Source organism: Amphiura filiformis, chromosome 9 (assembly GCF_039555335.1).
Source record: "Amphiura filiformis chromosome 9, Afil_fr2py, whole genome shotgun sequence".
NCBI lineage: Eukaryota > Metazoa > Echinodermata > Ophiuroidea > Amphilepidida > Amphiuridae > Amphiura > Amphiura filiformis.
In genome coordinates, this window is record NC_092636.1 from 10011985 (window position 1) to 10084073 (window position 72089).

Below are 72089 nucleotides of genomic sequence, written 5' to 3' on the forward strand. Positions count from 1 at the left end.
TAAACAGCAATAATTGAATTAATCTAATATACCAAGGTTAGCAAAACATCCTTCTTTTGTCAAATTTGGTCGAAAGGCAGATTTATAGTGACATCATTAATATTAGTTGTCACCTATCAATAATAGTACTTATTGGTCCAGGTAACTTCATATTCAGCTATGGTTACATATTCGTTTAGATTTAACTTGTCAAAACCAATCTACATGTAACACAGGATTTGGACACGGGATGCAAGAGTTTATTCTTCTCAAACATGTCAGTTTATTGTCGGCTATTTGTTGTATAAAAGTGGAATTCACCATATAAAAAACCCTGCATAACAAAACAAACAAATTGAACACCAGATTTAGTATGTAAATTAAACAAAGTTGCGCAAACAAACAAATGTTTAACAGACTTAATCACTTCAAATATCAAATTCATTAAACAGAAAAGAAATACTTTTGGTTTATCAGAAATTATGCTGAACGAATTACTAAAGTAATTGCATGGTTTGAAACTTCAGATTACTAGAAAACATAATTGAATTTTGGAGTTTGAGATATATAAGATCAAAATATGATTATAATTGAATATAGAATATAATATAAAATAAAAGATTAAATACAAATATAGATTCAAACTGGAATGTAAATAGAAACACCACTAGAAAGCACACAGCAAAACAATTTAACTTTCTCAACCTGAACGTATAACAATATCAGTAACACAATTAACAAATTGTTCACATGATATAAACTACGTCTCCTGGCATTAATCCATTACAAACCATGACTATGAGTCTAAAAATTGAGTAAAGAATAATTGAAAGAGTAAATAATAAAGATTGTCAGAAGTATGCATGAACTACTTAAAAAGAATAACAAGTTCATGAAACTGTTTCCTAAAACACACTAACTACTTCTGATGGTCAATTTTACAATAATCAATGATAAACGAAAATAGTTAACCATTAAAAAGTCTACATTCAATTGGTAAACGATAGAATGCATTAATCTTGGACTATAGATAATAATATATTACCAAGACAAGGTACAAATATACATGGCTATTTACATTAAAACTATTCTAAACACAAGTTAAACTTTTGTCTCACGCATACATTATAATATGACAAATCGTTCAACCTTTAGCAGTCTGTTATCAATTCAAAACTTTCCAAAACTTTGAAGTTAAGATTTCAACCTGTACATAACTGGAAAACTACACCAAAGCGTATTAAGCATAACTTGAAACTCATCTCACAGGTTATTAACCAAACTAAACACTCTTTCAGAAGATTACTATACCAACTAAAGTGAGGTTCAAGTGACTGCTTACAATGAATGGAGTATAATACACTTGAAAATATCAAAACACAAAATAGGTTGCCATGGTAAAAGTTTTTAGCATGTGAATCCTATGACCTCAAAACACACTATTGGTCATGCTGATGTATACTCAATAAAACATATTTATCACAGACATAAGATTCTCAGCAAATGTTGAATGAGAGGAGGATGGTGAGGAGAGATTAACGATTAAAACTTCTGCCAGGGACAGAATTTGCGAACTTGGCCTCACCTACAGGTCAAGCTCAAGGGCCAAATATGCCTATATACTGTTGTATTAAGATAAATTGGTGCATCTTAATATCAGGGTACAATTTGGAGAATATTATTATTATGGTCCAAAAAATAATATAAATTCTTACTCTACAATGTTCAACAATCAAGCAGGAATATAACCACAATCTCATGGTACATGTTTCAACATACCTTATCATTACAAAGTTTTGAATTAAATCAAATACTGGAACTTACATTTTTTGCAACTTGCTACGTTGCGTCTGAAACCATCAGACTTCATCAGGCAACTGACCCGCTGGGCTGGTCATGTGACACTTTGAGACGGCTAGGGATCGTCTTGATGGCCCGGTCCCATGCGTGAGATAAGTTGTGTCTCAGTCCCCTTTCTTGTTAAGTGACGGCTGCTCTACTCTCTCCCAGATGGCTTCCTTGATGCCTCTCCTATGCCACTGTTCCTCCTTATCGAGAATCACTGCGTCCTCGGTGTCAATATTATGACCAGTGTCTTTAAGGTGAAGGTACACGGCGGAGTTCTGGGCCTCGTTTGAACTGGGCCTCCTATGTTGATTGAGTCTAGCTTTCAAGGCTTGTTTTGTTTCGCCAACATAGGCAGCATAACAATCAGCGTCACCGCACACTAACCCATACACTAAGTTTGAGCGTTTTTCTTTTGATTGTTTGTCCTTTACTTGAACGAGCTTGCCACGAAGGGTGTTATTTGGCTTAAACGACGAGGAAATCCCAAAAGCTTTGAGGTGTTTCTTTACACGTTCTGACAGTCCAGCTATATATGGGATTGTGACGCGAGCTTTGTTGGGTTGACCACCACCATCAGGCTGTTTTTGGTCTTTCCTGCTCTTGTTGGCTTTTAGAAAAGCCCAGTTCGGATAACCGCAGTTCTTCAGCGATTCTTTGATGTGGTCTTTCTCCCCTGGGATAAGTTCGTTCTCGCTTATGATGGTATCAGCTCTGTATTGTAAAGTTCTTATTACTCCCAACTTGTGTATCAATGGGTGATGTGATCCAAATTGTAAGTAATGATCAGTGTGCGTGGGTTTTCTGTAAACATTTGACGTTAGCGAACCATCGTTCTTCACACTGATCAGGCAGTCTAAGAAAGCTAGCGTGTCGTCTTTACAACTTTCCTGAGTAAATTTGATGTTGTCGTCTAGCTTATTGATGTGTTGAAAGAAACCTTCTAATTCGGTGCGCTCAATGATCACGAAGGTATCATCGACAAAACGTAACCAGAGTCTAGGCTTAACACCCGGGTATGATTGCAAGGCTTGCTGCTCGAAACTTTCCATACACAGGTTAACAACTATCGGGCTAACGGGGATCCCATCGCAACTCCATGTTGTTGTTTGTAAAATTTGCCTTGGTATGAGAAATAGGTGGTATTCAAACAGATGCTTACGAGTTCCACGATTTGATCAACATTCAGGTTTGTCCGTTCACTCAAGGTGGTATCATTGTTCAAACACTCCTTTACAACTTTCAGCGCAAAGTCTGGTGGAATACATGTGAACAAAGCGGTAACGTCATACGATGTTATTGTTTCGCCTTCGCTTAAAGTGATATCCTTAATTCGGTTAACAAACTCTTGAGTGTTTTTGATGTGGTGCGGAGATTGTCCAACAAGGGGGCCTAAGATTTTAGCCGCGTACTTTGCGAGATTATACGTTACAGATCCGATGCTACTCACAATGGGCCTTACAGGTATTGGTTCTGGCTTGTGAATTTTCGGGAGTCCATAAAACGCAGGTACCGCTGGCTCAGAGGGGGAATCTAACTGTCTCTTGTCATCGATGTTTATGGTTTTCTCATTAAGTATCTTAGTAGTAAACTCTGTTACCTTTTTCCTGTAACCACTTGTTGGATTATATCCTACTCGCTTGTATGTTTTTTTCGTCTTTTAGCAGATCATTGCACTTGTCATCATAGTCACACTTGTTCAAAACCACTACACACTTGCCTTTGTCTGCCGGGACTATGGCGATGTTTTCATCCTTGGTTAATTCCGACAGAGCCTTCCTCTCATCCTTGGTGATGTTTGATTGAGGTAGTTCAGTGTTACATAGCGTTTCACAGATCTTATGACGAAGTGTTTCGGCGTCCGATGGATTTAAACGACCTACCGACACGGCAGATTCAGTAACGGTGACGAATTCAGCAACCGGTACGCTCTCCGGTACGACGGCGTAATTTAAACCTTTGGCGAGAACACTGACTTCATCCTTCGTTAAATCGCGATCGGAGATGTTTTTCACCCATTTTTCTGAGTTAGAACCGAGTCCAGAGTCGCCGCTATTCCTCCAATCCTTGTCCAAATCCGCTCGCGAACTTATCAACTTTTGGAATTTTTCAAGATGGCGACCTTTCACCTTCCGATGTTGTGCTAACTGCGCATGGGTGGTGAATTCGGCAACTCTGTCGAAAGCGTCTCTTGGTAACGAAGCCGAAAGTTTCTGTGATGACTGGTCTTGTTTTTGTTTCAAAACATCAATCGTGAAATTTACCTGTCTAACTCTCTCATTTAGAAGTTTCCTTTCAGCGTTTCTTAGAATCTGATCAGCTTTGTGGCCGCTAACATTACTTTTGAGCTTGATGCTACGTGGTGTTATATGCTCATGTAAACAACGTAAATTGAATCTCAAATGGTTGCGGTAATTGCGATCTTTCTAGCCGTCTTCTCATAAGTTCTTACTTCTTGTAGGCAATCCTGCCCGAAATTGTTCTTGACAAAATAGTGAATATTCTCAGTCATCCAGTCGTTAAAATCACAAAAATCACATACCTTATCATTCATAGCTTAACTCTTCAGCCTAATCAAGTGCTCGAATTAATTTTAAACAATAATTACCAAACACCATTTTACTGATACTTCCTGTGCGCACTCATAACTAGTATGAACGATATTTCATTATGACCCAAAGTTTATAAATAAATTGCATCAGCAACATAATAATTCAACTTTTACACAAAACCTACATAAACCATTACTATGTTTACTATCCCGCTTGATAGTGATCATATTAACACATTATAATTACAAAAGAAACTAGAGATAATTTGCGCTCACAGAGCGCAGACAATCGCAAGGCATGTAACCCTTTAATGGCCGTTTGACCTGACCTTTGACCTTAATGTTTCCCGGGTCACGAGGTTTGTTGTCACCGAAATTAAGCCCCCAAACCCCTTACAGACAATGAAATTACGGTATAAGATTTGACCCCAGATAACCTTTGACCTGACCCTGCAAAGTGTTCCAACATATTCCCCCTGGTCATTAAGTTTGATGTCACCGAGTTTGAGCCTCGTACCCCTTACAGATGTCCAAAAATGCATTTCTAAAATTTGACCTTTGACCTGACCCCTACAAAATGTTCCCCTGGTCATGAGATTTGTTGTCACTGAGTTTGAGCCCCATATCCCTTACAGATGTCCAGAAAAGGAAATTGTAAGATTTGACCCAAGATAACCTTTGACCTGATCCCTGCAAAGTGTTCCAAAATATTCCCCTGGTCATTAAGGGTACATAACACAAAATAGCTTTCCATAGACTTTACGTGCAAAATAGGGGTTGCGTTTTAGGCCATAAGTCGAGTTACCTCTTACTTTAAAATATATATTTGATATCATCTTAATCAGAACAAACTTTTGCATAACATATCTGAAAATGACACAACATTTTCCGTCTACTTTTTGAAAAAATTAGCGTTATATAAAAAGGCCAGATTTTCCCGTGTTTACATCCGACTGCTAACCGCGTTTTGACCTCGTGTGTTCATGCGCCCATAATCGTAAACATTACTCAAATTTTTGCATTTTCTTTTCAAATTTGCAGAGATCACATTCACAAAATCTAGTAAAACACGATTTTTAACATTAAAATTGTTAATATTGTACCGATTTTCTTCAATTTTTATGCAAAGTTGGGACTATAGTCGTGATAAACTTTTACCGGAAACCGCTTCACAGGCGGATTTAGTGGTATGAACCCTTAAGTTTGTTGTCACAGAGTTTGAGTCCCGTACCCATTACAGATGTACAGAAAATGCATTTCTTAAATTTGACCTCTGCATGACCTTTGACCTGACCCCTGTAAAATGTTCCCCTGGTCATGAGATTTGTTGTCACTGAGTTTGAGCCCCATACCCCTTACGGATGTTGAGATAATGCAATTGAATACCTGAGTGGAAGAAGGGCCCAACTCCAATTTTTTACAAAAATGAGTTAGACCCAGCATTTTATTGTCAGCAGATTGTTCTTCCTTGTGTGTGAAAGATGAGCCAAAATCAACTCTCCAAATAGTCTTTCAAGTGCACTTAATCATGGTTTTCATGGAAGAAAGGCCCAACTCCATGGAGTTGGGCCCTTCTTCCACAAATATTGGGTTAAACAGGAATTTTGTTCATCCATGAAATCTGCTTTTTACTACAATAAACTTTCTTGACATGCTTCTACTTGTGCAATTAATGGATAATTACCAAATTTCTATTCTATTTATAACACATCTGCTTACGAAACTGGCACTTGCAGTATATTAGTGGAAGAAGGGCCCAACTCCAGCTCGTATTAAGACCTGTATCGTTGCCATGGAAACATATTTAATTTTGAATGTATGTAATATTGTATATTCATGTATTAAAGGTCCACTGAAGATGAAAACATTCTGCCTATAAAACTTTTCCAAATATTAAGTTTTTCCTTAATATCTCAAAAACAGTTTTTATGGAGTTGGGCCCTTCTTCCACTCAGGTATTCAATTGTAAGATGTTACCCCCTTAATGACCTTTGACCCCAATTCGTTGTACAACTTTTAGACACTGGCTAAAGGCGATGCAGGTATGCAAGTGACGACATTGTGTTATGTAATTTGTGGAAGAAGAAGCATTTTTAGTGAAAATCACATTTTGGTCATAATGACCTTTGGATGACCTTTGACCCCGAGTTGGTCATGTAACATTTGTGCCCCCACCCAATGGTCCTTGTGACCAAATATGGTCACATTGGCTTAAAGCATATGGCTACGATGGCTCGTTAAAAGTTTGACAGAAGAAAGAAAGAAAGAACTAGAGCTACTGTGGCTCACGAGCCACGAATGTCAGGCGGTGATTGATTCTGATTAGCATCGTTTGACCTTAGACCTCGGGTAAACTCATGCTATACTCTCCATGTGTCAAGGATCATTTTCTGCAAGTTACAGCTCGATTGGAGCAACTTTAAATTTGACCTGACCTTTGACCTCGGATGACCTTTGCGGTTTTATACTCCTGAGGTATTAGGGATTGTGTTCCCGGAGTTACAGGCTGATCGGAGTAACTTTAAATTTGACCTGACCTTTAACCTTGGATGACCTTTGCGGTTTTATACTCCTGAAATGTCGGAGATCATTTGTCCTGAGTTGCAGCTCAATCGGAGCAACTTTAAGTTTGACCTGACCTTTGACCTCTGATTACGTTTACGGTGTTATACTCCTCCAGTGTCAGGGATTGTTTTCCCTGAGTCACAGGCTGTTTGGAGCAACTTAATATTTGACCTGACCTTTGACCTCAAATGACCTTTGCGGTTTTACACTCCTGAAGTGTCGAGGATCATTTTTCCTGAGTTGCAGCTCAATCGGAGCAACTTAAAATTTGACCTGACCTTTGACCTCAGATGACCTTTACGGATTTATACTCCTTAAGTGTCAGGGATTATTTTCCCTGAGTTACAGGCCAATTGCAGCAACTTTAAATTTGACCTGACCTTTGACCTCGGATGACCTTTGCAATTTCATATTCCTCAATTGTCAGTGATCATTTTCTCGGAGTTACAGCCCCATCGGATTAACTTTGAATTTGACCTGACTCCCCCTCCTCCCCTACCCACGCTGCCCTCCCGCACTTTCCCATATAACCAAGCAAAAGTGCATTCCTAACACAGTTCCTCGTGCCTATTACTTGGTCCATATAGCAAATAGCACCCCCTCCCAAAAAAGAAAGAAAATCTCATGTGAGATCCACTGTCAGCTATCTACCCAAAACCACACCACTGCCCCTACACTAGACAATCTCTGACATGTTCAGTTTGGTCTAGTACTGTGGTTAAGATTTAATATGTTGAGACTTTCAAAATATTTATTATGCTTATCTCTCCTTATCAAAACAGCAGACAAGCTGTCTCCCTGCCTATAAGTTATCTGCCAAATTGCTGCCTCTAATGATAGCTGCTTCATTACATTTCACACAAATATTTTCACAAATGACCCCTATCAAGCCTTACATGAACTTTGACCCCAATCTGTGGTACAACTTATTTGAAGCTTGGGCCAGCGGTTCTTGCTGACCATGTTTGGTGGTCATAGCATGTCATTTAAAGGAGCAGTAGCATTTGTAAGATTTTCACAAAATGACCCCTAATAACCCTTATGTGACCTTTGACCCCTATCCGTGTAGAAGTTATATTAAGCTTGGGTCAGTGCTTCTTGTGGCCAAGTTTGGTCAAAATTGGTGCAAGCGTCTGGCACTAGTAGCAATTTTGGTTCTACTAAAGAAGAAAGAAAGAAGAAGATTTGAGAGCTTCACAGTATATCAGGCGGATAAATCCGCCTGACATAAAGAAAGAAAGAAAGAAGAACTGACCAAAAACAGAACACTCGCAAATTGGAAATTTGCGATTGTAATCAACTCACCCCAACTTAGGCTGAATATATCCTGATTATATCAAAGGTAGAACACATCGTCATCGTCAAAACACATAATTATTTCCATAATAATGTTGATGGTCAAGTTTAAGTACAATCCATCTTAGCACAGTGAAAGTGGGGTGTGCACTGTCCTGGGCTGACCATCCACGTAGCAGAAGAGGGTAATGTGACACTTTGGAACTAGTTCTCAAATTACAAAACAAGAGGTGGTGCTATACCAAACAAAATTTCTTTAAAAACTTCGATGTGAAAAACTACTTGTCACATAAAGTAAGCAAAATAATTAAGGTAGCTGTTGTGTTCACCCCTGTATATCCTAAATAAAGACAAATGTGTCAAAATTAAAACAAGCAGCCGATACCTGTACACTTTAGCTCTGATTTAAGATCTTATTGTTGAAATTGGTTGAGAACTAAAGAAACGGTAGTCCAAAACCTGATGAAGATACGAAATAAAAATATGTACTTTTGTGTTCTAATCAATGAAAGCACGACGCTAGTTTTTTGTGCTAATCAATGAAAGCACAGCGCTAGTTATCTTGTTCGCGAACGCCATGTGTATAAATCAATAGGGGCATGCAATGTGGCAAACTGCAACTTTTAAATCCCGGTTTTAAAAGCTTTTAAATTTGCATCTTCCCTGGGTTTTTGGATCCTCGTGTCTTTATTTCTTGAATAATGTCAACGAATGAGGTCTTAAATTCGAGCTAAAAGATGCAGCTATTGGTTGTTGGTTCCAATTATGACATATCTGCCTTTGTTTAGGATATACAGGAGGCGAACGTAACTGGTACCTTAATTTTTTGGCTTACTGTATATCAACATGATCAAGCGAGGCCCGAATCGAAGGAAGAAATAAGAAGAACATGACAGAAAGGGAATACCCATTTGAATTAATGATGATGACACCTTTTTCTAACGGTTGGTTCACCCCCCCTTGTATTTCTAAGTCAAACACTCCATGGAGTTTTTATAGCGATGCATAGTTATATGGGTCTCCTCAATAGTAATACCAACTAGACTTAGCTGTGGTCTAAGACCACGAACACAGCCGTGTTGTGACCCCTTAATCACCTTTGACCCCAAAATATATGAAAACCCCATAGACATCGGTTAATGTCAATGCACATGTCCACGTGGCATCACTTTGCTATGCTTTTGTGGCAGAAGGGATATTTTGAAGGTATATCGTTTTATACCGGAAGTAACCCCTTACTGACCTTTGACCCCAAATGTGTGTACACCATATAGACACTGTGTTATAACAATGCATGTGTGCAAGTGGCGTCACTGTCCAACGTAATTAGTAGAAGAAGAAGAAGCATTTTCAAGATTTTCGTTTTATACCGGAAGTGACCCCTTAATGACCTTTGACCCCAAATCTGTGTACACCCCATAGACACTGGATAATAACAATGCATGTGTGCAAGTGGCGTCACTGTCCTACAGAATCTGTGGAAGAAGATGCATTTTAAAGGTATTTCGTTTTATACCGGAAGTGACCCTTAATGAGATTTGACCCCAAATAAAAAAATACCACATATACATTGGGTGACTGCAGATCATGTGTGAACATATCGTTACTGTCCCATGTTTTACTTATCTAATAAAAATTTTGAAGGTATTTCGTTTTATACCGGAAGTGACCCCTTAATGACCTTTTGACCCCAAATCTGTGTACACCCCATAGACACTGAGTAATAACAATGCATGTGTGCAAGTGGCATCTCTGTCCCACATAATTTGTGGAAGAAGATGCATTTTAAAGGCATTTCTTTTTATACCGGAAGTGACCCCTTAATGAGCTTTGACCCCAAATAAAAAAAATACCACATGTACATTGGGTGACTGCAGATCATATGTGAACATACCGTTACTGTGCTATGTTTTACTTAGCTAATACAAATTTTTGAAGGTTTTTCGTTTTATACCGGAAGTGACCCTTAATGACCTTTGACCCCAAATCTGTGTACACCACATAGACACTGGGTAATAACAATGCATGTGTGCAAGTAGGGTCGCTGTCCTACGTAAGTTGTGGGAAAAGATGCATTTTTAGTTGAAATCACGTTTTTGACCCCTGTGACCCCTGCGTGACCTTTGACCCCACAAGTTTCATGTGACATGTAGGGGCATGGTCAATGATCATTGTGACCAAGTTAGGTCAAAATCGATGTAAGCATGTGAGTGCTAGAGCAAATGTAATGGTTGACAGAAGAAGAAAGAAGAACTAGACTTAGCTGTGGTCTAAGACCACGAACACAGCCGTGTTGTGACCCCTTAATGACCTTTGACCCCAAAATATATGAAAACCTCATAGACATTGGCTAATGTCAATGTATGTGTGCACGTGGCATCACTTTGCCATGTAATTTGTGGCAGAAGGGCATTTTGAAGGTTTTATGTCTCAGACCGGAAGTGACCCCTTAATGACCTTTTACCCCAAATAAAAAATACCACGTATACACTGAGGAACATCAATTTATGTGTGAATGTACCGTCTCTGTGCTATATTTTTCTTGGCTGATAAAACTTTTTGAAGTTATTTCGTTTTATACCGGAAGCGACCCCTTAATAACCTTTGACCCCAAATATGTGTACACCCCATAGACACTGGGTAATAACAATGCATGTGTGTAAGTGGCATCACTGTCCTACGTGATTTGTGGGAGAAGATGCATTTTAAAGGTATTTCGTTTTATACCGGAAATTACCCCTTAATGACCGTTGACCCCAAATAAAAAAATACCATATATACATTGAGTAAACACAATTCATGTGTGAACATACCATCACTCTCCTAAGATTTTCTTAGCTAATAAAAATTTTTGAAGATATTTCGATTTATACCGAAGTGACCCCTTAATGACCTTTGACCCCAAATCTGTGTACACCCCATAGACACTAGATAATAACAATGCATGTGTGCAAGTGGCGTCACTGTCCTACATAGTCTGTGGAAGAAGATGCATTTTAAAGGTATTTCGTTTCATACCGGAAGTGACCCCTTAATGAGATTTGACCTCAAATAAAAAAAATACCACATATACATTGGGTGACTGAAGATCATATGCGAACATACCGTTACTGTCCCATGTTTTACTTAGCTAATAAAAATTTTAAAGGTATTTCGTTTTATACCGGAAGTGACCCCTTAATGACCTTTTGACCCCAAATCTGTGTACACCACATAGACACTGGGTAATAACAATTCATGTGTGCAAGTGGCGTCGCTGTCATACGTAAGTCGTGGAGAAGATGCATTTTTAGTTGAAATCACGTTTTTGACCCCTTTGACCTCTGCATGACCTTTGACCCCACAAGTTTCATGTGACATGTAGGGGCACGGTCAATGATCATTGTGACCAAGTTAGGTCAAAATCGATGTAAGCGTTTGAGTGCTAGAGCAAATGTAATGGTTGACAGAAAGAAGAAAGAACTAGACTTAGCTGTGGTCTAAGACCACGAACACAGCCGTGTTGTGACCTCTTAATGACCTTTGAGCCCAAAATATATGAAACCCCATAGACATTGGCTAATGTCAATGTATGTGTGCACGTGGCATCACTTTGCCATGTTATTTGTGGTAGAAGGGGCATTTTGAAGGTTTTTCTTGTCTCGGACCGGAAGTGACCCCTTAATGACCTTTTACCCCAAATAAAAAAATACCACGTATACACTGAGTAACATCAATTCATGTGTGAATGTACCGTCTCTGTGCTATATTTTTCTTGGCTGATAAAGTTTTTTGAAGTTATTTCGTTTTATACCGGAAGTGACCCCTTAATGACTTTTGACCCCAAATCTGTGTACACCACATTGACACTGGGTAATAACAATGCATGTGTGCAAGTGGTGTCACTGTCCTACGTAATTTGTGGGAGAAGATGCATTTTAAAGGTATTTCGTTTTATACCGGAAGTGACCCCTTAATGACCTTTGACCCCAAATAAAAAAAAAAAAATACCACATATACATTGGGTAACTGCAACTCATATGTGAACATACCGTTACTGTCCTATGTTTTCCTTAGCTAATAAAAAAATTTGAAGGTATTCCGTTTTATATCGGATGTGACCCCTTAATGACCTTTGACCCCAAATCTGGGTACACCCTATAGACACTGGGTAATTACAATGCATGTGTGCAAGTGGCGTCACTGTCCTACGTAATTTGTAGGAGAAGATGCATTTTGAGTTGAAATCACGTTTTTGACCCCTATGACCCCTGCGTGACCTTTGACCCCACTAGTTTCATGTGACATGTAGGGGCACGGTCAATGATCATTGTGACTAAGTTAGGTCAAAATCGATGTAAGCATGCGAGTGCTAGAGCAAATGTAATGGTTGACAGAAAGAAGAAGAAAGAAAGAAGAACCTGTAAGAAAAAAGACACAGCCGTGACTAACGTCACGGCTGTGTAACTAGACTTAGCTGTGGTCTAAGACCACAAACACAGCCGTGTTGTGACCCCTTAATCACCTTTTTCTTTTACCTGTTTTTCTTGGCTGATAAAATTTGTTGGTATTTCGTTTTATACCGGTAGTGACCCCTTAATGACCTTTGACCCAAATAAAAATACCACATATACATTGGGTTAACACAACGCATGATTGTTCCCAATTTCCAAAAAAGGGGTATTTACACAGCCGTGACGTTAGTCACGGCTGTGTCTTTTTTCTTACAGGTTCTTTCTTTCTTTCTTTTTCTTTCTTCTTCTTTCTACACTGCCGTGACGTTATTCACGGCTGTGTCTTTTTTCTTACAGGTTCTTTCTTTCTTTCTTTCTTTCTTCTTCTTCTTCTTCTTCTTTCTTCTGTCAACCATTACATTTGCTCTAGCACTCACATGCTTACATCGATTTTGACCTAACTTGGTCACAATGATCATTGACCGTGCCCCTACATGTCACATGAAACTCGTGGGGTCAAAGGTCACAGAGAGGTCATAAGGGGTCAAAAACGTGATTCTAACTAAAGATGCATCTTCTCCCACAGCTTACGTAGGACAGCGGCCCCACTTGCACACATGCATTGTTATTACCCAGTGTCTATGTGGTGTACACAGATTTGGGGTCAAAGGTCATTAAGGGGTCACTTGCGGTATAAAACGAAAAACCTTCACAAATTTTTATTAGCTAAGTAAAACATAGCACAGTAACGGTATGTTCACATATGATCTGCAGTCACCCAATGTATATGTGGTATTTTTTTTATTTGGGGTCAAAGCTCATTAAGGGGTCACTTCCGGTATAAAAAGAAATACCTTTAAAATGCATCTTCTTCCACAAATTATGTGGGACAGAGACGCCATTTGCACACATGCATTGTTATTACCCAGTGTATATGGGGTGTACACAGATTTGGGGTCAAAGGTCATTAAGGGGTCACTTCCGGTATAAAACGAAATACATTCAAAAAATTTTATTAGCTAAGTAAAACATGGGACAGTAACGGTATGTTCACACATGATCTGCAGTCACCCAATGTATATGTGGTATTTTTTTTATTTGAGGTCAAATCCCATTAAGGGGTCACTTCCGGTATAAAACGAAATACCTTTAAAATGCATCTTCTTCCACAGATTCTGTAGGACAGTGACGCTACTTGTACACATGCATTGTTATTACCCAGTGTCTATGGGGTGTACACAGATTTGGGGTCAAAGGTCATTAAGGGGTCACTTCCGGTATAAAACGAAAAACTTTCAAAAATTTTTATTTGCTAAGAAAAACATAGGACAGTAACAGTATGTTTACACATTAATTGTGGTTACCCAATTCATATGTGTTATTTTTTCATTTGGGGTCAAATGTCATTAAGGGGTCACTTCCGGTCTGAGACGAAAAACCTTCAAAATGCCCCTTCTGCCACAAGTAACATGGCAAAGTGATGCCACGTGCACACATGCGTTGACATTAGACAACGTCTATGGGCGTTTTCATATATTTTGGGGTCAAAGGTCATTAAGGGGTAACAACACGGCTGTGTTCGTGGTCTTAGACCACAGCTAAGTCTAGTTACACAGCCGTGACGTTAGTCACGGCTGTGTCTTTTTTCTTACAGGATCTTCTTCTTCTTCTTCTTCTGTCAACCATTACATTTGCTCTAGCACTCGCATGCTTACATCGATTTTGACCTAACTTGGTCACAATGATCATTGACCATGCCCCTACATGTCATATGAAACTCGCGGGGTCAAAGGTCACGCAGGGGTCACAAACGTGATTTCAACTAAAAATGCATCTTCTCCTACAACTTACGTAGGACAGCGACCCCACTTGCACACATGCATTGTTATTACCCAGTGTCTATGTGGTGTACACAGATTTGTGGTCAAAGGTCATTAAGGGTCACTTCCGGTATAAAACAAAAACCTTCAAAAATTTTTATTAGCTAAGTAAAACATAGCACAGTAACGGTATGTTCACATATGATCTGCAGTCACCCAATGTATATGTGGTATTTTTTTTATTTGGGGTCAAAGCTCATTAAGGGGTCACTTCCGGTATAAAACGAAATACCTTTAAAATGCATCTTCTTCCACAGATTCTGTAGGACAGTGACGCCACTTGCACACATGCATTGTTATTACCCAGTGTCTATGGGGTGTACACAGATTTGGGGTCAATGGTCATTAAGGGGTCACTTCCGGTATAAAACGAAATAACTTCAAAAAATTGTATTAGCTAAGAAAAACATAGGAGAGTGATGGTGTGCTCACACATGAATTGTGTTTACCCAATGTATATATGCTATTTTTTTTATTTGGGGTCAAAGGTCATTAAGGGGTCATTTCCGGTATAAAACGAAATACCTTTAAAATGCATCTTCTCCCACAAATTACGTAGGACAGTGATGCCACTTGCACACATGCATGGTTATTACCCAGTGTCTATGGGGTGTACACAGATTTGGGGTCAAAGGTCATTAAGGGGGCACTTCCGGTATAAAACGAAATAACTTCAAAACAATTTATCAGCCAAGAAAAATATAGCACAGATACGGTACATTCACACATGAATTGATGTTACTCAGTGTATACGTGGTATTTTTTTTATTTGCGGTGAAAGGTCATTTCCGGTCTGAGACAAAAAACACTTCAAAATGCCCCTTCTGCCACAAATAACATGGCAAAGTGATGCCACGTGCACACATACATTGACATTAGCCAATGTCTATGGGGTTTTCATATATTTTGGGGTCAAAGGTCATTAAGGGGCCACAACACGGCTGTGTTCGTGGTCTTAGACCACAGCTAAGTCTAGTATTAAAACTATTACTCCCCACCCACCACCTTGGCGGCTTCTATCAATGGAACTTGGAATTGAACCGAAATGCAGAAGTGGGAAACTCACTATTTAAACCTACTCAGTTCAAATTTTACCTGCATGTAATATAAATAAATACATTCTGAATTGTAAGCACACTGTATTTCCCTTTCCAAAGATGAAATAAGAGTCTAATTTTTTTTAATAAGATACAATACCGTACAATAATTATGCGCTACACATGTGATACAAACATGGTTACAGGTAGGCCCTATAGGGGAAACAAGACAGGACATGTATCCTAACCAGTTCTGTGTTTGGTCTGTTTTTACGTTTTAGTCTGTATCCAAGTAAATAACGATGTAGTTAATAGTATGTTTCTGGCAATTTGCTTTGAATTAAGATCAAACTGCTTTTAAAGCATATGTTTTGGAACGCATCGTTGATTACTCCCACCCTTTTAAGTGATGTCAATTTCATGTCTCTTGCAACGAATTAAGCTGAATAATTTGCACAATCAATGGGGCTTAATGAAAATTGGGGCCTTTGGAAAAATTTGACTAAGTACTCGTTTATTGTTTTATTGTTTAGATTTTCCGTTTTGTGAGCAGCACTTTAATTCATTATTGCGCTTGCTTTTCATACGCTCTGCTTGCTTGCTTGCTTGCTTGCTTGCTTGTTTGCTAGCTTGCTTGCTTGCTTGCTTGCTTCCTTGCTTGCCTGTCGAATATAACGCTTTTACCCATGCTCTCGCACAGTAATAATGACAATAATAATAATAATAATAATAATACATGTAATACTACTACTACTACTACTACTACTACTACTACTACTACTACTACTACTACTACTACTACTAATAATAATAATAATTATAATAATAATAATAATAATAATAATAATAATAATAATAATAATAATAATAATAATAATAATAATAATAACGCAGATTCACTAAGGTAAATGTTCTTTTTTCAAAATGATCGGAAACTTTTATAAAGCGATTTTTTTCTAGTAATAATGATAAGATTGTTCAAATATCTCTGTGCGTGATAGAACGTGCTTTTCCTTTATTTACGTTTTGAGCTTCATTAGCCTTGAAATTGAAAGAGATTCTTATTCTTATTGAATTCAAGAATGTCAGATTTACCTATTCGAGTACTTCAATACCTTCATGATTATTATCCATGATAAAAGAATAATATTGTTTAGTTAGTAGTAGTTATAGTAACTTGGCAATTACTGCGAGATGAAGCTGAATAACAATTATCAATGATGATGATAAAAATAGTTTTCATCGCATTTCCAAACAATTCAACTGTGGAAAGCAAAAAACACTTTATATAAATTATATTTCTACTTGTCATGACAATAACTCAGCATGACTAGCACACTAGTGATAGGGCGTTTACTGTTAAATATTGGTCGTGTTGCAGAGAAAAGAAGTTTGTTAGATGAAAGAAAAAAGCAAGGTACACGAACTTGATGTGGGGAAACAAGTAAAATGCAGAAAAGACAGTAAGTTTGATAGCCAAAAATTACCAGTTCCAAGGCCCACAAAAGTGCTAAATCTGCAAAAACAACAAGGATCAATGGGAATACAAAAGTGCACAAAAGTGTTAGAGGCCTTTATGACCACAATAATTATGTGTTAAGATTATTATTATACCTAATAGCGTAAGAGCCTGATGCCCTCATATGGGGTGTTTGGTACCAGTTGGGGGGGGGGGCAAAGCTGCACTGCTACCGGACATAGTTGACATTATGGGCTACACAATAATTCATGATAGCAATTGAACCGGGAAAAGGTCATCGAACTTTACACAGGGTCAAATTTTCAAGTTGCCGAAATTGTGTCACGTGTTCCTCTAGTCACAAGGGTTCAGAAAATGTATAGTTTGACCCGTCTGGGACGTACCGTTCTTGAGTTATAACCGACATGGTCAAAGGTCATGTTTTTGGATCTATGTGGATCTAAAACATCAAAGTTCTCCGATTTTGCCAAAAGAGTTGTGAAATTGTTCGTTTTGATAATACAATTCAAATAAGGATGGGATTGTACCATCTCGGATGGAACATTACCTAGGTAACACAGCAAAATAGGCACTGAGTAGTAGTACTACTGAGGCCAAGTACCCTTGATCTATCTATTGACCTTGACCTATTTTGCTAATTTTGAACACAATTTGAGCAATTTTGAAATTTGACCTTGTGTAAAATTCGATGACCTTTTCCGCCAAAAGCTAATCGGGTTCAATTGCTATCAGGTATTTTTGCGTAGCCAATGATGTCAACTACCTATGGTAAAAGTGCAGCTTTGCCCTCCCCCCCAAGCGGTACCGTCCAACCCCCGAGCTCACACAATTATATTAACCATAAAGTGGCTGGATTTGGCCAGTAAACTTGCCGGCACTAAAGTTAGGAAAACAAAAGCTAATTTTATTTGGTTGTAAATCAAACCGATAGAAAAGAGTTTTTTTTTTCATTTGAAAAACCTTAATCATAATAATGAATAATGGTATGGTACCCAGTCTAAACGCAGGACAACCGATTCTTTTGTTCTGCTTAGTCGCGCTAAAAGTCGATCGATACATGTTAAAATCAGCACAATTCCGAGATACACCTTTTGCTATGAAATTTATTTTCTCGGTCAAATATAAAGCAAATTTTTTTTTTTCTTCAGTAATGTCAAATAAAAACATAGTGCTTGGATGAACATTTTTTTTTTTAATCCTGGTGTTAAAATTAAGCATCAAATTGTGTCTTTTAGTGTGATATTTTTGATTTTTATAGGCCTTTAGTTCGCCCGTGATCTTTTTACAGAATTCATTTTTTAGCGTCTCAAACTAATATAGTTTGCTAAAGAAAGATATTTCCCACCTCTGTAAAGCACATCGTGTGGGTCTATATATTATAGTTTTGTCAGAATTTCCGTTTTGATTCCATAATTTTTGACTACCAGCTGAAATATTTTCAAATCCACGCGTGAAATCTTCGGCTAATACTAGCATTGTGGATCGATATCTCTGGGTGCCCGGCCTGGATAGAGTGTTGCCAGAACTTCAATATAGCAAAGAAATTACCTGGTGTTTCAATTGTCATGAAGGTGACTGGGTATAGTGCCTTTAGTTTGTGTTTGTTTGAAATTGCTTAAACCCACCGAAAGTCATAATGAAGCAGCCAAAACAATACAAGGTTAAACATGGAACCTATTATAATGACCTAAAGGAAAAATCATTTATGGCAACAATGAGCCTTGCATTGTAAGTCATGGTTAAAATGTGTTGAGTACCCACCCCACCCCCATAGGCCTACATAATATTACATACCGGTACCTTATAATATTTATATAGCACGGCTATAGCTAGACATTTATAAAGTAGGTCCTATAGCGCTAAATTATGACAAATAGGCCTACACAAACCCGAACGCAAGTCTGAAGGGTGTAATGAAAATGCCAACCCGCGATGCCCGATGGGGGGGGGGGGGGGGTCATTCAAAATTCACCTGGAGATAGGAGGGACAGAAAATTAAAATCCCCTCTAATAACACGCGAATTTTTCTAGGTTTGGACAGTGGATTTTCCCATTGACCTCATCCTAGGCCTAGGTAAATAAACAAACAAACAAACAGACAAAATGGTTTTCATAATCATGGAATCCATAGCCCCTATAAATTGAAATTGCAGGCTATCACGGGAGCAAATTTCCAAAATTCACCTCATTTACCAGAATTGGGGATTTGGGCTACCAAATCGCTGGTCAGGCAATCCTGGTTTTCAATGGAAAAGGGACCTGGTTGACAACAATTGAAATATCGATTAATTCAGCTGGTTGCTCTCGAGATAAAGTACTGATTTTGACATTTTCGGAGGATGAAGGGAAAAAGGGTAAAATAAAAACGGAAATTCTGACAAAACTATAATATATAGACCCACACGATGTGCTTTACAGAGGTGGGAAATATCTTTCTGTAGCAAACTAATCGAAGATATTCGTAGCATATGCTGGAAAAGGCGCCAGATTACTTTTAGTCCCATTTTCTTTTTGAGCAAAAAAGCAGGCTGTACAATCAGGCGAAAGCTGGGGACTTGATTTGAAAATAAACCTTTTTTTTAATTAGCCTTGACTAATAATTGATGAACTTTACCAGCGAAAGTAATGGATTGTAATTGATAATGCGCAAACTATCTATTAAAAGATTTTATGATAGCATTATGGTCATTAAGTAACCGATTGGTAAATAAAGGTTAAAACCCGCTACTAACCAATGCAATGCTAGTTATCACTTGGTGTGCTGGATGTAAAATTTAACCATTCTGAAACATATTTAGGAAAAACATATTTTTTGACTATAATCTATAATAGATTACAATTATGCTGAATATGCATTCTATATGATTGTTCCAAACATACCGATGATAATTGGCCATAAGAGATTATTTGAAATATTAAATATGTTGTGCTTCTCCTAATACAAATAAGTATGATATAGCCGAATGGAAATCGTCGGCGCTCTTTAATTGATTGCCGCTGTCGTCAGCAATTGAAAACAGACTCTCATTCTACGCAAAGATTGTATAAGCAATACTTGCGTTAAGGGCGTTTGAAACTATCGCCTGCCTACTTCTAAGCTATGGGAGCATCAAACAATGTAAATGCTTGTTTTGATGACGATTTTGTATTTTGGTTCACACTCACATCGGTTTTTCTTGAACATATATTGAAACATTGATATTTACAGAGATGGGTATAATTATCATTTTAATCTACCTTTTCTCGCTACAATCGAATTTAAAACGTAGCGTATCTGCGAATCATGTACCTGAAACAAACTATGTATATACACGCCCAGGTGACTTGATGCTAGGCGGTCTTTTCCCGCTACACGAAGAAGATTGTAAGACGCTTCGAGAGCTGGAAACTTTGCACCGAGTCGAGGCAATGGTGTACGCCATTGAAATTATCAACAATATGACAAGTCTTAAAGATATTCTGCCAAATATTTCTATTGGGTATGAGATATATGATACATGTTCGTCAGAAGCAGTAAGTTTATCCAACGGCTTGAGATTTGTTAGATATTTTGAAATAAAAGATTGGCATTGTACTGTGGTAGGAGTTGACAATGGCTACAATGGGTCATCTTACTCTCGAAATCCAGTCCTGGGAGTCATTGGGACCGAATCTAGTTCAACAACGCTCGTAGTAGATCAAATGTACAGTATATTTCATTTGCCTTTATTGAGTTACTTTGCAACGAGTGACGATTTATCCGACATAGAAAGATTTCCTTATTTTTTACGAGTTGTACCTCCAGATTCGCTGCAAGTTCAAGCCATTGTGGATTTACTTTTGTATTTTAATTGGAGCTACGTGTCGTTTGTGTATTCAGATGATAGCTACGGACGGAATGCCATTAAAGGATTCAAAAAGCTTATCAAAGATTTACCCATATGTTTGGCTGGTGAATTCGAAGTAGTGAGTGGGTCTCCAAGTACATACTTTGACGATATGATTGAAACGATACAAAACAATGACAATGCTCGTGTTGTTATTTTATTTGTGTCAATATCGGACGCAAATAATTTCTTTGCTGCTATGAATCGTACAGACACTATAGGTGAACTGCAGCTTATAGGCAGCGATGGATGGGGCATGAGCATTACCGAAATACAACCAGAGAATATACCAGCGGTTTACGGTGCCCTGAAAACGCATTTAGCCGATGAAATCATACTTAATTATGAACAATACTTTAAGAAGTTAAATGTTACGAATCGTAAATCAAACCCATGGTTTTCTGAATTCTGGTACGAATATTTAAATTGTTCTCATCGTGTATCGGATGTGCATTGTTTGAATGCCTATCGCCCAGGCTTTAGCGAGGAAAGTGGTGTGTCCCGAGTCATGGATAGCGTGTTGGTTTATGCTCGGGCAATGGATGCTCTTCTCAGAGATAAGTGTCCTGGACTCAGACCTTTATGTGTAAGAGTAGCACGAAATATCAATAATACCGAATTATTTTCATACATGAAAATGTCAAATTTCACTGGTTACACTGGTCATATATCTTTTGATGGTTTGGGTGACATGAAAGGGATCTACGAAATTGAAAATATACATTGTCCGCAAAAACACAATTGTCGGTTAGAACGAGTTGGTGATTGGGATTCGCTCAAACCAGAAGGGAGTAGACTAAGTATTCGTGAGCATAAAATAGTATGGGGTGTAAATAAAACAAATGACGATGAAGAGCCTATAGTGCCACAATCCTATTGCAGTAACAGATGTAAAAGAGGACAGGCAACAATTCATCATGGCGACGGTTGTTGCTGGAGCTGTTCCAACTGTAGCCGCAATTCGATAACCATCATCAATCAAACAGTATGCGTAGATTGCGGCGATTTGTACGCACCCAACTTTGCCCGCAACGAATGTATCAAAATCATACCAACGTTTACCGAATGGGGTGATCCATGGGCAGTCGCGATTGTGTCTATTGATTGCTTGGGACTTATTTGCGCATCCGCGGTACTTTGCGCATATGTACTGAATAATAATCATCCCTTAATTAAGGCCTCAAGTCGGGAACTAAGCTACATGATGTTAATAGGCGTATTCTTATCGTATTTACTTGTGTTCAGCCTAATTGCAAAACCAAGCTACGCCACGTGTTATATTATACGTATTGGTTACATGATGTGTTTTACCATAACGTACGCGCCAATTTTGACACGTGCTAATCGTATCTATCGAATATTCAAGGCGGGAAAGAAGTCGACCAAAAGACCCGGATGTATCAGTCCACATTCCCAGGTTGTTATTGCCTTAAGTCTTATCATGGTACAGGTGAGTCAACTATTAAAGTTATAGTCCGTGTTGATGTTTTACCGTATTAATCAAATATGTTATATATCTAAAACAAAATTGTTTTCTTTAAGTCAGTATTTTTGGACTCTATTGTGCTTTTTAGCACATGGCAATCAGATTGATGTTGCATAATGTGTGTAGTATAACTCGATAGTAATAACAATGGCAAAACTTTGAAAACAATATAGAACTTGAGGTACACTTTATTACCATAATGATTATATAATTATAATTGAATAGTTCAAACGTTCGATCTCAACACAAAATCGACGTATAAATGTGACTTTCATCGAGAGACTGGCATCCCAATTTCAGGATCAGTAACCTTTTGGACACTTGACCCCACACTTGTTCGTTTCGTCGGTCATAACTGTGACATTCATCGGAAGACTGGCAACCCAAGTTCAGGATCAGTGACCTTTTGGACACTTGACCCCACCACTTGGTCGTGCACAATTGGTTGTATATTGTTATCGACCTCCGTGACGGCTGAGTGATTGTTGGGTTACTCTTATATTATTATATAATGACATCCTCCCCCCCCCCTCCTAGAGGATTTTACCTGTAGTTCTATAGTTCGACTTGGTGTCCTAGGATTCGATGTAGATGTGTTTGGAGACTTTGATGAACGGTGGAACCCACGGAAGCAGGCTTTCAAAGATCGTTCCGTATGCAGGTACATCACCCGTCACTGAACCAGGACGAGGGCCGATACCCTTTACCAAAAATGTATGACAAGGTTATGGGGTCCAATCCCCAAAAGGTCACGATCCCGAACTTGGGTTGCTAATTCCACGATGAATGTCAAAGTTATGACCGAAAATTTGAGGTACATCTAATCTTAAGATCAAAAGATCAAAATCCTAAATTATGATGTCTACCAACACAGAATAATTTTCATGCTGTTTAAATTACAATTAAATTTTCATGAGATAAGATCGTGGTTGTTCATGAGACTGGCATCCTTTCGTCATGACCAAATTGAAGGGACCGTTTCATTTAACTCACTGATATGAAAGACAAAAAAGAATCGAACCATCTATATGTGTGCTGTTAAAATTTCAAAATAATGGAAGCATATATCTATTGTAAATGACACTGGGTTCTTCTTTAACATCACCATTCTTTTTTTTTCTTTTTGCTCCACCAGTGCGGTATCAATATCACATTTCTATGGAAGACGCCTCCGCATCCAGACGAACAACCAGTTGATGGTAACGTCGAACTGACCTGCAAAACTGACCACTTGGAACTCATAGTATCGCTTAGCTACAACCTAACCCTCATAGTACTATGCAGTGCTCATGCTTTCATGACGCGCAAAGTTCCTACCAATTACAACGAGTCTCGGTTTATCAGTTTAAGCGTCTACACCACCCTTGTCATATGGCTAGGCTTCATACCTTGTTATTTCATTGTTCCATACTCGCATCTCCAGGTTGTGGTAATGTCTGCAGCCATGATGGTTAGCGCCACCGTATCAATGGTATTCATGTATGTGCCTAAACTTTATGCTATATATTTTGTGCAAGAAGTAGATGTCCATGCAGGGACGTATAGAGAAAGCAGATCAATGGACGAAAGCATGACAGAACGGCCGTCAATATTTGGCGGGACTTTCAAACTACCAATACGGAGTGCTGCCGTTGCACCAGCTACTCATAAAACCAAAACGGTGACTGAAGGTGTAGCAGGTGGTGATGATTGTATGAATAATCAAGTTCCAGCAGATAACGGAGGAAATATAATAGAAGAAAAAGAATCTCGAGAATAATTAAAACCGTGTTCGTCTATTGGGCTTTCACCGTAATTATCAGGATTTACAATACAAAATATGCAGTATGTCACGGAAAAAGTCAACATCAAAAGCCCGCGAGATAAGAATTTTACAAAGAAACACATGACACTGGGTTTTTTTTAGTTTGCCAATATAATGGGGTTACACGCGAATGTACACCTATCCAGCGATTTACTATCCTATGCCTGTTTATCGATCACACGGGATCCTTCGTTGACTTTATTTTAATATAATCTCACTACTTGCGCGACTGGAACGACCATGGTGACGGGGACGGCTATGCATTTCGAATCTTTAAATTAGTCCTAGTAATTTAATTCCTACAACAAAATTCACTCTTCATTGATTCAGTACAATCGTTCGTTGCAAGTTATGAGTTTCAGGATTGGTTTTGTCACGTGATTTCCAGCCTAAGCTCTTGACTGACGTCATTACCGATACCTTTGTCTGTACCCTTTGTTAGAAATTGGTAGAAAGCAGTTTCGGTTTCATATCAGTTTGTTATATAATTGTCTGACCGCAGAATATCAGGTTTGAAGTTATCATGATGAAAGTATACAGAAGATTTTTTTAAATTTCGCAGTGCAATATTCACGAGCAGAGAAGTCGAACAAGTCAATCTACATTTGAAAGCATTGTTTAGATTATAGAATAATCCTAGGATTATTTCCCTGTAAAAAATACAGACCATCGAAATATTTCCACTGAGATTACAAAAGATTAGACACTCGAGTAATAAGTGTCTATTCATATCGCATGCGCGAGGTTGGATTGAAGCTATATTACTTCCAATATTAGACTGTCCCACAGTCTCGGTTCCATCTGTGGGTAAATAATTGTTATTTTAATTATTTATTATTATTTATTATTAATTAGAGCTAAAACCACCTTCTCCTTCACTCCAAAGATTAAAACCAACACACCACTAAGCCCTAACTAATGGCAACAAAGTTATAGTGCTCCTGGAGCACTGTGCGTCGACGAAAACTCAATTAATCTTCAAACCAACTTGTTTATTTTTTTTATCATAGCTCTCCTAATCCGAGACTGTTCCGCTTTGATAGTAAACTGACTTCCAAATAATTATCAAGCTATGTAACGTGACTGTGGCGTCAATTATGATAGCCCCGCCCCGTTGTTAATTCAAATATGGTAGGCACATAACATGCATGACCCAGTTCTATTGCCATTTTGCGCGCGCGTTGGTTATGATCAACAGACTATCAATGAAAACTCATTTCAAATATCGGCCTTGCTTGCTGAGCTCTACATTGATTGGTCAGGCTGAGTAGCCGCTTACACAAGTCTTACACAAACGGCAAGACAGTGAGACCACGGACGTGATATATATAGAAAACTCGTCTGACCCAGGATGTAAAAGTGAATTCCCACGAAATGCTGGGAGCTGGAAGTCAATTTGCCTACAGATTGGAAGGGTCCATGTATCGGGTTTATTTAATGTTAATCTACATTACCAGTCGTTCTCCATGGACCCGAGGGAGGGTCTATTCCAATATATGCTAGTTGACTTCTATTTAAGTTATTCATTGTTCGAAAAAATGAGAAGAGAGAGAGAGAGCGCGAGAGGGAGGAGAGAGGCGCGCGCTGAGTGTGGGTGTGTGGGTGGGGGGGGGGTGGCGGTGGGATTAGGGAGAGAAAAGAGAAACAGAAGGGAGAGAGGATCGGAAAATATAAGGGAAGGAAGGGGGAGAGTAGAGCGTGTGAAATAGTGTGTAGTATGTAGGGGAGAGAAGATATCGAGTGCAGTGGAGAAGCGAGGGAAGAAGGAAAGACCGGGGAAAGGAGGAGAGGGAATAAGAGGAGGTAATAATAGATGAGTAGAGAAGGGGCCTAGGTAAGTGGCATGGGTTGTGCTTTCCGGAGATAATAAACTAATTCATTATCAAACCATCTCCATCATCATGCATCGCTTATGTCTCATACAAATAACAAACAAACTAATTAAAATTGAATGACGCTTATAACTCCCGCACCCATGCCTCACCAGTCTTGTTACCGTCCAGGCGTGATTGATATCCAATCCATATATAATTGACTACATTCAATTTAAACACACATGTGGATATGTATCCGAGAATAAGCTTAGCACAATCGTGACAATAAGCTATTATATACTTTGGTACTAGTATTCAAACCTACGCAGCCACTACTGTTTTACTGTCTTTGGTACTAGTGTGTGTCCTTTCTGCACTAAATTTAAATTTATTACTCTATCACTAAGCGAAAAGGGCTTGATATTTAACCAATGAGGTAGTGGGTAATTCCCCCAATGTAAAAAAGCGCTCTACCTCATTGGGTAAAACCCAATCGCTGTCACTCAGCGATGTTGAATAAGTTCAGCTTTATATGTTATATTAGTAAACAAGTTCTGCCCCTGATTTTTTATTTCTGAACAACAGAGGAATGAAAACTCATAACTTGAAACAAGGGAATGTCATTTTGTTAAGACTAACATGTAAATATTGTAAATCAAAATTGATGGAGATCAGACTGGAAAATAATAAAAAAATATTAAACTTTGAAATGTACATGTAGTGTGTCATAATTGAAAATGATTGAAAACGTTGGCTTTCGCATGTTGGTAGTGATTCAAATTTATACTACCAATAGGGCGCAGGGTGACACGCTGGTAAAAGTTACCTTTGGTGCGCACGGTCCCGAGTTCAAATCTGCGCAGGGCGAAGAAAAACCAGAATTCAAATCTGCTCTCCCCGTGGCTGGCTCATCTGGAAAAGGCGGGGCAGATGGCTCATGATAAAACATCTCGTTACAGTCGGTTCCGATAAGGGTAATACGTCTGATTGTTGGCTACACATGCGTGTCCTGTAGAATGCCCGATCAGCTATCTATAGCGACCCTAGATTTCAGCTGTTAATGCCTAGATATGCTTGGCATAAAATATATAGTCACAGGTGATACTTACTAAAATAGGTAAATATATATAAATATAGAAACAACGAATACTTATAAATATTTACACTTATAAATATTTACACTATATACTGATTTCAAACTGTACAATATAGCCTACCCGCAATTTGTGTGTATTTGGGTGGTCCCTACGTTTACATTTGTACGCGCTGTAGTCATGTTTTCACTAATTTGCTTTGAATTACGATCACACCTATTTTAACGCTTTTTGTTTGGAACGCATCATTGATGACACGCACAGTGTTAAGTGATGTCAACTTTATGGCCATTCGCACCGAATTAAAAGAGCTAAATCAATGGGAGTACATGAAATCGGGATTGCAGTACAAATTTGACTTAACATTCTTTTTTTTCTTTTTTCTTTCTTTCTTTCTTTCTTTCTTTCTTTCTTTCTTTCTTTCTTTCTTTCTTTCTTTCTTTCTTTCTTTCTTTCTTTCTTTCTTTCTTTCTTTCTTTCTTTCTTTCTTTCTTCCTTCCTTCCTTCCTTCCTTCCTTCCTTCCTTCCTTCCTTTCTTTCTTTCTTTCTTTCTTTCTTTCTTTCTTTCTTTCTTTCTTTCTTTTTCTTTCTTTCTTTCTTTCTTTCTTTCTTTCTTTCTTTCTTTCTTTCTTTCTTTCTTTCTTTCTTTCTTTCTTTCTTTCTTTCTTCTTCCTTCCTTCTTTCTTTTTTTTTCATATAACCTCTCCACAAAACTAGACCCATATTGGGGGGGGGGGGCGTGTTCTCGTCAATGCATTGTACTCTGCCCAAAGCAAGTAACACATCAAAGTAATTTTCCTGTCCTTGAATATCCTTGCAAAATAAAAATGATACAATTGCACTTACACACCAGGGAATCACTCACCCCACCCACTTTACAAACACAAGTAAAATCACGACTGAAATGCTATGAATCTTCGTTTTTGTATTCATGATTGGAGTCTTTTATAAAATGCTTTTTTCTATTAATAGTGATGACATTGTTCCAGTCAAAATAATTATCTCCGTGTAAGTAATGATCCGTGATTTTCCTCTAAATACCAAATGGTTTGAGCATCATTAGACGTGGAAAAAATCGTTAGATAAAAGAATGTCAAGAACGTCAGACTTACACTTAATTTTAATTTAGAATTGCATTACCTTCATGATTATACCTATGATAACAGATTGTACGAATCAATTATAATTTAAACTGATATTTTACCAAGAGATCAATCAGAGTGCATACAATTATCAGGAATAATTTAGTGGTGCATCGCATTTAAAAAAAAGCTAAGGTTAGCAACTTTTTTAAAGTGTTGAGATTCGGTAGTTCACAGCATCTTGCGAATGGTAGTGAGCATTGGCAAAAACTGCATTGATCATTTCATAGCGAGTGTGTAGAAGAATCCAAATATCACGGATACTTTTATAGGTTCTGTGGTTCTTGAGTTATGTTGTAAAGAGGGCTGAAACAACAACACTTTTGTAAAACGTGCATAACTCATTAATGTCAATAAATCAAGCAAGTTTTCAAAGTACATGATTTGTACACTGCAAATTGGCCAGAACACATGGAACGCGTTCATTAATGTAACGGTTTTTTAACACATGACACGTGTTCAACTTATTTAGAGAACACTAGTGTTAATGTAGAGAACACAGGTGTTATTACCTCAGAACACTAGTGTAACGTGTTCTAATCCTTTAAACACTGGTGTTCAAAATCACTATCTATAAACACCTCGGACACATGAAAGAAATGTAACGGTTTTTTAACACATGACACGTGTTCAAACATTGATTTTCAGAATGCTGGTGTTCAACCTTTATTTATACTTTTTCAAAATCTCATTACTCGACAATAAACAAATGCATGGTAGTATAAACAAGATATTGGCGGTGTTCCGAAGAATTCCGATGAAATCCACGAGTTTTCACCTAAGGCAAGCCCAATGCTCGAACCCTCGCCGATCGAGCAACGCCTTAGTTAAAACTGCTCGGCCATCTCGCCTTCTTGTGTCTCCGATGCTTGTTCATCGCTGTCAACAGATCTACGGGCACCGAGTCGCTCTCAAAGTTGCCCTGAATTTTATTCTTCCCTAAATACTATAAATCGAATTTACTCGCACTATCATCATCCCATTTGTCTTGAAAAAGACAGTTTGGAATAGCGTTTCCACGTTGCATCACCATTGTTGTTGTTGTTACTTATATCCCTCCTTCAAAGGAGCACCGTGTAGTTCTCGCTGACACGTCGTAGCTCAACGCCTCTATCTGCACATCCACATCGGTATCATTACTACATGCGTTCCATTTTTGAACACCAGTATTCAATATAATCATGCAGAACACTTGTGACACGTCTGATCAATACTGTGTGTTCTACAGTATACTAAAAGAACACTAATGTGCAAGGCTTATCATATTTTCAAAAACACTAGTGTTCTAAAGATACAATTATGAACACCTCGAACGCGTCTGAGAAGCGTCATGTGTTCGGGAAAATTTGCAGTGTAGAATCAAAGTGTTATTTTTCAAAAATATAATAATTTAGACAATGAAAATCGATTTGGTTGCTTCGACCAACAAAATATCACGTCGCCTTAAGGCGATTTAATACCCCGATTTTCCTCAGTACCCATCTTCTTCTTTTTGTTGCAAATTTATAAAGTATATAAATATGTTCATCATCTCATGTCCTGAACTTATAAAATATCTCTACATAAAAAGTGGTTTTAAACCATTTTAGAAAATCATTTTAGCCCTATATATTTGTTTGTTTACTGTATCCTGGTAACTGAGATGTGTGTTTCATAACAAACCATGATTTATTCTATTGAACATGTCCAAGTAGAATACATGAATCGAATACATTAATCCTTTGTTATATTATCTATAGAAATATACTCACTGATTATAACACTGAATAAATTAAATAGGCCTAAATAATCTCTTCCACATAGACAATTTGATACTACACCATGTATGTATCTTCTATAATATGTTGTTAGGAAAAGAGATTAAAAAAGGCTATAAGGTCATCAAAGGTCAGGTTATAGGTCAATTGGTTCAGGTCAAATTCAGGCATCAATTATAAATACATGTGATAGTCTGTGATATCATATATGTCATAATGAGGCATCAATTTTGATATTTTGTCTGTTACTGGATATATAATGGAAATGTGTGAGGTGGATATACTGAAATACCTTGGGATGTAAATGGTGAGTACAATTTAGATTGCCTAGTTGAGTTGGATTGGGCAAATAAATATAAAATAGTTACCAAAATCACAAAAATGAAGCTTACGGAAAACTACCTAATATGGTGGTATAGGTGACAAAAATACAATCTTTTTCAACATTGCTGTAGTGTGGTTGTGGTAACCTGTTACCTATGGCTTAATTAAGTTTCAGTGACATAGCGTTGCAAGTTCAAAATACAAAATATAGCTCGACATTGAAAATAGAAGCATTTTAACAGGTTCGTTTTTTGATAGTTGTGGAGCACCAAGTTCATGAAGTCATAAAAGAAATCAGGGACCACTTATTCCCATTTTATATATCAACATTATTTCCCTAATGTGTTAGCAACACATATCCAAAATTTTAACGAAATCCGTTGATAGTAAGCTTTCCAAAATGAAGTGAATATAAATAATAAGGAAAGGAAAAACACTAGTATATATAAATCATAAATGTTTCCACTTACGACGACCGGCTCTATATTTAAACCGGTACTTAAGGGGGTACTACACCCATTGACTTTTTTTTGCATTTTTTTCATTTTTTGAAGAAATTACAAAAAAAAAAATTGGGCAAAGTGGTATGCAAAATGAAGGGGCAAATCTTCTCGTTTTATTGGTGGCATCGGTATCAATGTAGCTTACATGCTTTTGAAGATAGAAGCCAAAAGGAGGTACATCACTGATGATTTTTAATTCACTTCATTTTGGAAAGCTTACTATCAACGGATTTCGTTAAAATTTTGGATATGTTAGGGAAATAATGTTGATATGTAAAATGGGAATAAGTGGTCCCTGATTTCTTTTATGACTTCATGAACTTGGTGCTCCACAACTATCAAAAAACGAACCGGTTAAAATGCTTCTATTTTCAATGTCGAGTTATATTTTGTATTTTGATCTTGCGACACTATGTCACTGAAACTTAATTAAGCCATAGGTAACAGGTTACCACAACCACACTACAGCAATGTTTTGTCACCTATAATACCACCATATTAGGTAGTTTTCCGTAAGCTTCATTTTTTTGATTTTGGTAACTATTTTATATTTATATGCCCAATCCATCTCAACTAGGCAATCTAAATTGTACTCACCATTTACATCCCAAGGTATTTAGTATATCCACCTCACACATTTCCATTATATATCCAGTAACAGACAAAATATCAAAATTGATGCCTCATTATGACATGTATGATATCACAGACTATCACATGTATTCCAAATTGATGCCTGAATTTGACCTGAACCAATTGACCTATAACCTGACCTTTGATGACCTTTTTTAATCTCTTTTCCTAACAACACATTATAGAAGATACATACATGGTGTAGTATTAAATTGTCTATGTGGAAGAGATTAGGCCTATTTAATTTATTCAGTGTTATAATCAGTGAGTACATTTCTATAGATACAGACTTGACATTTAGTATGGAATATTTTTTCGAAAAATATCAAGACTGGTCTGGAAGGGGTCTGCATAACCCGATTGGGCTAAATATTAATTGGGGTGTGTCGGGATCTGTTGTAAAATAATTGTTTGAAAGAAAATGTGCTTTCCATGAGTTTAATTATGGTTCTCATAATGTAGCGAATCTGCCTAAAATGGCGGATTTAGGGAGGCTCAATTTGAGCTTTGTGGGGACACAATCTCGGACTTTATGCAACATTGTTCTGTTATTATCAAATTTATAGGGGTTTGAGGTGATATTTCCTAAAGTTCATCAGCAATTGGCATTCATCACAGCTGAAATACACTTTCAATGTACCAATTTTTTGAACATGGGAGGAGCTTAAAATATGGCTTTTAAAAGTGGTACGTACTCTTGAAACTTTGATGGCCTCCCTGAGGTCAAATGTTACAAACTTAAGGTACAAAACAACTGCGCGGATTCTTGGTTGTCCAATGAACTCACGCTGTTTCTTTGTGTACAGTAAGTTTATAACATTTGGCCCCAGGGGGCCATTAAAAATTTCTAAGTGCGTACCATTTTTCAGAGCCATATTTTGAAAGCTTCTCCCACTTTCAAAACTGGTAGGTTACAAGTGCATTTCAGGTCTGACGAGCACTTATTGGTATTTAGGTTCAGTAAATATCACCACAAACCTCAATAAATTAGATAATATCAGAATAATGTTGCTCAAATTCAGAAATTTTAACCCCACAAAAATCAAATTCAGTCTCCCTAAATCCGCCATTTTAGGCTAATTCACTAAATTATGAGAACCATAATTTAAACTAATGAAAAGCACATTTTCTGTCAAAAAATTACTTTACACCATCTCCCGACACCCCCCAATTAATATTTATCCCGTGCGGTTTATGCAGACCCCTTCCAGACCAGTCTTGGAATTTTGCGAAAAAATATTCCATACTAAATGTCAAGTCTGTAGTATAACAAAGGATTTTATGTATTCTATTCATGTATTCTACTTGGACATGTTCAATAGAATAAATTATGGTTTGTTATGAAACACACATCTCAGTTACCAGGATACAGTAAACAAAAAAATATATAGGGCTAAAATGATTTTCTAAAATGGTTTAAAACCACTTTGTATGTAGAGATATTTTATAAGTTCAGGACATGAGATGATGAACATATTTATATACCTCATACATTTGCAACAAAAAAAAGAGGATGGGTACTGATGAAAATCAGGGTATTATATCGCCTTAATGCTTTATAATGGCTTCATTGTTTTCTATACAGGTATAGAATTAATGACATTTGTTAGATACTTTTATGACCAGAAACATTATGTGCTGAGTACAGAACGAGAGTCAGCTATGAGTGGTTGGTTTGGTCCAATAAAGCAAATAAATCAAAGCTTGCGGTAAAAAAAATCCTTTTCCTTTAAAGATTCTTGTCATTCATCAACTTATCTTTTTGTTTTCTTTACCTGTAAACAGCAACTGAAGCATAAAATTTTTCGCGTAATAATTGAAGTTTGACTTCCAAAGATCCTTTACATGCCTTTTCAAATCTGAAATAGAGAATCCCTATCGCGAATCCAGTTTCAATAGTTTAAGGCAATAAAGACAAGTCTTATTTTTTCAATGTCGCTATCGAATAGTTTGAATAGGTCAAGTCAATAAAGACAAATCTCACTTTTCAATGCCGCTTTTTGATATAAATTCTGCACAAAAAGTAACACAGCCGATATAAATACGCATTATAGCTTCAGAACAAATAATTCTTTTCACAATATTTCAACATAGAGAGAAGGACAATTTATTTACGTGCATTCTGATACCCCATTTGTTAAATGTCGTTCAATATTAACAACACAGTAGTGATTTTTTTTAAAAATACCCGAATTTAAAAATTGCAGTTTACAGCGATAAAGGTTATTACGCAAGTATTTTTATCCTCGCGCTGTAGCTGCAACTTTTAAATTCGGGCATTTTTCTGCATCAAACTGCTGTGTTGTTAATATTGAACAAAATTCGACAAATGGGGTATCAAAATGCGCGTAAATAAATCATCTTTCTTTCTATGTTGAAATAGTGTGAACAGAGTAATTATTTCTGACGGAGGTAGATGTATTTAGACGAACAGAGTTTGGGTTTGGGCTTTGATAAAAGCCAGGAACCTCTTCGATACAATGCGTTATCGAAGACAGCAAAGCAAGGCTGAGCTCTTAAAAGCTGTACTCCCTAAGCAATACAAACTTGTTCTGTTTGGGGTCAAGATGCATCCACCCACCAAGTTTGAGGAACGTGCGACCACTAGTCTCCGAGAAAATAGGCGGATAGACAGACAAACAAACACACAGACAGACATATTCTGGAGAATTATAGTAAGATTGATGTGTTTTACCATAACTTATTACCATAACCTATCGAATACTCAAGGGCGGGGAAAAATCAACCAAAAATTTAGTCTTGTCATGGTTCAGGTGAACCAACATTATGGGTTATTTATTTCAAAATAGTTTAAGTAAAAGTTTTAATTATGACAAGGACTACGTTCTTTTCAATCTGTATGCATGTTTTATTCATCAAATGTGTCCCATTTGTAGTGGCTTAAGACATAACGTGATCAATATTTGTCGACAAAATACAGTATTTCTTTAAGTAGGTCTAAGTGCTTTTTGCCTCTATAGTGCTTTTTAGTGCATGAACATTTAAGTGACAAGTTAATGTTGCAAAATCTGAGTAGTAACTAGCATAAACAAGAGCAATGCTTTGAATACGAAATAGGGGTTGTAAAGTGTAGGAACATCAACAATAATGTTATTTTGTCCAATTTCCCAATGCGTCCAACATTGATTGATGGGGGAGGGGGAAGGGTAAATCATTGTTGTAGACGTCATGTTTGTTACCAAGCACAATATACGTCATATCCATGATCATTAGAAATTCTGCACGGAATTTACGGCAGAGTGTGCCAAGCGTTCCAAGTACTTATTTCCAAGATTGTAGGTTTCATATCCTGCAATTTCACAGTCACATATTCGCATCTCCAAATTGTGGTCATGTCTGCAGCCACGATGATTTAATAGTGCTACCAAAGTTTCCATGTATATGTGCCAAAATTGTACATTTTAATTCGATAAATGAAAAAAGTAAACAAATTGAAACAAAAAAATCCTATAACGCTATCGGTACCCGGTTAGGTAGCTGTCATACCATGGACCAGTTGTATCAAGCATAATAATCAACATTTGCACAGTGTTATTATTTGAAAAAGCACGAAAGGACAGTGCGCAGGGTACGATTGAAAGCCATCAGTTCCTATCGGGTCAACGATATCACTATGAGACAAAACTAGACGTTATGCTTTTACGACCAACCCTTCGGAATAAGCCCATCGGCATTGTAACTTCCGGTTTTTGAGAGCAGGTTTGGGACACTTTGACCTCTCACATATCGGGGAAATTTTTGTAATTATCATTAATTAATTTATTATTGTAATAATGTTATCATTAAATATATTTAAATAATTAATTTATAAAATAACTATGTTTTGGGGGTCTGTTTTTATTCTTGTAGAACATTTTAGATTATATTTTGTATGCAGAAAAAACATTTTCCTGAATTTTCCCAGGTCAGAGGGCAAAGTGTCCCAAAAACTGCAAAAACTGTCCCACAATGCATTGCAAACTTCCAATGCCGATTTGGCTTATAAACCATGATTCACATTTCAAGTTTACAAAACAATATACACTTTCCTTGGTTGTACATTACTTCTGCTTTGAACATCAATTAACCATGAACAGGAAGTCTGAGCAGATAAATATATTTCTTTATTTACAATTGCTTCATGCACGTCTTGGCTTTTAGTCTTATTATATTCAATAATATTTTGCTTCATATTGTCGCTGGTGTGATCCTTTTGTTACAGCCACTTGTCAATGTTTAGATAGAAATTTTCACACGCATTTCGGTTGGTGACTTTTAGCACCTTTATCTAATGTAATTGTTGTGGGGACGTCCATTTGTTGTAACGATACAGTCTGTATCAAAATGATTGATACCCAACTACCCACTTTTTCCACATTCAAAACTATATCTTGATATTACTACAGTTTATTGCTTAATAACCTTTTAGGAAATATAGAAATGATGTAGCAGTCTTGTCCATATTCGTTGGATATTGACGGGTACCAACCATTTTGATACACCTTGTACGCCACCACTGGGTGTTTGTTCTTCATCATGTCCTTATCATGGACATCGATTTATTTGAATAACTTAAATTATAATTGATAATTAGAGATATATAAGAAACATAAGAAATGCTTATAATCAAAAGAAATAAATCAATGAAAAAATAAATAAAAAATTTGGTTTGAATAAACGTTACCTAATCCTTTCCTAACTAATTTTACTATGCCTGAGCTAAACAAGCAAAGTTCTTTCAAACAGTATGATTTTAATTATGTTACACCATAAGTCGTGGTCCCATTAATCCATTACAATATAATCTATTGGTGTTCAAACGTTGGGTAAGTTGACCCAACATTTCCTGTAACATTGGTTCAAATATGAACAACGAAAGAGTGTGGGTACGGTTGTTTAACGCGATGGGGTTTCAGAACGTAAATGCTTTCTTTTAAGGCTAAATCATTATTAAAAATATAAGGACATGACTTCGTTTTACACAACACAACAAAACTAACTACGCTGCAAACACAAAAGTTTTTAGAAAGTTTCAAACATTTTGTATTTTGGTTTTGGTTTTAGTAAAAACGTTTTAATAGCATTATGTCAAAATGATATTCTATATAAAATATTTGTGGTAAACATTTTCTGACAAATTGTGCGTCAACACTTAAATAACATTAAGTTACAATATTGTGCATGAAGTTTTCAGAAATGTTTTGAAAGCCAGTAAGGGACTCTCATCGCGCTTTATAAATGGTGAAATAATATTCTTTAATCAAAATATAAAACTACCAAGAATAGATATATACGGGCTGGAGGAGTAAAAATAATAAAACTAATATAATTAAGGTGTACTACCCATACTTAATTCATTATGGTAATACGCATGAAATCGCCAGCAGTGGAGATCTGTGTTTATGTACTCCATAGTGGCATTGGTTGATCTCGTTCTTTCCAGGTTGCGCTTCCCCGGTAGTGCGCTTCTAAAGTCTGCACAAAAAGGAACTCAGCTGTTATAAATACGCCTATAGATTCAGAACTATGAATTCGTCGGGTGCATCACATACTGGTCTATCTTGATTTTTTGACTTTTTTGAGAAAATTGGTTTATAGTTCTTTTTTACGAAGCTCTTCCAATACAACAAATTACAGACCTCAATTTTTCCTAGATAATTAGTAATAAAATGTTAAATTTAAACTATCTCTGATTTTTTCAAAATACGTTTTTCACATACTGATCTATCTCGAAAAAAACACGCATTTATAGAAAATCTCAATTGAAAATCTTCGTATTAAGTTTACCTTCCTATAATTGAATTAGCCTATGGATTTTCATGAAAGTGGTTTTAAATTAAAGCATATACTTAACAGATTTATTTAAGTGGAATCTTTTATTATATTTACGTATGTAATATTGCTTAAAACTATACTAAAGTTGTAGTTCTGTATGTGAAATCGTTAATTTCCCGATATCGTATTGAAAGTGCATTACATACTGGTCTATCTCGAGATAGACCAGTATGTGATGCGTCTAAAATAACGTCATTGTTCGCGAAATCGAGATAGCCCCCAAGATAGACCAGTATGAAATGCACTTTAAATACGATATCAGGAAATTAACTATTTCACATACAGAACTACAACTTTAGTGTAGTTTTAAGCAATATTGCAAAGGTAAATATAATTCAAGATTCCACTTAAATAAATCTGTTAAGTATATACTTTAATTTAAAACCACTTTCATTAAAATCCATAGTCTAATTAAATTATAGAAAGGTTAACTTAATACGAAGATTTTCAATTGCGATTTTCTCGAAATGCGTGTTTTTCGAGATAGACCAGTATGTGATGCGTCCGACGAATTGTTTTCACAATATTTCAACATAGTGAGAAGGATGATTTATTAACACGCATTTTGATACCCCATTTGTCCAATGCCGTTCAATATTGACAACACAGCGGAGCTTTTAAAGAAAAATACCCAAATTTAAAAGTTGCAGTTTACAGCCATCAATGGTTATTACACAAGCATGTGGCACGTAAAACCCGCCATTATCTTCGCGCTAAACTTCAAATCAATACAAATAGCTGCAACTTTATTTATAAACCCTACCACGCCTCAATCATTTCAGGAGGGGTGGGCAAGACAGGGATGGGCAAGACATATTTTAGGGGAGGGGGCAAATATTGACGAAATGGTCCAAATGGGCTAAAAAGTACAAAAAGGGTTAAATATCGGGGCCATCCGGGTTGGGGGGCAAGATTTTTCGCAGGGGTGGGGCGCTTTGTACGTCAATGATAATTGTATAGGCCTACCAGGTTGTTTATGTAGACGTGGTTGCAACTTAAACTTCCGGGCTTAAACTTCTATCCAAGGTACGGTATAATTCGCAATGTTCCAGGCATACCGATGATACCATAGCTGGGGTTCTTGAGCTGAATTTCTGTTTCAGTTTCTATCGGACCAAAAGTAAGCATTGTTTGCTGGTAGCCGTGTCCGAACGAAATGAAGCCTCCATTAATTGTGTGATGGTAGCCAGTGCCTTGAGCGAAGGTAATATTTCCTCCTTGACCTCCATGTGGAAACTGACAATTTGGACCTCCCTTTGTATAGATATAATCTTTAAGAAGAAAAATATTGATAATTATTAAGATTTTATATTAATATATTTTATACATTTATATTCAATATTTGCATTTATATTCATATTTACATTTATATTCAATAAGATTGGTGAGCTTACCACACTTTCAGACACATTTAAAAAAATTATATTTATGATTTTTTTTTATAAATTATGTAATGGGAAAAATTATACTAACAGACTTCAACCGGGTCTGGTCCTATCTTTTCAACAACTACATGCGCATATATTTCCTGGTAAAGTAATACTTGGACAGCTGTACGACCTCCATCAGGAGATGTATATATTGAACTGGCTACTTGTCGTTTCCGTCTTGTGCAAGCTGTCCCCGCATTTGCCGGCCATGTCTTCCATCGTGCTGATGGTATAGAAAGTAAATCACGAATAAGATGCCCAAATCGAAAAATACGATAAGAGATTCGGGTATTTATTTTGAAAAGTGTAATAGGTAAAGAAGTCATTTCAGAAACAATTTGAACTTTGCAGTTGCTGAAACTTTCTATGCATGTTACATTAAAAGTAACATTTGTTTGAATAAATGAAGTAAATCGCATCAACCGCTTTATTTTTTGTTTGCTGGCACCAGCATTTTGAATCAGAGCACACAATACGCGAGACAACTAAGACATGCTGGATCTGAAACTGACTTACTTCTAAAGCCCACCATTCATACCTAAGCTCCTACTCCAGATTTGTATGACCTGGTCAACATAATTTTTTTAAATAATATTTCGTACTATAAAACTCCCCTTCAACATGTTCAATTTATAGATATTTTGTAATGAACTCTCATTCAATCATCAGTCAGGGCCGCTCTGTACGCATGCAGCGCGCTATTTAGAGAATATGCGCCGGTATCCACTACGATAAAAATATTGGCCAGCCCATCCATTATGACACGATATTGGATAGGCAAAAGACAAAATCCTATCTTTTATTCTCATACTTATTCAGTTTTAATGTAAGAAAAAAATAAAGTTACTTTTGTGAGGACATCCCTGTTGTTTTGAAACCATCACGAACATCTAAGCCACCGAATCGCGTTCTTAGTTCTCGCACGTGTATTACGCGAACGCATTATCGCGAGATCATTGAGGAGCAACAAGCGTGCCGCCGTTGCGTGGCGGCGCGCGCCCTGACTAATATCACTATCAACTATTGTGAGATATTATACACCAGAAAACCAATCAAATTACGTGAATTCTTTGCAAGACGCACCCATTGAATAAGAATGACCAGTAATAGTTATTCATAGTATTTTAATATTTAAAATTTTTTAGCTTTTCAAACTGATATGGTCAGGGAATATAGAAACAAGGAATAGAACAAATGGGCAAAGTTTAGATTACTATGATTACTTGACCTTTCAATTGTGCTAAATATGAAAAGGTATGCCCGTAACTTACTGAGTACCAGCTTGAAGCAAAACGGACAACTGGACGGAATATCACTATACGATATACCAGAATTAAAAGAAGATGGACACTGCGAACTTGCCGATGTCAATGATGTAATGCCTTTATCATGTGCACAGTTCTTCACATCCGCATTCTACGAAAATAATAATAATAATAACTAGACTTAGCTGTGGTCTAAGACCACGAACACAGCCGTGTTGTGACCCCTTAATGACCTTTGACCCAACAATATATGAAAACCCCATAGACATTGGCTAATGTCAATGTATGTGTGCACGTGGCATCACTTTGCCCTGTTATTTGTGGCAGAAAGGGCATTTTGAAGGTTTTTTGTCTCAGACCGGAAGTGACCCTTAATGACCTTTTACTCCAAATAAAAAAATACCACGTATACACTAAGTAACATCAATTCATGTGTGAATGTACCGTCTCTGTGCTATATTTTTCTTGGCTGATAAAGTTTTTTGAAGTTATGTCGTTTTATACCGGAAGTGACCCCTTAATAACCTTTGACCCCAAATCTGTGTACACCCCATAGACACTGGGTAAAAACAATGCATGTGTGCAAGTGGCATCACTGTCCTACGTAATTTGTGGTCATTACCCAGTGTCTATGGGGTGTACACAGATTTAGGGTCAAAGGTCATTAAGGGGTCACTTCCGGTATAAAACGAAAAACCTTCAAAATTTTGTATTTGCTAAGATAAACATAGGACAGTAACGGTATGTTCACACATGAATTGTGGTTACCCAATTCATATGTGGTATTTTTTTTTTATTTGAGGTCAAATGTCATTAAGGGGTCACTTCCGGTCTGAGACGAAAAACCTTCAAAATGCCCCTTCTGCCACAAATAACATGGCAAATTGATGCCACGTGCACACATACATTGACATTAGCCAATGTCTATGGGGTTTTCATATATTTTGGGGTCAAAGGTCATTAAGGGGTAACAACACGGCTGTGTTAGTGGTCTTATTCTTTCTTCTTTCTTCTGTCAACCATTACATTTGCTCTAGCACTCACATGCTTACATCGATTTTGACCTAACTTGGTCACAATGATCATTGACCGTGCCCCTACATGTCACATGAAACTTGTGGGGTCAAAGGTCACGCAGGGGTCATAGGGGTATATTTGAACCCTCTTTGTTATCAGATTGCAAATTTTGGTACTTGGACAATTTTTGCTCGTGGGCGGTTTGGATGTTTGTTTCTAGAGGAACGGTATAAGCTAGAATATATGATTACACAGCCGTCACGGCTGTGTCTTTTTTCTTACAGGTTCTTTCTTTCTTACCTAGCCGGGACACCGGCTAGGTCTTGTGATGCTATCGGATCTTTCTTCTTTCTTCTTCTTTCTTCTTCTTCTGGCAACAAATTTCAAAATGCTTCTTCTCTTACATGTTACATCCTACAATGACGTCACTTGCCCATATGCATCGGCTATATCCAGTGTCTATATGGTGTTCACAGATTTGGGGTCAAAGGTCATTAAGGGGTCATTTCCGGTATAAAACCAAATATGTTCAAAATGCTTCTTCTTCCACAAATTACATGTGATGGTAACATGCTTAGGACATGTGATTTGACTTTGAACGATGTCTATAGGGTGTTCACAGATAAGGGGTCAAAGGTCATTAAAGGGTCATTTCCGGTCTGAAAGCTAAAAATATTCAAAAATCACTGTTTTACAAAATACATAGCAGAGTGTTGTCATTAGCACACGTGCATTGCTACTAACCAGGGTCTTTGGGGTGTCTACAGTTTTGGGGTCAAAGGTCATTAAGGGGTCACTTCCGGTCAAAAACCAAAAATCGTCAAATATGTTCATTTTTTAAATCTCAAAACGTAACCAGACCAGAGTGACATAAACTTCATATATGCATTAGTGTTACTCGATGTATGCACGGTATTTTTGTTATTTTGGTCAAAGGTCATTTAGACGTCATTTCCGGTTTGAAGCTAAATAACTTCAAGAATTTTTATCTCCATAACTAAGCAGAGTAGATTTTTTTTATTTAAACTGTAACAATGCATTTTCTCGGTGTATATGAGGTTTTTTTTATATTGGGGTCAAAGGTCATTAAGAAGGTCAAAACATCAAATTTGCAAACAAATGTTTAAAATTACGGAAAAGTAGCTGTATCTCAGCCTATGGAAGACGGATAAAGCCCCTACATGCTACAGTGATGCACCATTAATGGTCTGAGATGTCCATAATAGCCGGTCAAAGGTCAAACTTTAAGACTGGCATTTCCGGCCCCGGCTAGGTCCAGATCTGTAGCCAGATCTAGTTACACAGCCGTGACGTTAGTCACGGCTGTGTCTTTTTTCTTACAGGTTCTTCTTTCTTTCTTTCTTCTTTCTTCTTTCTTCTTTCTTCTTTCTGTCAACCATTACATTTTCTCTAGCACTCACATGCTTACATCGATTTTGACCTAACTTGGTCACAATGATCATTGACCGTGCCCCTACATGTCACATGAAACTTGTGGGGTCAAAGGTCACGCAGGGGTCATAGGGGTCAAAAACGTGATTTCGACTCAAAATGCATCTTCTCCTACAAATTACGTAGAACAGTGACGCTACTTGCACACATGCATTGTAATTACCCAGTGTCTATAAGGTGTACACAGATTTGGGGTCAAAGGTCATTAAGGGGTCACTTCCGGTATAAAACGGAATACCTTCACAATTTTTTATTATCTAAGGAAAACATTGGACAATAACGGTATGTTCACATATGAGTTGCAGTTATCCAATGTATATGTGGTATTTTTTTATTTGGGGTCAAAGGTCATTAAGGGGTCACTTCCGGTATAAAACGAAATACCTTTAAAATGCATCTTCTCCCACAAATTACGTAGGACTGTGACACCACTTGCACACATGCATTGTTATTACCCAGTGTCAATGTGGTGTACACAGATTTGGGGTCAAAGGTCATTAAGGGGTCACTTCCGGTATAAATCGAAATATTTTCAAAAATTTTTATTAGCTAAGAAAAACATAGGAGAGTGATGGTATGTTCACACATGTATTATGTTTTCCCAATATATATATGGTATTTTTTTATTTGGGGTCATAGGTCATTAAGGGGTCATTTCCGGTTTGGGACAAAACTTTCAAAATGCCCTTCTGCCACAAATAACATGGCAAAGTGATGCCACGTACACACATACATTGGCATTAGCCAATGTCTATGGGGTTTTCATATATTTTGTGGTCAAATGTCATTAAGGGGTAACAACACGGCTGTGTTCGTGGTCTTAGACCACAGCTAAGTCTAGTTTCTTCTTTCTTCTTTCTGTCAACCATTACATTTGCTCTAGCACTCACATGCTTACATCGATTTTGACCTAATTTGGTCACAATGATCATTGACCGTGCCCCTACACGTCACATGAAACTTGTGGGGTCAAAGGTCACGCAGGGGTCATAGGGGTCAAAAACGTGATTTCAACTAAAATGCATCTTCTCCTACAGATTACGAACGACAGTGACACCACTTGCACACATGCATTGTTATTAACCAGTGTCTATATGGTGTACACAGATTTGGGGTCAAAGGTCATTAAGGGGTCACTGCCGGTATAAAACGAAAAACCTTCACAAATTTTTATTAGCTAAGTAAAACATAGCGCAGTAATGGTATGTTCACATATGATCTGCAGTTACCCAATGTATATGTGGTATTTTTTTAATTGGGGTCAAAGCTCATTAAGGGGTCACTTCCGGTATAAAAAGAAATACCTTTAAAATGCATCTTCTTCCACAAATTATGTGGGACAGAGATGCCACTTGCACACATGCATTGTTATTACCCAGTGTCTATGGGGTGTACACAGATTTGGGGTCAAAGGTCATTAGGGGGCACTTCCGGTATAAATTAAAATATCTTCAAAAAAATTTATTAGCTAAGAAAAACATAGGAGAGTAATGGTATGTTGACACATGAATTGTGTTTAACCAATGTATATATGATATTTTTTTATTTGGGGTCAAAAGGTCATTAAGGGGTCATTTCCGGTATAAAACGAAATACAATTTAAAATGCATCTTCTCCCACAAATTACTCAGGACAGTGATGCCACTTACACACATGCATTGTTATTACCCAGTGTTTATGGGGTGTACACAGATTTGGGATCAAAGGTCATTAAGGGGCCACTTCCGGTCTGAGACGAAAAACTTTCAAAATGCCCCTTCTGCCACAAATAACATGGCAAAATAATGCCACGTGCACGCATACATTGACATTAGCCAATGTCTATGGGGTTTTCATATATTTTGGGGTCAAAGGTCATTAAGAGGTCACAACACGGCTGTGTTCGTGGTCTTAGACCACAGCTAAGTCTAGTTCTTCTTCTTTCTTCTGTCAACCATTACATTTGCTCTAGCACTCACATGCTTACATCGATTTTGACCTAACTTGGTCACAATGATCATTGACCGTGCCCCTACATGTCACATGAAACTTGTGGGGTCAAAGGTCATGCAGGGGTCACAGGGGTCAAAAACGTGATTTCAACTAAAAATGCATCTTCTCCCACAACTTACGTTGGACAGTGACCCCGCTTGCACACATGCATTGTTATTACCCAGTGTCTATGTGGTGTACACAGATTTGGGGTCAAAGGTCATTACAGGGTCATTTCCGGTATAAAACGAAAAACCTTCAAAATTTTTTATTAGCTAAGTAAAACATAGCACAGTAACGGTATGTTCACATATGATCTGCAGTCACCCAATGTATATGTGGTATTTTTTTATTTGGGGTCAAAGCTCATTAAGGGGTCACTTCCGGTATAAAAAGAAATACCTTTAAAATGCATCTTCTTCCACAGATTATGTATGACAGTGACGCCTCTTGCACACATGCATTGTTATTACCCAGTGTCTATGGGGTGTACACAGATTTGGGGTCAAAGGTCATTAAGGGGTCACTTCCGGTATAAAACGAAAAACCTTCAAAAATTTTATTAGCTAAGTAAAACATGGGACAGTAACGGTATGTTCACACATGATCTGCAGTCACTCAATGTATATGTGGTATTTTTTATTTGGGTCAAATCTCATTAAGGGGTCACTTCCGGTATAAAACGAAATACCTTTAAAATGCATCTTCTTCCACAGATTATGTAGGACAGTGACGCCACTTGCACACATGCATTGTTATTACCCAGTGTCTATGGGGTGTACACAGATTTGGGGTCAAAGGTCATTAAGGGGTCACTTCCGGTCTGAGACGAAAAACCTTCAAAATGCCCTTCTGCCACAAGTAACATAGCAAAGTGGTGCCACGTGCACCCATGCATTGACATTAGCCAATGTCTATTGGCGTTTTCATATATTTTGGGGTCAAAGGTCATTTAAGGGGCCACAACACGGCTGTGTTCGTGGTCTTAGACCACAGCTAAGTCTAGTTGTAAACTATGTTTGCAAACATTTTATGTTCGTGATGTTTAAAAAATAGGGTTGTTTTTGACGATGGTGTGCTCGATATCAAAAAACAGGGTATATTTTGGTGAATCCAGAATATAGGCCTACTAATAGTCGTATTTTTGCTTATTTTGACCATGTATCTGATCGTATGCTTTGTATTCTTTGTACTTGGGCAAGCTCCCCATACCGAAAATAGAATTCGTATCGCTCTGCATTTAGTACGTGTTTAATATTATTATTATACAATACTCATCACAGCAAAAGTAATTAGAATCTTCAAATAATTGTAATGCACGGTGTAAATTGGACATCGCCTCAAAATGACCTTTTACATTTTGCTTCAGTGGTAAACGCTTGAGGATGGCCCTCTTTAATTAATGGTATGAAGATGTTTTAGGGTTCATACTACTAAATCCGCCTGTGAAGCGGTTTCCGGCAAAAGTTTATCACGCCTATAGTCCCAACTTTGCATAAAAATTGTGCAAAATCGGTACAATATTAACACTTTTAGTGTTGCAAATCGTGTTTTGCTAGAACTTGTGAATGTGATCTCTACTAATTTGAACAGAAAACGCGAAAATTTGAGTGATGTTTACGATGATGAGCGCATGAACACACGAGGTCAAAACGCGGTTAGCAGTCGGACGTAAACACGGGAAAATCGGGCCTTTTATATAGCGCTATTTTTCTCAAAAATTAGACCTAAAATTTGGTGTCATTTTCAGATATGTTATGCAGAATTTTGTTCTGATTAAGATGATATCAAATATATATTTCAAAGTAAGACGTAACTCGACTTATAGCCTAAAACATGATCCCTATTTTGCACGTAAAGTCTATGGAAAGCTATTTTGTGGTATGTACCCTTTACGATGAAGAGCCCAGTGAAGAGGCGGCGATAAAGGAGTCCTGAGAAAGTAGTTAATCACCGTAACCTTCCGAGTCCAAAATGTGTAACCCGTAACATAGTTCTTTTTTAAAAGAAGACACTGAGCTAAATTGTTACAATTTATACGGATCTGAGTTAATTATTTACTTGATGCAACATAAACGAGCGTTTTAGCACCAAAAGGAAAGGACAATTATCTATTATAGAAAATTGATCAATACTATCGAAAGAACCTTTGAAGAAGTATTTTGAAAGTATTCGGTCAGACATCGAAAGTGACCCCTTAATGACCTTTGACCCCACAGAAAAAAATACCACGTGTACACTAGGTGACATCAATTCATGTGTGAATATACCGTCAGTGTGCTATGTTTTCTTGGCCGATAAAAATTTTTGAAGATATTTTGTTTTATACAGGTAGTGACCCTTAATAACCTTTTGACCCCAAATAAAAAAATACCACATATACATTGGGTAAACACAATTCATGTGTCAACATACCATCACTCTCCTATGTTTTTCTTAGCTAATAAAATTTTTTGAAGATATTTCGATTTATACCGAAGTGACCCCTTAATGACCTTTGACCCCAAATCTGTGTACACCCCATAGACACTGGGTAATACCAATGCATGTGTGCAAGTGGCGTCACTGTCCTACGTAATTTGTGGGAGAAGATGCATTTTTAGCTGAAATCACTTTTTTGACCCCTATGACCCCTGCGTGACCTTTGACCCCACAATTTTCATGTGACATGTAGGGGCATGGTCAATGATGGTTGTGACCAAGTTAGGTCAAAATCGGTACAAGCATGTCAGTGCTAGAGCAAATCTAAAGGTTGACAGAAGAAAGGTAGACGATCTCGTAAGAAACAAAACACAGCTCTCGGCTGTGTAATAAAAGCCCTCGACCATTGCGCGCAACCACGTGTAGGATTGTCGGCTGCTATGCCGTGCATACATGTCGAATTTGAAGGATATAAGTCTTTTGATTAAAATGACCTCTAAATGACCTTTGATCCCAATTATTTTTACACCACATAGACACTGGCTATAGCCAATATATATTCACCAGGCACATATCCCTGCGCCGTGTAATTTGAGAAAAGAAGCATTTTGAAAGTATTCGGTCAGACATCGAAAGTGACCCCTTAATGACCTTTGACCCCGCCGAAAAAAATACCACGTGTACACTAGGTGACATCAATTCATGTGTGAATATACCGTCAGTGTGCTATGTTTTTCTTGGCCGATAAAATTTTTTGAAGATATTTTGTTTTATACAGGTAGTGACCCCTTAATAACCTTTGACCCCAAATAAAAAAATACCACATATACATTGGGTAAACACAATTCATGTGTCAACATACCATCACTCTCCTATGTTTTTCTTAGCTAATAAAATTTTTTGAAGATATTTCGATTTATACCGGAAGTGACCCCTTAATGACCTTTGACCCCAAATCTGTGTACACCCCATAGACACTGGGTAATACCAATGCATGTGTGCAAGTGGCGTCACTGTCCTACGTAATTTGTGGGAGAAGATGCATTTTTAACTGAAATCACTTTTTTGACCCCTATGACCCCTGCGTGACCTTTGACCCCACAATTTTCATGTGACATGTAGGGGCATGGTCAATGATGGTTGTGACCAAGTTAGGTCAAAATCGGTACAAGCATGTCAGTGCTAGAGCAAATCTAAAGGTTGACAGAAGAAAGGTAGACGATCTCGTAAGAAACAAAACACAGCTCTCGGCTGTGTAATAAAAGCCCTCGACCATTGCGCGCAACCACGTGTAGGATTGTCGGCTGCTATGCCGTGCATACATGTCGAATTTGAAGGATATAAGTCTTTTGATTAAAATGACCTCTAAATGACCTTTGATCCCAATTATTTTTACACCACATAGACACTGGCTATAGCCAATATATATTCACCAGGCACATATCCCTGCGCCGTGTAATTTGAGAAAAGAAGCATTTTGAAAGTATTCGGTCAGACATCGAAAGTGACCCTTAATGACCTTTGACCCCGCCGAAAAAAATACCACGTGTACACTAGGTGACATCAATTCATGTGTGAATATACCGTCAGTGTGCTATGTTTTTCTTGGCCGATAAAAATTTTTGAAGATATTTTGTTTTATACAGGTAGTGACCCCTTAATAACCTTTGACCCCAAATAAAAAAATACCACATATACATTGGGTAAACACAATTCATGTGTCAACATACCATCACTCTCCTATGTTTTTCTTAGCTAATAACATTTTTTGAAGATATTTCGATTTATACCGGAAGTGACCCCTTAATGACCTTTGACCCCAAATCTGTGTACACCCCATAGACACTGGGTAATACCAATGCATGTGTGCAAGTGGCGTCACTGTCCTACGTAATTTGTGGGAGAAGATGCATTTTTAGCTGAAATCACTTTTCGGCCCCCGAGATCCCCACCGTGACCTTTGACCCCACAATTTTCATGTGACATGTAGGGGCATGGTCAATGATGGTTGTGACCAAGTTAGGTCAAAATCGGTACAAGCATGTCAGTGCTAGAGCAAATCTAAAGGTTGACAGAAGAAAGGTAGACGATCTCGTAAGAAACAAAACACAGCTCTCGGCTGTGTAATAAAAGCCCTCGACCATTGCGCGCAACCACGTGTAGGATTGTCGGCTGCTATGCCGTGCATACATGTCGAATTTGAAGGATATAAGTCTTTTGATTAAAATGACCTCTAAATGACCTTTGATCCCAATTATTTTTACACCACATAGACACTGGCTATAGCCAATATATATTCACCAGGCACATATCCCTGCGCCGTGTAATTTGAGAAAAGAAGCATTTTGAAAGTATTCGGTCAGACATCGAAAGTGACCCCTTAATGACCTTTGACCCCGCCGAAAAAAATACCACGTGTACACTAGGTGACATCAATTCATGTGTGAATATACCGTCAGTGTGCTATGTTTTTCTTGGCCGATAAAAATTTTTGAAGATATTTTGTTTTATACAGGTAGTGACCCCTTAATAACCTTTGACCCCAAATAAAAAAATACCACATATACATTGGGTAAACACAATTCATGTGTCAACATACCATCACTCTCCTATGTTTTTCTTAGCTAATAACATTTTTGAAGATATTTCGATTTATACCGGAAGTGACCCCTTAATGACCTTTGACCCCAAATCTGTGTACACCCCATAGACACTGGGTAATACCAATGCATGTGTGCAAGTGGCGTCACTGTCCTACGTAATTTGTGGGAGAAGATGCATTTTTAGCTGAAATCACTTTTTGACCCCTATGACCCCTGCGTGACCTTTGACCCCACAATTTTCATGTGACATGTAGGGGCATGGTCAATGATGGTTGTGACCAAGTTAGGTCAAAATCGGTACAAGCATGTCAGTGCTAGAGCAAATCTAAAGGTTGACAGAAGAAAGGTAGACGATCTCGTAAGAAACAAAACAAAGCTATCGGCTGTGTAATAAAAACCCTCGACCATTGCGCGCAACCACGTGTAGGATTGTCGGCTGCTATGCCGTGCATACATGTCGAATTTGAAGGATATAAGTCTTTTGATTAAAATGACCTCTAAATGACCTTTGATCCCAATTATTTTTACACCACATAGACACTGGCTATAGCCAATATATATTCACCAGGCACATATCCCTGCGCCGTGTAATTTGAGAAAAGAAGCATTTTGAAAGTATTCGGTCAGACATCGAAAGTGACCCCTTAATGACCTTTGACCCCGCCGAAAAAAATACCACGTGTACACTAGGTGACATCAATTCATGTGTGAATATACCGTCAGTGTGCTATGTTTTTTTTTTTTTTAAAAATTTTTGAAGATATTTTGTTTTATACAGGTAGTGACCCCTTAATAACCTTTGACCCCAAATAAAAAAATACCACATATACATTGGGTAAACACAATTCATGTGTCAACATACCATCACTCTCCTATGTTTTTCTTAGCTAATAAAATTTTTGAAGATATTTCGATTTATACCGGAAGTGACCCCTTAATGACCTTTGACCCCAAATCTGTGTACACCCCATAGACACTGGGTAATACCAATGCATGTGTGCAAGTGGCGTCACTGTCCTACGTAATTTGTGGGAGAAGATGCATTTTTAGCTGAAATCACTTTTTTGACCCCTATGACCCCTGCGTGACCTTTGACCCCACAATTTTCATGTGACATGTAGGGGCATGGTCAATGATGGTTGTGACCAAGTTAGGTCAAAATCGGTACAAGCATGTCAGTGCTAGAGCAAATCTAAAGGTTGACAGAAGAAAGGTAGACGATGACCCCAAATCTGTGTACACCCCATAGACACTGGGTAATACCAATGCATGTGTGCAAGTGGCGTCACTGTCCTACGTAATTTGTGGGAGAAGATGCATTTTAGCTGAAATCACTTTTTGACCCCTATGACCCCTGCGTGACCTTTGACCCCACAATTTTCATGTGACATGTAGGGGCATGGTCAATGATGGTTGTGACCAAGTTAGGTCAAAATCGGTACAAGCATGTCAGTGCTAGAGCAAATCTAAAGGTTGACAGAAGAAAGGTAGACGATCTCGTAAGAAACAAAACACAGCTCTCGGCTGTGTAATAAAAGCCCTCGACCATTGCGCGCAACCACGTGTAGGATTGTCGGCTGCTATGCCGTGCATACATGTCGAATTTGAAGGATATAAGTCTTTTGATTAAAATGACCTCTAAATGACCTTTGATCCCAATTATTTTTACACCACATAGACACTGGCTATAGCCAATATATATTCACCAGGCACATATCCCTGCGCCGTGTAATTTGAGAAAAGAAGCATTTTGAAAGTATTCGGTCAGACATCGAAAGTGACCCCTTAATGACCTTTGACCACAAAGAAAAAAATACCACGTGTACACTAGGTGACATCAATTCATGTGTGAATATACCGTCAGTGTGCTATGTTTTTCTTGGCCGATAAAAATGTTTGAAGATATTTTGTTTTATACAGGTAGTGACCCCTTAATAACCTTTGACCCCAAATAAAAAAATACCACATATACATTGGGTAAACACAATTCATGTGTCAACATACCATCACTCTCCTATGTTTTTCTTAGCTAATAAAATTTTTGAAGATATTTCGATTTATACCGGAAGTGACCCCTTAATGACCTTTGACCCCAAATCTGTGTACACCCCATAGACACTGGGTAATACCAATGCATGTGTGCAAGTGGCGTCACTGTCCTACGTAATTTGTGGGAGAAGATGCATTTTAGCTGAAATCACTTTTTGACCCCTATGACCCCTGCGTGACCTTTGACCCCACAATTTTCATGTGACATGTAGGGGCATGGTCAATGATGGTTGTGACCAAGTTAGGTCAAAATCGGTACAAGCATGTCAGTGCTAGAGCAAATCTAAAGGTTGACAGAAGAAAGGTAGACGATCTCGTAAGAAACAAAACACAGCTCTCGGCTGTGTAATAAAAGCCCTCGACCATTGCGCGCAACCACGTGTAGGATTGTCGGCTGCTATGCCGTGCATACATGTCGAATTTGAAGGATATAAGTCTTTTGATTAAAATGACCTCTAAATGACCTTTGATCCCAATTATTTTTACACCACATAGACACTGGCTATAGCCAATATATATTCACCAGGCACATATCCCTGCGCCGTGTAATTTGAGAAAAGAAGCATTTTGAAAGTATTCGGTCAGACATCGAAAGTGACCCCTTAATGACCTTTGACCCCGCCGAAAAAAATACCACGTGTACACTAGGTGACATCAATTCATGTGTGAATATACCGTCAGTGTGCTATGTTTTTCTTGGCCGATAAAAATTTTTGAAGATATTTTGTTTTATACAGGTAGTGACCCCTTAATAACCTTTGAAAAAAAAAAAAAAAATACCACATATACATTGGGTAAACACAATTCATGTGTCAACATACCATCACTCTCCTATGTTTTTCTTAGCTAATAACATTTTTGAAGATATTTCGATTTATACCGGAAGTGACCCTTAATGACCTTTGACCCCAAATCTGTGTACACCCCATAGACACTGGGTAATACCAATGCATGTGTGCAAGTGGCGTCACTGTCCTACGTAATTTGTGGGAGAAGATGCATTTTAGCTGAAATCACTTTTTGACCCCTATGACCCCTGCGTGACCTTTGACCCCACAATTTTCATGTGACATGTAGGGGCATGGTCAATGATGGTTGTGACCAAGTTAGGTCAAAATCGGTACAAGCATGTCAGTGCTAGAGCAAATCTAAAGGTTGACAGAAGAAAGGTAGACGATCTCGTAAGAAACAAAACACAGCTCTCGGCTGTGTAATAAAAGCCCTCGACCATTGCGCGCAACCACGTGTAGGATTGTCGGCTGCTATGCCGTGCATACATGTCGAATTTGAAGGATATAAGTCTTTTGATTAAAATGACCTCTAAATGACCTTTGATCCCAATTATTTTTACACCACATAGACACTGGCTATAGCCAATATATATTCACCAGGCACATATCCCTGCGCCGTGTAATTTGAGAAAAGAAGCATTTTGAAAGTATTCGGTCAGACATCGAAAGTGACCCTTAATGACCTTTGACCCCGCCGAAAAAAATACCACGTGTACACTAGGTGACATCAATTCATGTGTGAATATACCGTCAGTGTGCTATGTTTTTCTTGGCCGATAAAAATTTTTGAAGATATTTTGTTTTATACAGGTAGTGACCCCTTAATAACCTTTGACCCCAAATAAAAAAATACCACATATACATTGGGTAAACACAATTCATGTGTCAACATACCATCACTCTCCTATGTTTTTCTTAGCTAATAAAATTTTTGAAGATATTTCGATTTATACCGGAAGTGACCCCTTAATGACCTTTGACCCCAAATCTGTGTACACCCCATAGACACTGGGTAATACCAATGCATGTGTGCAAGTGGCGTCACTGTCCTACGTAATTTGTGGGAGAAGATGCATTTTTAGCTGAAATCACTTTTTTGACCCCTATGACCCCTGCGTGACCTTTGACCCCACAATTTTCATGTGACATGTAGGGGCATGGTCAATGATGGTTGTGACCAAGTTAGGTCAAAATCGGTACAAGCATGTCAGTGCTAGAGCAAATCTAAAGGTTGACAGAAGAAAGGTAGACGATCTCGTAAGAAACAAAACACAGCTCTCGGCTGTGTAATAAAAAAGCCCTCGACCATTGCGCGCAACCACGTGTAGGATTGTCGGCTGCTATGCCGTGCATACATGTCGAATTTGAAGGATATAAGTCTTTTGATTAAAATGACCTCTAAATGACCTTTGATCCCAATTATTTTTACACCACATAGACACTGGCTATAGCCAATATATATTCACCAGGCACATATCCCTGCGCCGTGTAATTTGAGAAAAGAAGCATTTTGAAAGTATTCGGTCAGACATCGAAAGTGACCCCTTAATGACCTTTGACCCCGCCGAAAAAAAAAATCCCACGTGTACACTAGGTGACATCAATTCATGTGTGAATATACCGTCAGTGTGCTATGTTTTCTTGGCCGATAAAAATTTTTGAAGATATTTTGTTTTATACAGGTAGTGACCCCTTAATAACCTTTGACCCCAAATAAAAAAATACCACATATACATTGGGTAAACACAATTCATGTGTCAACATACCATCACTCTCCTATGTTTTTCTTAGCTAATAAAATTTTTGAAGATATTTCGATTTATACCGGAAGTGACCCCTTAATGACCTTTGACCCCAAATCTGTGTACACCCCATAGACACTGGGTAATACCAATGCATGTGTGCAAGTGGCGTCACTGTCCTACGTAATTTGTGGGAGAAGATGCATTTTTAGCTGAAATCACTTTTTGACCCCTATGACCCCTGCGTGACCTTTGACCCCACAATTTTCATGTGACATGTAGGGGCATGGTCAATGATGGTTGTGACCAAGTTAGGTCAAAATCGGTACAAGCATGTCAGTGCTAGAGCAAATCTAAAGGTTGACAGAAGAAAGGTAGACGATCTCGTAAGAAACAAAACACAGCTCTCGGCTGTGTAATAAAAGCCCTCGACCATTGCGCGCAACCACGTGTAGGATTGTCGGCTGCTATGCCGTGCATACATGTCGAATTTGAAGGATATAAGTCTTTTGATTAAAATGACCTCTAAATGACCTTTGATCCCAATTATTTTTACACCACATAGACACTGGCTATAGCCAATATATATTCACCAGGCACATATCCCTGCGCCGTGTAATTTGAGAAAAGAAGCATTTTGAAAGTATTCGGTCAGACATCGAAAGTGACCCCTTAATGACCTTTGACCCCGCCGAAAAAAATACCACGTGTACACTAGGTGACATCAATTCATGTGTGAATATACCGTCAGTGTGCTATGTTTTTCTTGGCCGATAAAAATTTTTGAAGATATTTTGTTTTATACAGGTAGTGACCCCTTAATAACCTTTGACCCCAAATAAAAAAATACCACATATACATTGGGTAAACACAATTCATGTGTCAACATACCATCACTCTCCTATGTTTTTCTTAGCTAATAAAATTTTTTGAAGATATTTCGATTTATACCGGAAGTGACCCCTTAATGACCTTTGACCCCAAATCTGTGTACACCCCATAGACACTGGGTAATACCAATGCATGTGTGCAAGTGGCGGCACTGTCCTACGTAATTTGTAGGAGAAGACGCATTCTTAGCGGAAATCACTTTTTGACCCCTATGACCCCTGCGTGACCTTTGACCCCACAATTTTCATGTGACATGTAGGGGCATGGTCAATGATGGTTGTGACCAAGTTAGGTCAAAATCGGTACAAGCATGTCAGTGCTAGAGCAAATCTAAAGGTTGACAGAAGAAAGGTAGACGATCTCGTAAGAAACAAAACACAGCTCTCGGCTGTGTAATAAAAGCCCTCGACCATTGCGCGCAACCACGTGTAGGATTGTCGGCTGCTATGCAGTGCATACATGTCGAATTTGAAGGATATAAGTCTTTTGATTAAAATGACCTCTAAATGACCTTTGATCCCAATTATTTTTACACCACATAGACACTGGCTATAGCCAATATATATTCACCAGGCACATATCCCTGCGCCGTGTAATTTGAGAAAAGAAGCATTTTGAAAGTATTCGGTCAGACATCGAAAGTGACCCCTTAATGACCTTAAAAAAAAAAAAAAAAAATACCACGTGTACACTAGGTGACATCAATTCATGTGTGAATATACCGTCAGTGTGCTATGTTTTTCTTGGCCGATAAAAATTTTTGAAGATATTTTGTTTTATACAGGTAGTGACCACTTAATAACCTTTGACCCCAAATAAAAAAATACCACATATACATTGGGTAAACACAATTCATGTGTCAACATACCATCACTCTCCTATGTTTTTCTTAGCTAATAACATTTTTTGAAGATATTTCGATTTATACCGGAAGTGACCCCTTAATGACCTTTGACCCCAAATCTGTGTACACCCCATAGACACTGGGTAATACCAATGCATGTGTGCAAGTGGCGTCACTGTCCTACGTAATTTGTGGGAGAAGATGCATTTTAGCTGAAATCACTTTTTGACCCCTATGACCCCTGCGTGACCTTTGACCCCACAATTTTCATGTGACATGTAGGGGCATGGTCAATGATGGTTGTGACCAAGTTAGGTCAAAATCGGTACAAGCATGTCAGTGCTAGAGCAAATCTAAAGGTTGACAGAAGAAAGGTAGACGATCTCGTAAGAAACAAAACACAGCTCTCGGCTGTGTAATAAAAGCCCTCGACCATTGCGCGCAACCACGTGTAGGATTGTCGGCTGCTATGCCGTGCATACATGTCGAATTTGAAGGATATAAGTCTTTTGATTAAAATGACCTCTAAATGACCTTTGATCCCAATTATTTTTACACCACATAGACACTGGCTATAGCCAATATATATTCACCAGGCACATATCCCTGCGCCGTGTAATTTGAGAAAAGAAGCATTTTGAAAGTATTCGGTCAGACATCGAAAGTGACCCCTTAATGACCTTTGACCCCGACGAAAAAAATACCACGTGTACACTAGGTGACATCAATTCATGTGTGAATATACCGTCAGTGTGCTATGTTTTTCTTGGCCGATAAAAATTTTTGAAGATATTTTGTTTTATACAGGTAGTGACCCTTAATAACCTTTGACCCCAAATAAAAAAATACCACATATACATTGGGTAAACACAATTCATGTGTCAACATACCATCACTCTCCTATGTTTTTCTTAGCTAATAAAATTTTTTGAAGATATTTCGATTTATACCGGAAGTGACCCCTTAATGACCTTTGACCCCAAATCTGTGTACACCCCATAGACACTGGGTAATACCAATGCATGTGTGCAAGTGGCGTCACTGTCCTACGTAATTTGTGGGAGAAGATGCATTTTAGCTGAAATCACTTTTTGACCCCTATGACCCCTGCGTGACCTTTGACCCCACAATTTTCATGTGACATGTAGGGGCATGGTCAATGATGGTTGTGACCAAGTTAGGTCAAAATCGGTACAAGCATGTCAGTGCTAGAGCAAATCTAAAGGTTGACAGAAGAAAGGTAGACGATCTCGTAAGAAACAAAACACAGCTCTCGGCTGTGTAATAAAAGCCCTCGACCATTGCGCGCAACCACGTGTAGGATTGTCGGCTGCTATGCCGTGCATACATGTCGAATTTGAAGGATATAAGTCTTTTGATTAAAATGACCTCTAAATGACCTTTGATCCCAATTATTTTTACACCACATAGACACTGGCTATAGCCAATATATATTCACCAGGCACATATCCCTGCGCCGTGTAATTTGAGAAAAGAAGCATTTTGAAAGTATTCGGTCAGACATCGAAAGTGACCCCTTAATGACCTTTGACCCCGCCGAAAAAATACCACGTGTACACTAGGTGACATCAATTCATGTGTGAATATACCGTCAGTGTGCTATGTTTTTCTTGGCCGATAAAAATTTTTGAAGATATTTTGTTTTATACAGGTAGTGACCCCTTAATAACCTTTGACCCCAAATAAAAAAATACCACATATACATTGGGTAAACACAATTCATGTGTCAACATACCATCACTCTCCTATGTTTTTCTTAGCTAATAAAATTTTTTGAAGATATTTCGATTTATACCGGAAGTGACCCCTTAATGACCTTTGACCCCAAATCTGTGTACACCCCATAGACACTGGGTAATACCAATGCATGTGTGCAAGTGGCGTCACTGTCCTACGTAATTTGTGGGAGAAGATGCATTTTTAGCTGAAATCACTTTTTTGTCCTCTATTACCCCTGCGTGACCTTTGACCCCACAATTTTCATGTGACATGTAGGGGCATGGTCAATGATGGTTGTGACCAAGTTAGGTCAAAATCGGTACAAGCATGTCAGTGCTAGAGCAAATCTAAAGGTTGACAGAAGAAAGGTAGACGATCTCGTAAGAAACAAAACACAGCTCTCGGCTGTGTAATAAAAGCCCTCGACCATTGCGCGCAACCACGTGTAGGATTGTCGGCTGCTATGCCGTGCATACATGTCGAATTTGAAGGATATAAGTCTTTTGATTAAAATGACCTCTAAATGACCTTTGATCCCAATTATTTTTACACCACATAGACACTGGCTATAGCCAATATATATTCACCAGGCACATATCCCTGCGCCGTGTAATTTGAGAAAAGAAGCATTTTGAAAGTATTCGGTCAGACATCGAAAGTGACCCCTTAATGACCTTTGACCCCGCCGAAAAAAATACCACGTGTACACTAGGTGACATCAATTCATGTGTGAATATACCGTCAGTGTGCTATGTTTTTCTTGGCCGATAAAAATTTTTGAAGATATTTTGTTTTATACAGGTAGTGACCCCTTAATAACCTTTGACCCCAAATAAAAAAATACCACATATACATTGGGTAAACACAATTCATGTGTCAACATACCATCACTCTCCTATGTTTTTCTTAGCTAATAAAATTTTTGAAGATATTTCGATTTATACCGGAAGTGACCCCTTAATGACCTTTGACCCCAAATCTGTGTACACCCCATAGACACTGGGTAATACCAATGCATGTGTGCAAGTGGCGTCACTGTCCTACGTAATTTGTGGGAGAAGATGCATTTTTAGCTGAAATCACTTTTTTGACCCCTATGACCCCTGCGTGACCTTTGACCCCACAATTTTCATGTGACATGTAGGGGCATGGTCAATGATGGTTGTGACCAAGTTAGGTCAAAATCGGTACAAGCATGTCAGTGCTAGAGCAAATCTAAAGGTTGACAGAAGAAAGGTAGACGATCTCGTAAGAAACAACTAGATCTGGCTACAGATCTGGACCTAGCCGGGGCCGGAAATGCCAGTCTTAAAGTTTGACCTTTAACCGCTAAACTTTGACCTTTAATCTTAAACTTAACATTTGACCCCTAGACCTTTGGGGTCATAATTTTTTTCATGTTTAGAATGTCGTGATAATCATTCCTGTATCACCACCTTAATCCCTCCTTCTTTCTCCCCCCCTCTCCTTCCCCCAACTCAGCCCTCCGTTTCTCATGATCTCCCCCTCCTCTCTTAAATTTCAAATAATTACTCTGTTTTGTACCAACCGGCACCTTAATCTCTCCTCTCCCCCTCCCTCTCTCTTAAATTTCAAATCATTACTCTTTATTGTATTAAGGTTTATTAAAATAATGCGACTTTTGCTGGGTAACTTTAAAGACCCCAACCCCACCCCTCTACCTTACTCCTTTCTCTCACCCTCCCGCCAGTTGTCCCTCCCCTTACCTCCCAAGTTCCTCTATTATTTCCCCTACCCCACCCCTCCGTTTTTCATAATCTCCCCTCTCAATACTCCAAATACTATTATTACTCTGTTTAGTACCAATCGCCATCTTCCCCAAATAATCTTTATTGTATTATTAAAATAAAAATGCGACTTTTGCTGAGTAACTTTAAAGACCCCATCTACCTTACTCCTTTTTTCTCTCACCATCCCGCCATTTATCTCCCCCTCCCAAGTTCCTTTATTACTTCCCCACCCACCCTCCGTTTCTCCCTCCCTCTCTTCAATTCCAAATAATTACCTTAATCTCTGCTTCCCCCTCTCTCTTAAATTCCAAATAATTACTCTTTATTGTATTGATAAGGTTTGTTAACATAAAATGCGACTTTTCCTGGGTAATTTAAAGATCCCTCTCTCACTCCCTTAGTCCTTCTTTCTCTCACCCTCCCTCCATTTGTCTCCCCTCCCATGTTCCTCTATTACTTCCCCTACCCCACCCCTTCGTTTCTCATGATCCCTCCCTCCCTCTCTTAAATTCCAAATAAATACTGTGTTTTGTACTAATCGCCACCTTAATCTCTCCTTCCCCCTCTCTCCCTCTAAGTCTTTATTGTATTTATAAGGTTTATTAGAATAAAAATGCGCCTTTTCCCTGGGTAATTTAAAGATCCCCTCTTTCTCCCTTACTCCTTCTTTCTCTCACCCTCCCGCCATTTGTCTCCCTCTCCCAAGTTCCTCTATTACTTCCCCCACCCCACCCCTCCGTTTCTCATTATCTCTCCCTCCCTCTCTTAAATTCCAAATAATTACTGTTGTGTACTAATCGCCTTCTTAATCTCTCCTTCCCCACTCCCTCTTATATTCCAAATAATTGCTCTTTATTGTATTCAGGTTTATTAAAATAAAATTGCGACTTTTGCTGGGTAACTTTAAAACCCCCCTCTCTACCTTACTCCTTTTTCTTACCCTCCCCCCATTTGTTTCTCCCCCTTACCTTCCAAGTTTATCTATTACATCCCTCCACCACTCCCCTTTCCATCATTTCTCTCAATCTCCCTTCCCCTCTCTTAAATTCCAAATAATTTCTGGCTCTCAATCTCTTCTTTCCCTCTCTTGAATTCCAAATAATTAAATGACTTCACTTTATGTTCAAAGTATCATGAGCATGATCAGCACACGTTGAGTGGGTAGTAGGCGGCGAATCTCAAAGTGCAGTGCTTGTATGTTTACATGACTACTCACATGATATGGCACGTAATCGCTTTCCAATTATTGTATGTCTCGATTCTGGTTTATGTCATGGTCTAGGAAAAGTTGATAAAAATTGGAAATTGAACGCTAAACATTAATATGTATACATGTAGCACATGTATCATCATGCATGATCATCATGGTCGTCATCATTCCCTATCATGATGATGATGATGATGATGATGATGATGATGATGATGTGATGGTGATGGTATGATGATGATGATGATGATGATGATGATGATGATGATGATGATGATGATGATGGTGATGATATGATGATGATGATGATGATGATGAGATCGGTTCTACCTTTTATGATGATGATGATGATGATGATGATTCATCATCATCATCATCATATCATCATCATCATAACCATAATAGGCTCTACCTTATTCCTTCTTTCTCTCACCCTCCCGCCATTTGTCTCTCCCCCTTGCCTCCCAAGTTCCTCTCTTACTGCCCCCACCCCACCCACTCCGTTTCACAGTCTCTCCCTCCCTCTTTAAAATTCCAAATAATTACTGTGTACCAATCGCCACCTTAATCTCTCACGCGTCACGATTCTCGAGTACCCTGCTACTCAAGTATTTTATCTCATGATTGACAGGCACTAATTGACAGGCAAAATGATGGATTACCCAATTATTACAGTATGTCCCACTTATTTTTAGTTTCGTAAAATCGGAGGAACATATCTACAAGGTGTGCTTTTTCTAAAAATTTGTAGGCAAAAACGGATAAATTACTTCAAATATTGTGGCTATTTCAAAATTTAACCCTTGACTCCAAGCAATGGGTAATGACCATGCTGTCAGTGCAGATGGCATCAACGTACTATGTTACATGTAGCAGATATAATTTTTAAAAGCTTTTTTTAGACTCGGACCGGAAATGACCCCTTAATGACCTTTGACCCCAATTCTGTGAACACCCTATAGGCACTAGATATAGCCGATGCATATGTGGAAGTGACGTCATCGTACTATGTAATTTGTGGCAGAAGAAGCATTTTGAAGATATTTGGTTTTATACCGGAAATACCCCCTTAATGACCTTTGACCCCAATTCTGTGTTAACCCTATAGACACAAGATATAGCCGATCCTTATGTGCAAGTGACGTTATTGTAGGATGTTTTATGTAGGAAGAAAAGCATTTTTAGCTCAAATCACATTTTTGGCTCATTTGACCCCTCTGTGACCTTTAACCCATTAAAAGTAATGTGACATGTATAGTCGTAGTCAATGATGATTGTGACCAAGTTAGGTCAAAATAGGTCAAAGCATGTCCGAGCTGGAGCAAAAAATGTGTATATTTGTTGCCAGAAAAACCGACCGATAGCATTTCAAGACCTAGCCGCAGTCCCGGCTAGGTAAAACACAGCTCTCGGCTGTGTAATAAAAGCCCTCGACCATTGCGCGCAACCACGTGTAGGATTGTCGGCTGCTATGCCGTGCATACATGTCGAATTTGAAGGATATAAGTCTTTTGATTAAAATGACCTCTAAATGACCTTTGATCCCAATTATTTTTACACCACATAGACACTGGCTATAGCCAATATATATTCACCAGGCACATATCCCTGCGCCGTGTAATTTGAGAAAAGAAGCATTTTGAAAGTATTCGGTCAGACATCGAAAGTGACCCCTTAATGACCTTTGACCCCGCCGAAAAAAATACCACGTGTACACTAGGTGACATCAATTCATGTGTGAATATACCGTCAGTGTGCTATGTTTTTCTTGGCCGATAAAAATTTTTGAAGATATTTTGTTTTATACAGGTAGTGACCCCTTAATAACCTTTGACCCCAAATAAAAAAATACCACATATACATTGGGTAAACACAATTCATGTGTCAACATACCATCACTCTCCTATGTTTTTCTTAGCTAATAACATTTTTTGAAGATATTTCGATTTATACCGGAAGTGACCCCTTAATGACCTTTGACCCCAAATCTGTGTACACCCCATAGACACTGGGTAATACCAATGCATGTGTGCAAGTGGCGTCACTGTCCTACGTAATTTGTGGGAGAAGATGCATTTTTAGCTGAAATCACTTTTTTGACCCCTATGACCCCTGCGTGACCTTTGACCCCACAATTTTCATGTGACATGTAGGGGCATGGTCAATGATGGTTGTGACCAAGTTAGGTCAAAATCGGTACAAGCATGTCAGTGCTAGAGCAAATCTAAAGGTTGACAGAAGAAAGGTAGACGATCTCGTAAGAAACAAAACACAGCTCTCGGCTGTGTAATAAAAGCCCTCGACCATTGCGCGCAACCACGTGTAGGATTGTCGGCTGCTATGCCGTGCATACATGTCGAATTTGAAGGATATAAGTCTTTTGATTAAAATGACCTCTAAATGACCTTTGATCCCAATTATTTTTACACCACATAGACACTGGCTATAGCCAATATATATTCACCAGGCACATATCCCTGCGCCGTGTAATTTGAGAAAAGAAGCATTTTGAAAGTATTCGGTCAGACATCGAAAGTGACCCCTTAATGACCTTTGACCCCGCCGAAAAAAATACCACGTGTACACTAGGTGACATCAATTCATGTGTGAATATACCGTCAGTGTGCTATGTTTTTCTTGGCCGATAAAAATTTTTGAAGATATTTTGTTTTATACAGGTAGTGACCCCTTAATAACCTTTGACCCCAAATAAAAAAATACCACATATACATTGGGTAAACACAATTCATGTGTCAACATACCATCACTCTCCTATGTTTTTCTTAGCTAATAACATTTTTTGAAGATATTTCGATTTATACCGGAAGTGACCCCTTAATGACCTTTGACCCCAAATCTGTGTACACCCCATAGACACTGGGTAATACCAATGCATGTGTGCAAGTGGCGTCACTGTCCTACGTAATTTGTGGGAGAAGATGCATTTTAGCTGAAATCACTTTTTGACCCCTATGACCCCTGCGTGACCTTTGACCCCACAATTTTCATGTGACATGTAGGGGCATGGTCAATGATGGTTGTGACCAAGTTAGGTCAAAATCGGTACAAGCATGTCAGTGCTAGAGCAAATCTAAAGGTTGACAGAAGAAAGGTAGACGATCTCGTAAGAAACAAAACACAGCTCTCGGCTGTGTAATAAAAGCCCTCGACCATTGCGCGCAACCACGTGTAGGATTGTCGGCTGCTATGCCGTGCATACATGTCGAATTTGAAGGATATAAGTCTTTTGATTAAAATGACCTCTAAATGACCTTTGATCCCAATTATTTTTACACCACATAGACACTGGCTATAGCCAATATATATTCACCAGGCACATATCCCTGCGCCGTGTAATTTGAGAAAAGAAGCATTTTGAAAGTATTCGGTCAGACATCGAAAGTGACCCCTTAATGACCTTTGACACAACAAAAAAAAATACCACGTGTACACTAGGTGACATCAATTCATGTGTGAATATACCGTCAGTGTGCTATGTTTTTCTTGGCCGATAAAAATTTTGAAGATATTTTGTTTTATACAGGTAGTGACCCCTTAATAACCTTTGACCCCAAATAAAAAAATACCACATATACATTGGGTAAACACAATTCATGTGTCAACATACCATCACTCTCCTATGTTTTTCTTAGCTAATAAAATTTTTTGAAGATATTTCGATTTATACCGGAAGTGACCCCTTAATGACCTTTGACCCCAAATCTGTGTACACCCCATAGACACTGGGTAATACCAATGCATGTGTGCAAGTGGCGTCACTGTCCTACGTAATTTGTGGGAGAAGATGCATTTTTAGCTGAAATCACTTTTTTGGCGCATATGACCCCTGCGTGACCTTTGACCCCACAATTTTCATGTGACATGTAGGGGCATGGTCAATGATGGTTGTGACCAAGTTAGGTCAAAATCGGTACAAGCATGTCAGTGCTAGAGCAAATCTAAAGGTTGACAGAAGAAAGGTAGACGATCTCGTAAGAAACAAAACACAGCTCTCGGCTGTGTAATAAAAGCCCTCGACCATTGCGCGCAACCACGTGTAGGATTGTCGGCTGCTATGCCGTGCATACATGTCGAATTTGAAGGATATAAGTCTTTTGATTAAAATGACCTCTAAATGACCTTTGATCCCAATTATTTTTACACCACATAGACACTGGCTATAGCCAATATATATTCACCAGGCACATATCCCTGCGCCGTGTAATTTGAGAAAAGAAGCATTTTGAAAGTATTCGGTCAGACATCGAAAGTGACCCCTTAATGACCTTTGACCCCGCCGAAAAAATACCACGTGTACACTAGGTGACATCAATTCATGTGTGAATATACCGTCAGTGTGCTATGTTTTTCTTGGCCGATAAAAATTTTTGAAGATATTTTGTTTTATACAGGTAGTGACCCCTTAATAACCTTTGAAAAAAAAAAAAAAAATACCACATATACATTGGGTAAACACAATTCATGTGTCAACATACCATCACTCTCCTATGTTTTTCTTAGCTAATAACATTTTTTGAAGATATTTCGATTTATACCGGAAGTGACCCCTTAATGACCTTTGACCCCAAATCTGTGTACACCCCATAGACACTGGGTAATACCAATGCATGTGTGCAAGTGGCGTCACTGTCCTACGTAATTTGTGGGAGAAGATGCATTTTTAGCTGAAATCACTTTTTGACCCCTATGACCCCTGCGTGACCTTTGACCCCACAATTTTCATGTGACATGTAGGGGCATGGTCAATGATGGTTGTGACCAAGTTAGGTCAAAATCGGTACAAGCATGTCAGTGCTAGAGCAAATCTAAAGGTTGACAGAAGAAAGGTAGACGATCTCGTAAGAAACAAAACACAGCTCTCGGCTGTGTAAAGAACTAGACTTAGCTGTGGTCTAAGACCACGAACACAGCCGTGTTGTTACCCCTTAATGACCTTTGACCCCAAAATATATGAAAATGCCCATAGACGTTGGCTAATGTCAACGCATGTGTGCACGTGGCATCACTTTGCCATGTTACTTGTGGCAGAAGGGGCATTTTGAAGGTTTTTCGTCTCAGACCGGAAGTGACCCCTTAATGACATTTGACCCCAAATAAAAAAATAACACGTATGAATTGGGTAACCACAATTAATGTGTAAACATACCGTTACTGTCCTATGTTTTTCTTAGCAAATAAAATTTTTTGAAAGTTTTTCGTTTTATACCGGAAGTGACCCCTTAATGACCTTTGACCCCAAATCTGTGTACACCCCATAGACACTGGGTAATAACAATGCATGTGTACAAGTGGCGTCACTGTCCTACAGAATCTGTGGAAGAAGATGCATTTTAAAGGTATTTCGTTTTGTACCGGAAGTGACCCCTTAATGGGATTTGACCCCAAATAAAAAAAATACCACATATACATTGGGTGACTGCAGATCATGTGTGAACATACCGTTACTGTCACATGTTTTACTTAGCTAATAAAATTTTTGAAAGTATTTCGTTTTATACCGGAAGTGACACCTTAATGACATTTGACCCCAAATCTGTGTACACCCCATATACACTGGGTAATAACAATGCATGTGTGCAAGTGGCGTCTCTGTCCCACATAATTTGTGGAAGAATATGCATTTTAAAGGTATTTCTTTTTATACCGGAAGTGACCCCTTAATGAACTTTGACCCCAAATAAAAAAAATACCACATATACATTGTGTGACTGCAGATCATATGTGAACATACCGTTACTGTGCTATGTTTTACTTAGCTAATAACAATTTTTGAAGCTTTTTCGTTTTACACCGGAAGTGACCCCTTAATGACCTTTGACCCCAAATCTGTGTACACCACATAGACACTGGGTAATTACAATGCATGTGTGCAAGTGGCGTCACTGTCCTACGTAATTTGTAGGAGAAGATGCATTTTGAGTTGAAATCACGTTTTTGACCCCTGTGACCCCTGTGTGACCTTTGACCCCACGAGTTTCATGTGACATGTAGGGGCACGGTCAATGATCATTGTGACCAAGTTAGGTCAAAATCGATGTAAGCATGTGAGTGCTAGAGCAAATGTAATGGTTGACAGAAAGAAAGAAGAAAGAACTAGACTTAGCTGTGGTCTAAGACCACGAACACAGCCGTGTTGTGACCTCTAATCACCTTTGACCCCAAAATATATGACAACCCCATAGACATTGGCTAATGTCAATGCACGTGTCCATGTGGCATCACTTTGCTATGCTTTTTGTGGCAGAAGGGGCATTTTGAAGGTATATCGTTTTATACCGGAAGTGACCCCTTACTGACTTTTGACCTCAAATGTGTGTACACCATATAGACACTGTGTTATAACAATGCATGTGTGCAAGTAGCATCACTGTCCTACGTAATTTGTGGAAGAAGAAACATTTTAAAGGTATTTCGTTTTATACCGGAAGTGACCCCTTAATGACCTTTGACCCCAAATAAAATAATACTACATATAAACTGGGTAACCACAATTCATGTGTGAACATACGGTTACTGTCCTATGTTTTTCTTAGCAAATAAAATTTTTTGAAGGTTTTTCGTTTTATACCGGAAGTGACCCCTTAATGACATTTGACCCCAAATCTGTGTACACCCCATAGACACTGGGTAATAACAATGCACGTGTGCAATTTGCGTCACTGTCCTACAGAATCTGTGGAAGAAGATGCATTTAAAGGTATTTTGTTTTATACCGGAAGTGACCCCTTAATGAGATTTGACCCCAAATAAAAAAATACCACATATACATTGGGTGACTACAGATCATGTGTGAACATACCGTTACTGTCCCATGTTTTACTTAGCTTATAAAAAAAATTTGAAGGTGTTTCGTTTTATACCGGAAGTGACCCCTTAATGACCTTTGACCCCAAATCTGTGTACACCCCATAGACACTGGGTGATAACAATGCATGTGTGCAAGTGGCGTCTCTGTCCCACATAATTTGTGGAAGAAGATGCATTTTAAAGGTATTTCTTTTTATACCGGAAGTGACCCTTAATGAGCTTTGACCCCAAATAAAAAAAATACCACATATACATTGGGTGACTGCAGATCATATGTGAACATACCGTTACTGTGCTATGTTTTACTTAGCTAATACAAATTTTTGAAGCTTTTTCGTTTTACACCGGAAGTGACCCCTTAATGACCTTTGACCCCAAATCTGTGTACACCACATAGACACTGGGTAATTACAATGCATGTGTGCAAGTGGCGTCACTGTCCTACGTAATTTGTAGAAGATGCATTTTGAGTTGAAATCACGTTTTTGACCCCTGTGACCCCTGTGACCTTTGACCCCACGAGTTTCATGTGACATGTAGGGGCACGGTCAATGATCATTGTGACCAAGTTAGGTCAAAATTGATGTAAGCATGTGAGTGCTAGAGCAAATGTAATGGTTGACAGAAAGAAAGAAGAAAGAACTAGATCTGGTTACAGATCTGGACCTAGCCGGGGCCGGAAATGCCAGTCTTAACTTAAAGTTTGACCTTTGACCGGCTATTATGGACATCTCACACCATTAATGGTGCATCACTGTAGCATGTAGGGGCTTTATCCGTCTTCTATAGGCTGAGATACAGCTACTTTTCCGTAATTTTAAACATTTTTTGCAAATTTGACGTTTTGACCTCCTTCATGACCTTTGACCCCAATATAAAAAAAAAAAAAAAAAACCTCATATACACCGAGAAAATGCATTGTTACAGTTTAAATTAAAAAATTCTACTATGCTTAGTTATGGAGATAAAAATTCTTGAAGTTATTTAGCTTAAAACCGGAAATGACGTCTAAATGACCTTTGACCAAAAAATAAAAATACCGTGCATACATCGGGTATCACTAATACATATATGAAATTTATGTCACTCTGGTCTGGTTACGTTTTGAGATATAAAAAAAAACATATTTGATGATTTTTGGTTTTTGACCGGAAGCGACCCCATAATGACCTTTGACCCCAAAACTGTAGACACCCCAAAGACCCTGGTTGGTAGCAATGCATGTGTGCTAATGACAATACTCTGCTACGTAATTTGTAAAGACAGTGATTTTTGAATATTTTAGCTTTCAGACCGGAAATGACCCCTTAATGACCTTTGACCCAAATTCTGTGAATAATTTATAGGCACTGGATATAGCCGATGCATATGTGCAAGTAACGTCATTATATGATGTAACATGTAGGAGAAGAAGCATTTTGAAGATATTTGGTTTTATACCGGAAATGACCCTTAATGACCTTTGACCCCAAATTTGTGAATATCCTATAGACACTGGATATAGCCGATGCATATGTGCAAGTGACGTCATTGTAGGATGTAACATGTAAGAGAAGAAGCATTTTGAAATTTGTTGCCAGAAGAAAGAAGCAGAAGAAGAAAGAAGAAAGATCCGATAGCATCACAAGACCTAGCCGGTGTCCCGGCTAGGTAAGAAGAAGAACCTGTAAGAAAAAAGACACAGCCGTGACTAACGTCACGGCTGTGTAAGAAGAAGAACCTGTAAGAAAAAAGACACAGCCGTGACTAACGTCACGGCTGTGTAAGAAGAAGAACCTGTAAGAAAAAAGACACAGCCGTGACTAACGTCACGGCTGTGTAAAGAAGAAAGAAAGAACCTGTAAGAAAAAAGACACAGCCGTGACTAACGTCACGGCTGTGTAATATAACTACCAACATTCTCCCTACCAATGTATCAATGTTTGGTATTATATAATCAGCATTTTATTAAACCTGTTAGGTGCAAACACTGATTGACAGCTAGTTCAAGTAAATATGTATAGGGAATTTACCTGTATTTGTTAACATTTTGTTTACGCAGTCTATATTTAAGAAAAGAATAACAAAATAAGGTGTCTGAAGTTTAGGATATAATTTAAGTCGAAAATATAAGTAAATTTGACTTTAGCCGAGCTTCAAGAAACCGCCCACTTGATTGTTTTAGTACATCGGATAAGAAACATTTATAGGATCCACCTTCATAGTAAAGCTGGGGTTAAAATGTCTATAGAAATGCATTGCTAATCTAGCTGTCAATAAAGATTAATTAATGATCTCCATTAACTGTTGGCAAAAATATCATCGATCATGTAAAATCTAATAAGCGTTACTGTTGATTGCATTCTGGAAGGTATTCCAAAGTTCATATCATGGTTGAAATCATCTAAATCACCCGTCGAATATAGCAGCATCCATATATAAGGGTTACTGGTGTACAAACAGTATCGATTATGTTGGTACCAGCATAGTAGTCTTAGTCCAGGCTAACCAGTATATCGTTATGTATCGATTCCAGACTAGAAGAGCACGGCGTGTTGCCAAACTTGAAAGTTATAACTCAATTTATTCAGAAATCCCTACGACCTTATAATACATGACAACAGAGGATTTTACGTGAGTTTGAGCTTTTGTCAACATATTTTGCTCTAGGACCATTTTAATAATACACTTCCTTCGTTAGTTTTTACATGAATGATATGGTGTATGGTATGTTTATTGCATTTTCCATGGGCAAGTTTTCGCATTTTGTTGGTGCTATTTTAATAACGTTCGTATGGGCGAATTATTAATTAAATTCAATGCACCGGGAGCATTAATTGTTGACAAATGATTGAAGTTGCGAGTGGCCTCAACCATGATAGGCATATCGGGTGGTGATTCTGCAGCTGGTTTATGGTCAAATTCTTGAACTTTGTCAAAATTTAAGGTAAGATAAAACACGTACAGAGTGTTGAACATTTATACTGTATTTCGCTTGAATTCGTAACTCACGGACAGTAGTTTTAGGTCATGAATGTGGGGATGTGTCGCGACATCATGATGACATTACACATTGTACATGCACAAGCCTGCCGAATTTGACTCCGCTCAGTCGCCATGGCCATGATGGCGAGATAAATCAGATAATTAGTACATGTATGAGACGAATAGGTATATTCGTCTCAGATGTATATCATGTTTAACTCGAGGTACCCTATCATCATGCCTATCTTATGCTGGTTTCATACTACCATCACTTGCCGTCTGCACGTTAATTGTACGGAGTGTCGCTTCTCTATCTTTTTTTCTCGGGCGGCATGAAGCCTCCAGCATACTTTCGCATACGTTTATGCCCTGCTTTCTGGTCGTAAACAAGCCGCGTCAGAACCGATGAAAGCTCGCGAGTAGGATATACGCGCGTATGCTTCGAAGCTATTTACGCATAAGCGCCGAATGATGTACGCGATGTTAAGCAGCGTCCAAACACGGTGGACTGTGCTAGTAAATGTTTTCTTACAATTAGCAATGGAAAAACTTTTATTTAAAAATTGATAGTTTTTAGTCTAAAATGACAATATTTTTTAGTCGTGGAGGAAAATAATAGCACGCAGAATTAGAGAATAAACGATAGGAATTTTTATTTTGCCTATCCTCTACCGTGTGATAGACGACAGGCAGGTCCAATATTTTGAGTAGTGGATACCGGCGCCACGATAAAAATATTGGACCTGCCTGTCGTCTATCATAGGTAGAGGATAGGCAAAATAAAAATTCCTATCGTTTATTCTCATTCTTAGTCAGTTAAATATTAAAATTTTAATAACTGTAAACAATTTTTTTAAAGCAAAAACTAAGTTACCGTCATAAAACTCCCCTCATTATAAAATGAACGAAACTTGTTTACAACTTCACGTATTCTGTTGCGCGTACTGCTAGCGCGTTCGCATATTCCGCACTAGTCTACGCGCATCTCTACACGCGTGTTCCGCATTATCAAGACGCATGATGACGTGGGGTCGCTCTCACGGCCTGATAGACGGCACCCAAAATCATGCGATTGTCCAATCAGAAATGTGTCTACGAACTAGACCACTCCCACTGACTAAGAATGTTACGTAAACATGTATGAACAGGGTTCTATGAATTCATCCATCCCAATACCTTGCTGGGTTACAAGTTACAGTAAAAAAAAGGCACACAAAATCAATAATCCCTATACTTTAACACATGCCTCAACCGTAAGCACCTCAACCGTAGGCACCTCCACCCCTGACTCTGCATCATTTGAATTGCAATATCTCAAAAAGTAAATACAGTGTGAAGTTTTTACTTTCCACAAGTTTAGCTAGATAAATTAGCAACAAAATAGACCAAAACTAGTTCAGTACCCCTCTTCATTCTTGAGATCTGAGGCAGAACATCCTAAAGAAACTGAAAAAATGTAACACCCCCACCTTTTCCTATACCGTACCCCAATTCATGGCGCATGACCTTAAAATATCACAAACAAATAGGCCTATGTTAATAAATAATAGAATCTAAAACCGTTGGGGTTCGCTAATGAAACCCACAAAACTAACCTTCAAATTAATTTTACAGTAAAATTTAATTATTACTGGGTGAGAGTCACTGTGACAGAACTTTGCCGTGTTGGTTTTAAGCTCCGAACACTCAGTGTGCAAATTGAATGGCGCGTACCATGATCACGGCAGCTGCGAAATTCAGTCCTGATTCACTTCCGTGTTCCGATTGTATGGAAAGTGCCATACGGCTGAGCAGTTTTG

The 72089-nt window shown here is 38.2% G+C and overlaps 3 protein-coding genes across 3 annotated transcripts; 1 reads left to right on the forward strand and 2 right to left on the reverse strand.

Annotated features, from left to right (window-relative positions):
• Positions 1-725: 725 nt before the first annotated feature.
• Positions 726-4378, reverse strand: LOC140159958 (uncharacterized). Its single transcript, XM_072183226.1, has 4 exons — positions 4367-4378; positions 3541-4196; positions 2020-2946; positions 726-783 (listed from the first exon to the last, which is right to left on the reverse strand). The coding sequence occupies exons 1-4, from the start codon at positions 4376-4378 to the stop codon at positions 726-728; spliced, it is 1653 nt and encodes a 550-aa protein (XP_072039327.1).
• A 16015-nt stretch (positions 4379-20393) lies between these two features.
• LOC140159959 (metabotropic glutamate receptor 3-like) lies at positions 20394-24177 on the forward strand. The gene is made up of 2 exons (XM_072183227.1): positions 20394-21518; positions 23554-24177. Exons 1-2 carry the CDS (start codon positions 20394-20396, stop codon positions 24175-24177), a joined length of 1749 nt encoding a protein of 582 aa, XP_072039328.1.
• A 14075-nt stretch (positions 24178-38252) lies between these two features.
• Positions 38253-59735, reverse strand: LOC140159960 (uncharacterized). The gene is made up of 4 exons (XM_072183228.1): positions 59709-59735; positions 40026-40170; positions 38798-38977; positions 38253-38595 (listed from the first exon to the last, which is right to left on the reverse strand). The coding sequence occupies exons 1-4, from the start codon at positions 59733-59735 to the stop codon at positions 38342-38344; spliced, it is 606 nt and encodes a 201-aa protein (XP_072039329.1). The 3' UTR covers positions 38253-38341.
• Between the last annotated feature and the right edge of the window lie 12354 nt (positions 59736-72089).

Excerpts from the sequence above, each read along its gene's own strand:
- LOC140159958 (XM_072183226.1), bottom strand. Across the intron at positions 2,947-3,540 it reads GTCCCGGCAGACAAAGGCAA|GCAAATTTTACAAACAACAA; the intron begins GTGTGTAGTGGT and ends TCTCATACCAAG. Across the intron at positions 784-2,019 it reads ATTCTCGATAAGGAGGAACA|ACTCATAGTCATGGTTTGTA; the intron begins GTGGCATAGGAG and ends CTCAATTTTTAG.
- LOC140159960 (XM_072183228.1), bottom strand. The coding sequence starts at position 59,735 with ATGGGAGGGGAGACAAATGGAGGGAGG. Across the intron at positions 40,171-59,708 it reads GGGAGACAAATGGAGGGAGG|AATGCGGATGTGAAGAACTG; the intron begins GTGAGAGAAAGA and ends TTATTTTCGTAG. Across the intron at positions 38,596-38,797 it reads ACCAGACCCGGTTGAAGTCT|ATTATATCTATACAAAGGGA; the intron begins GTTAGTATAATT and ends TTCTTCTTAAAG.
- LOC140159959 (XM_072183227.1), top strand. The coding sequence starts at position 20,394 with ATGCTAGGCGGTCTTTTCCCGCTACACGAAGAAGATTGTAAGACGCTT. Across the intron at positions 21,519-23,553 it reads CTGGACTCAGACCTTTATGT|TGCGGTATCAATATCACATT; the intron begins GTAAGAGTAGCA and ends TTGCTCCACCAG.